The 60,948-nt window shown below is 48.2% G+C and overlaps 1 protein-coding gene, 2 long non-coding RNA genes and 2 pseudogenes across 14 annotated transcripts; 3 read left to right on the forward strand and 2 right to left on the reverse strand.

The window, feature by feature from the left end:
* The first annotated feature begins 24,717 nt into the window (after positions 1-24,717).
* On the forward strand, positions 24,718-29,325 carry LOC136461802 (phosphatidate cytidylyltransferase 1-like; annotated as a pseudogene).
* A 5,242-nt stretch (positions 29,326-34,567) lies between these two features.
* On the reverse strand, positions 34,568-37,099 carry LOC136461804 (uncharacterized). 2 transcript variants are annotated; one of them, XR_010760457.1, is made up of 3 exons: positions 37,009-37,099; positions 36,128-36,250; positions 34,568-35,432 (listed from the first exon to the last, which is right to left on the reverse strand). It is a non-coding gene; the product is annotated as an uncharacterized lncRNA (long non-coding RNA). The 2 variants fall into 2 exon arrangements; XR_010760458.1 differs by having other exon boundaries at positions 34,568-35,297; positions 36,100-36,250.
* Positions 37,100-37,558: 459 nt separating this feature from the next.
* LOC136461803 (uncharacterized) lies at positions 37,559-47,729 on the forward strand. Of its 2 annotated transcripts, none has more exons than XR_010760455.1 (3): positions 37,559-38,631; positions 39,653-40,612; positions 47,603-47,729. It is a non-coding gene; the product is annotated as an uncharacterized lncRNA (long non-coding RNA). The 2 variants fall into 2 exon arrangements; XR_010760456.1 differs by lacking the exon at positions 37,559-38,631 and adding an exon at positions 39,193-39,554.
* Positions 40,386-58,330, reverse strand: LOC136461800 (phosphatidate cytidylyltransferase 1-like). Of its 10 annotated transcripts, none has more exons than XR_010760452.1 (13): positions 57,874-58,297; positions 55,881-55,981; positions 55,475-55,728; positions 55,198-55,349; positions 52,165-52,306; positions 51,348-51,504; positions 50,353-50,400; positions 50,182-50,268; positions 48,752-48,880; positions 48,615-48,671; positions 48,037-48,120; positions 47,644-47,919; positions 40,386-40,654 (listed from the first exon to the last, which is right to left on the reverse strand). XR_010760452.1 is itself a non-coding variant. In XM_066461114.1 (13 exons), exons 3-13 carry the CDS (start codon positions 55,956-55,958, stop codon positions 47,830-47,832), a joined length of 1,278 nt encoding a protein of 425 aa, XP_066317211.1. In that variant the 5' UTR covers positions 55,959-55,981; positions 56,970-57,165; positions 57,874-58,039; the 3' UTR covers positions 47,639-47,829. The 10 variants fall into 10 exon arrangements, 7 of the variants coding, with proteins under 7 accessions (XP_066317211.1, XP_066317205.1, XP_066317208.1 ...); XM_066461114.1 differs by lacking the exon at positions 40,386-40,654 and adding an exon at positions 56,970-57,165 and having other exon boundaries at positions 47,639-47,919; positions 57,874-58,039; XM_066461108.1 differs by lacking the exon at positions 40,386-40,654 and having other exon boundaries at positions 47,639-47,919.
* On the forward strand, positions 41,110-43,559 carry LOC136457783 (uncharacterized; annotated as a pseudogene).
* Positions 58,331-60,948: the final 2,618 nt, after the last annotated feature.

Here is a 60,948-nt window from a genome sequence, read left to right on the forward strand (position 1 = left end):
GAAGAATAGCCTCAAAACCATAGACCATGAAGAATGGCATGTAGCTAGTGGCCCGGCCAGGGGTTGTCCTCAGGCTCTAGAGCACCGAGGGAAGTTTGGCGATCCATCGAGTGCCAAACTTGTTCAACCTATTGAAGATCGTAGGCTTGAGGCCCTGTAGGACCATACTATTTGCATGTTTGACCTACCCATCTGTTCGGGGGTGCGCTATGGAAGCCTAGTCGATGTGGATGTGATATTCATCATAGAACCGGAGGAACTTCTTGCCGGTGAACTACGTGTCGTTGTCCATGATGATGGAGTTCAAGACCCCAAAGCGATGGACAATGTTGAGGAAGAACAACATGGCCTACTCAGACTTGATCACAGAGATTAGCTAAGCCTCTATCTAGTTTGAGAACTTGTCTATGGTGACAAGCAAGTGGGTGTAGCCTCTGGGTGCTTTTTTAAGAGGTCCAACCAAATCGAGCCCGCAGACCATGAACGGCCATGTGATGGGGATCATCTAGAGCGCTTGGGCTAGTTGGTGAGTCTACCAAGCATAGTACTGGCACCCTTCACAGGTGCGCATGATCTGCTTGGCGTCGGCTACTACGGTCAGCCAGTAGAAGCCTTGTTGGAATGTGTTTTCGACCAGGGTTCTAGGTGCCGCGTGGTGACCATACACCCCACCGTGGATATCGCTCAGCAACCGCTTTCCCTGTTCAATGCGGATGCAGCATTGCAAGATCCCAGTTTGACTTCACTTATAGAGTTCGCTCTCCATAAGAACAAAGGACTTGGCATGATGTGCAAGCCATCGAGCCTCTGTCTTGTCTGTCGGTAGCACATCATGGAGGAGGTAGTCAAAGTAGGGTGTCCTCCAATCGACTAGAGGGTTGGGCTCTATCGCTGGGTCCTCTTCAAGCTCCATGACTTCAAGACCAGATAGAGCCATCGGTTAGTCAGCCCCCAAGCTTAGAATGGGTGGACTGTCATTGGTTCATTCTAACCCCTCGTAGCGAACCAAGGGCTTATGTTGGTCACTAATGAAGACACCCATTGGCATCAAATCCCGACCGGATGTCTCCTTTGCTAGCGTGTCGGCTGCCTCATTGAGGCACCTCGGGATGTGGTTGAGCTTGAGTCCATTGAACTTGTTCTCTAGCTGGCGGACTTCTTGGCAGTATGTAGCCATCTTCGCATCATGGAAGATTGTCTCCTTCATGACTTGGTCGATGACTAGCTGGGAGTCACCCCGAACATCAAGGCGTCGGATGCCCAACTCGATGGCGATGCACAGGCCATTGACGAGTGCCTCGTATTTGGCCACATTGTTGGAGGAGGGGACATGGAGGCAAACCATGTACCTCATGCATACCCCGAGGGGTGATATGAAGATTAGCCCCATGCTGACACCTTTCTTCATCAGTGATCCATCGAAGTACATCATCCAGTACTCTTGGTCGACAGCCGCTGGTGGCATTTGGACCTCGGTCCACTCTGCCATGAAATCAGCCAATACCTAGGATTTGATGGCCATTTGGGAGGCATACGCAATGCCCTGTCCCATCAATTTGAGTGCCCACTTTGCGATTCTCCCTATGGCATCCTAGTTTTGGATGACCTCACCGAGGGGGAAGGATGTCACTACTATCACCGGATGTGACTCGAAGTAGTGGCATAGTTTTCTTTTAGCGATGAGGACAGCATACAAGAGCTTCTGGATTTGGGGGTAGCGGGTCTTAGAGTTGGATAGGACCTCACTAATGAAGTACACAGGGCACTGTACTTTGAGGGTGTGCCCCTCTTCTTCTCCTCCACTACTAGGGCAGTGCTGACCACCTTCGTGGTGGTCACAACATAGAGCAGAAGGGGTTCTCCATCGTTAGGTAGAACCAGGATCGGCGCCTTTGTTAGAAGCTGCTTGATCATGTCAAGTGCCTTGAACTTTCATTCAAAGTGGTTGGCCTTCTTCAGAAATCAATAGAGGGGGAGACCTTGCTTGCTGAGGCATGAGATAAAGCAGCTAAGTGGGGTGAGGCACCCAGTAACTCATTATACCCCCTTCATATTTTGAATCAGGCCCATCCTTGTGATGGCTGAGATTGTCTCCGGGTTGGCTTTGATGCCACGTTCGAAGATGATCAAACCGAGCGGCATACCCCTTGGGACTCTGAAATTGCACTTCTCGGGGTTGAGCTTAATGTTATTTGCTCAAAGTTTTGCAAAGGTTCGCTCAAGATCAGCTATGAGGTGGTCAACCCATTTGGACTTGACCACGATGTCATCAACGTAGGCCTCAATGGTCTGCCCGATGAGGTCTCCGAAATAGTTGAGCATACAACACTGGTACATAGCCCTAGCGTTCTTTAAACCGAATGGCATCGTGATGTAGTAGAACAATCCAAAGGGGGTGATGAATGATGTCATGAGTTGGTCAGACTCTTTCATCGTGATTTGATGGTACCCAGAGTATGAATCAAGGAAGCAGAGGGTTTTGGACCCTGAGGTTGAGTTGACTATTTGGTCTATGCGTGGCAAAGGAAATGGATCCTTTGGGCATGCTTTGTTGAGACCCATGTAGTAAACACACATCCTCCATTTCCCACTCAAGGAAGCAGAACAGGATTGGCTAGCCACTCTAGGTGGTACACTTCCTTGATGAATCCAGCCGCCAAAAGTTTTGCGATCTCTTCGCCAATGGTCATGCATTTCCCCTCATCGAATCGATGCAGGCACTGTTTCACCGGCTTGAAGCCCTAGCAGATCTTCAAGGCATGCTTGATGACTTCCCTCAGAATGCCTAGCATGTCCGAGGGTTTCCACGCAAAGATGTCTTTGTTGGCATGAAGGAAGTCGATGAGCGTGCTTTCCTATTTAGAGGAAAGCATGGTGTCAATGCACACCACCTTGCCCTTGGGGCTATTGGGATCTATGAGGACTTCCTTGGAGCCTTCCGCTAGTTCAAAAGATCCAGTCGACCGCTTGGGGTCGGGTGCTTCTTCAATGACCTCTCTCCTGATGGCCACAAGCTCCCTAGAGGCGACAATTGCCGTGGCATGATCACAGCACTCGACCTCGCACTCATAGGCACACTGGAAGGAGGTGCCGATCGTGATGACCCTGCTTGGGCCCAACATCTTTAGCTTGAGGTAGGTGTAGTTGGGGATGGCCATGAACTTCATGTAGCATGGTTGCCCTAGGATGGCGTGGTAGGTTTCTTGGAACCCAACCACTTCAAAGGTGAGGGTCTCTGTCCTGTAATTGGATGGACCCCCAAAGGTGATGGGCAGATCGATCTGCCCAAGCGGCGTAGCCTACTTTCTAGGCACGACACCATAGAAAGGCGCTTCGGTTGGCCAGATGCACGCTCGGTCGATACCCATGGCGTCGAGCGTCTCAGCGTACATGATGTTGAGGGCCGCTATCTCCATTCATCAGTACCTTGGTAAGGCACTTTGTGCCGACGATCAGGTCGACCATGAGCGGGTATCTCCCTGGTTGTGGGACGCTCCTCGGGTGGTCGGTCTGATCGAAGGTTATGGCAGACTCTGACCATCGGAGGAAGGTAGGCATGGCCGGTTTGGTCGTATAGACCTCACGACGTGCTTCTTTCTGGCGATGCTTGGAGTCACAGATCGTTGACCCTCTGAAGATCATGAGGTAGCCATCTAGCATTGGGAAACCACTGTCCTTCCCCTCAGCATTGTCCGTGGTCAAATCGGGGTCCTTCTCGTGCTCTCCTTTGTTGGAGCCTCCGAAAAAGAACCGCTTCATGAAGCCACAGTCCTTGTACAGATGTTTGAAAGGGAAGGCATGGTTTGGGTATGGCCCCTCGAGTAGCTTCTCAAAGTGGTTTAGAGTGCCCTCCGTAGGCTTTCAACCACCCCTTCGATCGATTGCAGCCATGAGTGAGCCCTCGCGCACGCTGCTTGTTCTTCTTCTTAGCAAGACAATTGGAGGCACCTTCGTCGGCATCCATGTCCTGCCTTGCCTTGCCCTTGAGGTAGTCGAAGATTGCTCTGACTGCTTCTTCACCTAAGGCGTGGCTGGTGGTGATGTCGAGGAGCTCTTTGGTGGTTCGTGGGCCCTTACATCCTAGTTTGTGAACCAAAAACTCATAGGTGGTCCTAGACAGGAAAGCCCCTATAACGTCGGCGTCGGCGACGTTAGGTAGCTCATTGCCCTGCTGGGGGAAGAGCCGATGTACCCACAAATGTTTCTTTGGCCTTATGTCGGTAATTCTTGAGATCCCATGGGTTGCCAGGGTGTTTGTACGTTCCCTAGAAATTCCCCATGAAGATCTCCTTCAGGTTCACCTAACTTTGGATTTTGTTGGGTGGGAGGTGTTCCAACCATGTTTGCATCGAATCAGCAAGGAACAATGGAAGGTTGCGGATGATGAAATCATCATCATTCGCTCCACTGGCTTGGTAGGCCAGCCAATAATCCTTGAGCCACAGTTCGGGGTTTGTCTCCCTAGAGTATTTTGAGACGTTGGTCGGTGGCCGGTACCTTGGCGGGAAGGTAGTGTTGAGGATGTGTCGACGAAGGCCTGAGGCCCCGGTAGGCCAGGGCTCGGGCTACGGTCCGCGCTACTGTCGTTGCGTCCACCACAACAAGGGTGATAGCCGTGGCTAGCTCCCTCTCTTAGGTCATTGTGGGTACGTTTGCGGACGTCGAGGGTGTCATGTGCATCACTATTGTGGCCGAGATGCTGACGTACCAGGACTGATTCACGATGCCCGCCGCCTTGTGGCGCCTGGTGGACTGAAGCATCATTATTGGGGCGCTCTAAGGGCTATGCTGGCTAGCGTCAAGTTCACGTCGCTGAGACAATGAGCTCTTGGCCTGCTGCCCTGCTGCACACTCGAGCAGCGTGCGAATATCATGGTGGGCCCGATGATCCTCGAGTGTCGTGGGTCCTAGAAGCCCATGGAGCAAAGCTGCCACATCAGCAATATTTTGGCTCTCTAAGGCGAAGTGTGGGAGGGCTTCATCATCGATGATGATCCTCCAGTTCATGTCACAGGCCATGGCACGTGCACACTCGTTGTCTTCGTGGTGCTCGATCTCGCGATCAAGATTTGTGCGTTCCTGCTCGAGCTAGAGTCATGCTTCTTCGAGCTCTTGGTGTTGGGCTTTCAGCTGCTCCACCCACATGCGAGGTGGGGCCACTATCTCCCCCATGGCCTCATTGTCGAGGTCATTTGTTGGGGTAGCCTCCTCCTCGTGGATGCTTTCGATGTGTCCCTCAGGGGTACCTGTCATGAAGCATTCATGAGAGGGGTGATGGCTTCCCCTACTGGAGTCAGAGCCAAAGGGTGACTCTAGCTCCTCTACAAGGAGGTCATGGAAAGACTCCATGACATGTTCGATCACCCCCATGAACTCATCGTTCATAGAGGACAGGACCATGCGCTATGCCACAAGGTGGCCAACGGTCTCTATGGCGTTGCAGACACCAAACAGAAGCACTGTCGGGGCACTCTGGATGAGGTATTCTAGGGGGAGTGGTTCTCCCCTGGTAAGCTGTGCCATGACATTGGTGAATGAGAGGGTGAGGTGGCACATGTCCTCCTAGGATGGCTAGGGTCCTAGGAAGACGTCGAATCGATGCTCCAACCTTTCATAGTCAAAGTCGAGGAGGTGGCTGCTTCCAGGGGCGGGGGCCTCCTACGCATGCAGCTGTAGCTCCTCGAGCATCTTGGTGATCACATCGTGTCCAGTGAAGTCTAGGTCTTCGAAGTGCACGTGTGCACCTAGGACCCAGCTGATGCCATGACTAGCCATCCGTGGCCTGATGTTAACATTGGAACACGTAAAGGCCCCTACCTGGCACGCCAACTATCGGTGTTTCGAGTAAATACCAACGAGTAAATTTATGTTATTGCACGTCTAGCCCAGATGGTGTGCTAAAAATATACAAGGTTTATACTGGTTTGGGCAAAATGTCCCTACATCTAGTTCATGGCTACTGCTCATGTTATTAGCACTAAAAAGTTTTTAGTAGGGGTTACAAATGAGCGAGAGAGGGACATGTCCCAAGTCTCTGATGGAAAAGTCATATAGGTGCTAAGAGCTTGGTCGTTGTTCATCTATGTGTTCGAGGTTAGTGGTTCTGCTATCATGTGGCATGATGTGTGATGTGATCAATCCATCCCCTTAGTGGGGTGTCATGCTTTTCCCTTTTATAGACCAAGGGAAAGCATGGGTTACAGCGAGAGAAAAGAGGAGAACCAGAGAGAGAGAGTTCAAATGTACTTGTGTGCTCCTAAGACTTGTACCCCATGCTGTGTGGTACAAGGCGGTCGTCAGCACCCACAATACTATTTATGTCAGATGCATGTGGCAACATTTACCATGGTTGCTAGGTATGGCAAATGATGGTGCCCACAACACTGTAAGGCAAATGTCGGCGCCCACAACATTGTTTGGGTTCTGACATGCCTGGAAGGTTATAAAGCACCCTTCTGGCATGGCCTAACGGTACTGTCCTATAGCTATATAGGGTATGGTCCTTGGTATTGTGGTTGACTTGAGCGCCTTGCCTTATCTACTCTGCCTAATTCTTGGGTCATACTTTCTGGACCATAGTGGCTGTCGTGAGCTTCTGTAAAGATCCATGCCTAAGGGATCGGGTGAGGTGGAGCTAGCCTTTAGACATCGGGTGAGGCAAAGCTAGCCCTTAGATGTCGGGTGAGGTAGAGCTAGCCCTCAGACGTTGGGCGAGGTGGAGCCAGCCCTCGGGGCTCGGGCGAGACGGAGCCAGCCCTCAGACGTTAGGCGAAGCGAAGCCAGCCCTCAGACATTGGGCGAGGTAGAGCCAACCCTCAGATGTCAGGTGAGGCGAAGCCAACCCTCAGATGCCGGGTGAGGCGAAGCCAACCCTCAGACATCGGGCGAGGCAGAGCTAGCCCTCAGACATCAGGCGAGGCAGAGCTAGCCCTCGGGGGTCGGGCGAGGCAGAGCCCGTGGCTGCAGCATCCACCAAGGCATAGCCAACACTCAGGGGTTGGATGAGGCAGATCCCCTAGCCTCAGGGGTCGGACGAGGTGGAGTCTAGCAAGAGGTGTTGTTGCGCTCTTGATCGATCGGATGAATCAACGTTGATGGTCATTAACTCCTCCTCTTTGGGTACCCTAGTATTGGTCCTTGACACTATTCATCTCTAGATTAACAACTAACCTATGCCAAACATGTGGTATATCATTTAGTAGTATACAATAGTAACCATAGCCAGTGTAGTAATTCCATGTTCATCTGAACCATCACATTCCATAACACAATTACTACGATGTTGGGACTAGCCAAGTTTCTCACTATCTAGGAGAGATGGTGATTCGAATCAATTTCAACCAGCTAGAAATTTATTCCTAACACAAACCTAGGTAGACCAGATCAACAGTCACCTTAGGTCACCTTTGGTACAACTCAGGTACATATTTTGCGAGTTCAACCAACACCGCACAATCAGGGACAACCAGCTACCAGGATGATCAGGACTACCCTGCCCTTGGGCTCATGGCTAGCTCCCCACACATCCTTACTACCATCCAGAGTGCACACTTTTACAGAACGGGGCCCAGCCTAAGTTGAGCTACTTGGCTTCACGGTTGAAATGAGTTATCCGGCCAGCTAAGTGATAGGCATACGTTCAATCTTGACAGAAGCACCAACAACGGTACGGTCCTTAACTAGCACAGACAGAATCACAAGAGTCAACCTACACATAGACTCTACCTGGCCTATATTTATATTACCCCATGGTTCTTTTTCACGATAGCAAATATAGCCAACCATGCTTCGGTATCCACCTATATCTCTCAGGTGACAGGAAATCACCCAACTTCTACCGGTCTATGCATGGCTAAGCATATATTTGATCTTGGACCTACATAGGGTTATAGGTATATGTAACTGGACAAGGTAGTTCTATGCATCAAGTGTTTCCAATCAACTCTTATAACCAAATGCATCAAACATAAAGGACTCAAGTAATATTTTGTAAAACATGGGAGACCTAGAATGCTCTGGGGCTTGCCTTTGAGGAAAGAGGTTGGCCGATGATCCGGGAACTCAGGGAGATCTTTAGGAGTCTACTCCTTTTCTCCTAGAGCTGTGGTTTGAGGAGTCTCCTGCTGACCCTCCTCCTCTTCTTCGTTGAACTCCAACAACGTTATCTCTTCGGACGATCCTATATGCATGAGCATGGAATAAGATATCATGAATGCATATATGATGACATGTATAATATGATATAATGTGATGAATGCATCCTCATAAATGTTTTCAATAGCATGGTATTAATGTAATAACAAGTGCATCTTATGTGCATATCTCTTCTCTACTACTTAAGCAAATACTTCTGTAAATCATTTTCTGGACTACAAGATAGCAGCTACTTGTTTTGGCCCTAACTGGAGTTATATACATCAAAATAATATGGTTATGGACATTCTAGAAAGCTTATGAAATTGACTACAACTTTTTTTAATCAACTTAATGTGGTTCAGCCGTTATCTAGCTCAAACAATTTAATCATTCAAATCTGTCCAAAGAGCAAGTATTTCGGACAGCAGACTTCTAATAGCCCTAAATCTTAAACGATAAGGCCTATGACTATGAAAATTTAACACCGGTTGGGATGTGGGTTCCTCCCATCTTTGAGCTATCCCAGGCCTTCCTCTTCGGAAGCCTGGACTTCATCGCCGACCGGCTCGGCGTGCTTCACCTCCGTGCGAAGGCACTTGTCCCGACGCCCATCGGAGGAGGAGCGCCCTCTATCAGCTTTGGGCCACCCAGTGACCTCTCCAACAAGGCCCTGCGATTCGCTCCGAGCCCACGCTGGGCTCAAACCCCATTGTGAGTAATGTGCATACTATTCTTTACTAACTTTTTCTTATTTTCTGCCAACTCTCTAGAGGGACCCCGTTGTCCCTGCCACGACCGCCGTACGACCGGTTCCCCTATGGCCTCGCATCCCCCATGGAGGCGTATGCCCGTAGGCTCCGAAGGATGCTGGGGCTGCCTCCTCTCACATTCGAATTCATGGGGATGGCGAGCTATGCTCCCGTCTCTTTCCACGACCTAATGGATGACGATGTTGAGAGCGACAGCTCCAGCATCAGTGATGTCATGGCACCTAGCCACCCTCTGTCTTAGTAGTGTGTTATGGTGGATGCTCCAGGATAGTCATTGGTGATGGCAGAGTCTCTATAGACCCACACACCTCTAGACCCTCATGCGGAGGCCCTTGCATGTGCATAGGAGCACGGTGAGGAGCTATGACAAAGGTGGCAGAACCAGTCGCCACTGTGCCAGCACGCTCGGCGCAGCACGCTGTGTCACGCGCTCGTAACCTGGCGAGCGGTGCCCGAGGTCATGCCCGCCAGGTCCAGTGTGACATCATGGATGAGGGGAATGATCCCCCACACTTTGCTCGGGATGGCCAGAACATCGCCGCTACGGCAATGCTTCTGCGTGGCCTTCTAGAGCCTATCGACCCCTAGGAGTAGGCGATCCACCGAAACCTCTAGGTGCTGGTGGAAACCACCACCGTTCAGCAAATGGAGAGCTCTGCATCATGACACCGACTCATGGCCTCTCTCCCCACCAGGGGAGTGGGGATGCACCAGACAAATCGCTCTATCCGCTCATCTCTACAGTCGCTAGGCGTGGAGTAGGAGGATGTAGCTGCGTCGTGGCCTGACCCGGCACCCGCTCCACACCGACCGCCTATGCGTGAATGCCTCGGGCTGAACCGAGATGCTCGTAGCATCATCAACAACCGATGTCAGGCCCAGCATGATGATGACGTCCATCGGGCGGTAGTGAGAGCAGGGAGCATGGGCTCTGGTCAGACCATTAAGGGGACTGGTGAGACGCACCCCAGGTGTGGTCGCCGACCCGACGACTGGAGTCCTAGCTTAGATGGCCTAGGACCATGGGCCTTTGGCCAACGCATTGGGAGAGCGCCGTTCCCACAGCGCTTTCGACCGCCTACCAACATCGCCAAGTATACCAAGGAGACGAACCCCGGTATATGGCTCGAAGACTTCTAGCTCACCTACCGAGCTGGAGGAGTGGATGATGACCACTTCATCATTCAGTACCTCCCCATCTATGTGGGGGAACATGTTTGAGCATGGCTCGAATTCCTCCCACACGACAGCATCTGTGACTGGGCAGACCTCAAGAGGATCTTCGTCAGGAATTTCCAGGGGACGTATGTCCGGCCGGGGAACTCCTAGGACCTTAAGAGCTGCCAGCAAGAGCCCAATGAGTCCCTATAGGATTACATCCATAGGTTCTCCAAATGATGCAACTCCCTCCCTGATGTCGTCGACGTGGACGTCATCAGCACGTTCCTCTCCAGAATAACCTGTGAGTCTTTAATTCACAAGCTTAGCTGTTTGAAGCCCCGGATCACCTGCGACCTGCTCGACATCACCAAAAACCATGCCTTCAGTGAGGAGGCGGTCGGGGCGGTCTTTAATGGAGGCCAGGACAAGGGCAAGTCCAAGTGCAAGGATCAAGACGAGGGCTCCTCCACATAGAGGGGCAAAAAGAACAAGAAGGATTGGCGCCGACTGGCCAACTCCGCGTTGGTCGCCACAACCGATCACACAGGCATGCAGCCCCAGCAAGGCTAGCTTGGCCACTTCAACAAGCTCATGGATAGTCCATGCACCAACCATGCCTACCCCATCAAGCACCTTTGCAAGGACTGCGAGCTCCTCAAGCGCTTCCTACGACAAGCCGATGGGCCAAAAGAAGGAAAGGGCAAGGAGGCAACAGCCAAGGAGGGAGGCATGGCGAGCAAGGATGGGGACGAATTTCCCAACCCCGAGGAATGCATCATGATCTTCGGGGGATTCGATGCCATCTATTCCAAGCGCCAGCATAAAGTATGCTATAGAGAGGCATGCATCGTCGAGACGGCCATCCCCACCTTCCATCGCTGGTCAAAATCTCCAATCACCTTTGATCAGAGGGACCGCCCTTCTCATGTCGCTAGACTGGGTCACTACCCGCTCATTGTCGACCCCATCATTCGCAAGAAGCGCCTCACCAAGGTGCTAATGGACGGAGGTAGCGGCCTCAACATCCTCTACATTGATACCCTCGACGCCATGCGCATCCCCTGGTTGGAGCTCCACTCAGTGAGCTCTCCCTTCCATGGTGTGATCCCGGGGACGCAGGCATACCTGCTTGGGTAGATCGACATGCCCGTCACATTTGGCGATCGAGCTAATTTCTACTTGGAGGTGCTTACCTTTGAGGTGGTGAACTTCCTAGGGTCTTACAATGCCATCTTGGGGTGGCCATGCTACGCCAAGTTCATGGCGGCCCCCAACTATACCTACCTGAAGTTGAAGATGCCAGGACCGAATGGCATTATCACTATGGGTAGCACCTTTTTGCATGCCTACATGTGCGACTATGAGCATTACGAGCTTGCCACTGCCGTCATCAACTCATCCGAGCTCCCACAACTCGAGGAGTTGTCAACTCTAGCAATCCTGAACTATAGCAAGCCAACCTCCTCGACTGCCTTCCACCCACTCGAGGAAACTAAGGCGGTGGGGATCGACCCCACTGACGCTACCAAGATGGTGCAGATCCGGACCTAGCTCTCAGCCAAATAGGAATGCAAGCTCTCCAATCGCGATGTCTTCACATGGAAACCTTTCGACATGCCAGGCATACCGTAGGAGGTCATCAAGCATGCACTATGCCTTGTCCCAGGCTCGAAGCCTACCAAGCAATGCCTGCTTCACTTTGATGACGAGAGGCGTAGGGCCATAGGTGAGGAGGTCACCAAACTCCTAGCAGCCGGATTCATCAAAGAGGTATACCACTCTGACTGGCTCGCCAATCCTGTTCTTGTTAAAAAGAAGACTAGGAAATGAAGAATGTGCGTTGATTATATTAGCCTCAACAAGGCGTGTCCGAAGGACCATTTTCTTTTACCACGCATAGACCAGATAGTCGACTCCACCTTAGGATGTGAAATCTTCTCCATTCTATATGCCTACTCAGGCTATCACTAGATCGTGATGAAAGAGTCCGACCAGCTCATGACTTCATTCATCACTCCATATGGTTTGTACTGTTATGTAACCATGCCTTTTGGTCTAAAGAACGCAGGCGCCACCTATCAACGGTGCATGCAGCAATGCTTCGCTAATCAAATCAACCCGCTCAATCAGCGTGATCAAGACGAGCGGCCAAAACCAACAATCGCCATCTATGTTGATGACATAGTGGTCAAAATGGCTCAAGCTTGTGACCTTATCACAAACTTGGCCGCAACGTTCATGAACCTCCAAAGGTTCAACATCAAATTGAATCCCAAAAAATGTGTTTTGGGGTTCCAAAGGGGAAGCTGCTTGGATACATCATGTTTGAATGCGGCATCGAGGCCAACCCCAAAAAAATCATGGCCATCTCCAACATGGGCCCTATACGCAACGTCAAGGGCGTACAAAGGCTCACTGGTTGTTTGGTCGCCCTGAGCCAGTTCATCTCTCGGTTAGGCAAGCGAGGAATGCCTCTCTACAAGCTCCTCAAAAAGACGGACACATTCGTCTAGACTGAGGAAGCACAGTAGGCTCTAGAGAGCCTCAAAGCATCACTTACATCGGCCCCAATCCTCATCGCTCCTGAATGGGGAGAACCCCTCCTCCTCTACATCGTGGCAAGCAACCACATGGTGAGTGCCGCCTTAGTCGTCGAAAGGGAGGATCCGGGACACCACCTTAAGGTCCAACAGCCCGTATACTTCATCAAAGAGGTACTCACCAACCCTAAGGTTCAGCACCCCTAAGAGCAAAAACTCCTATATGCCGTACTGATGGTGACCCAGAAGCTCCTACACTACTTCACCGACCACAAAGTCTCGATCGTCACTTCATACCTGCTCGGAGACATCATCCGCAACCATGATGCCGCAGGATGAATCTCCAAGTGGGCACTTGAGCTAATGGGCCATGACATCAGGTATATCCCCCATACCACTATCAAGTCTTAGACTCTTATAGACTTTTTTGCCGAATCAATGGAGGTCTAGCTCTCGACCCTAGACGTCACCCATGAGTACTGGATGATGTACTTCGATAGGTCCGTAATGGGGCCCAGCTCGGGGGCTAGAGTGGTTCTGATCTCCCCGGATGGGAGTAGGCTCCTCTACCCAATCTACCTCCACTTTTCGACCACAAACAATGCCATGAAATATGAGGCCATCATCAATGGACTACGCATCGCCATCGAGCTCGGCGCTACGCGGCTCTACGTCCATGGTGACTTAGAGCTGGTCGTCGACCAGGTCATGAAGGAGTCCTCTTGCAAAAGGCCCCTCATGATAGCATATTGCCCAGAGGTGCACAAGCTCAACGATAAATTCTAGGGGATTGAGTTACACCATGTCCCCCGAAAGGACAATGATGCCGCCTATTTTCTTGCAAAATTGGCTGCCAGGCGGGTTTCATCTCCGAATGGGGTCTTCATCAACGACCTTCATGAACCATCTACCTGTATCCTAGAACGTCCGATCCAGACACACCCTGATGCCAACCCAGCGCTCGGGGGCTCTGATCCTAGTGCCCCCATGACGACGATGCCCACCGACGTCGCTGTGGTAGCACTCGATCAAGCCGACTAGCGAGCGCTGCTACTCGCCTACCTCTTCAAGGAGGTTCTCCCACCCAAAAGGAGTGAAGCACGATGGATCACTCGACATGCCAAGACATTACTGTACAAACGAAGTCCGTCCAGAGTACTCATGAAGTGCGTCCCTACTAACCAAGGCAAGCAGCTCCTCCTCGAGGTCCATGCCGAAATCTGGGGACATCACATGGCCCTGAGGTCGCTGGTTGGGAAAACCTTTTGCCAAGGTTTTTACTAGCCCACTGTGCTATGAGATGCAGAGGACGTCGTCCGTAGGTGTGAAGGATGCCAGTTCTATGCTCGGCAAACTCATTTGCTAACACAGGAGCTCCAAACCATTCCCATCACCTAGCCGTTCATGGTCTAGGGCCTTGACATGGTAGGACCCCTCAAAAAGGGCTCAGGTGGATTCACTCACCTACTCATAGTGGTCGACAAATTCACCAAGTGGATAGAGGCGAAGCCCATCACCAACATCCACTCGGAAGAGGCAGTCAAGTTCTTTCGTGGTCATCTACTGGTTCGACATTCCTAACTGTATCATCACTGACCATGGAACTAACTTCATTAGGAAGAAGTTCCTAGACTTCAGTGATGAATACGGCATCAGGATCAACTGGGCCTCGGTCGGACATCCACGTACTAACGGTCAAGTCGAGCGTGTCAATGGCATGGTCCTCCAAGGACTTAAGCCACACATCTTCGACTGACTCAACAAGTACGCTGGGTGATCAGTTGTAGGGGTCCCAGCAATCCTCTAGAGCTTGAGAATGACCCCAAACTGATCCACAGGGTTTAAACCCTTCTTCCTAGCCTACGGAGATGAAGCAGTGATGCCCTCTGACCTCGACCATGGCGTCCCAAGAGTGAAGACCTCCAACCATGACCGAGCCGCGGAGGCTCAGCAAGACATAGTCGACCTGCTCAAGGAGGCCCATGAGATGACCATCATCCGCTCCACTCGCTACTAGCAGACTCTCCGTAGGTTCCGTGAGAGGAAAATCAGAGTTAGGATCCTCGAGGTTAGAGACCTCGTGCTTCGAAGGACCCTATCAACCAAGGAGAAACACAAACTCTCTCTACCTTGGAAATGACCCTACATAGTGACTGAAGTGATCCGATCGGGCACCTGCTGACTAAAGGACAACAACGGTGATGTTCTCACCAACACTTGGAACATCGAACAGTTACGTCGTTTCTTCCCTTAAAAATTTGGTCTTACCGTTTTCTTTCATTCAATGTTTGCTCCTACAAGCACCCTGGCCCAAACACTTTCAGCCCGGGTTGCTTGGGGGCTCCATAGGGGTGCCATACCACCTCTCTTTTTTACTATCATATAGTAAATACCTTTTTACCAAAACGAAAGGGTAGTCCGTTCCTTTAATTACCATACGTAACTTTGCTTTAAACATTCCGACCGATCACACTCCACCACGACCTACAATTATGAGAGGCTAAGCCTTGTGGGCCATGCCTAGGTTCTTAAGGTTGTAGCCTATGGTTCAAACGGGTAGGTGCGAAAAAGAAAGAATAAAAAGCAAAGCTATGCTAGGGTAAAAATAAGAAACGGATAGGACAAGCTTCCCCTCACAAAATGATTCCATCACAAAATGAAGTCAATGTATTCATGGATATGAAAATGTTTACACGGGGACTCCCCCATGAACTTATCCCATATACATATTGCATGTTTCTACTTTACATTTTATTGCGGTTGCCCGGCGGCATCGGCTACCAGCTCGACCAGTGAAGACAAGGGCTGCTCGCTCTCCGATGGGGCGACACTCGGTTAGGTCAGAGGTGGGGCGATGTTCACTTCCGACCTGGGCTTCGCTCCATCTACAGGCTCAGCAACGTCCTCCTGGCATGCGCCTTTAGCCATGCTCGCACGGCGAGCCTCCATCACCCATTGCGCGGAGACTTGCTCTGCCACCAACAGTGTGTGTGGCAGCAAGCTCTCCCCGAGCGCATGGATGGCGTCCAGGTTCTAGCTGTCGGCATAACACTGTAGATGGAAGCAAAGTCTAGGCCTAGGTGGTGCGTCGCCACTGAAGTTAGCACCCTCGATGTCCCATAGAACATCCCATCGAAGATAAGCGCCCGAACTTCATCTGGGACCTCCGCCAATCGGATAGCGGGCATGCTGGTGCTCGGCGCCGACCTAGACACCTCTAAGACGACAACCTGGGCGACATTGTAGAGCTAGTTGAGCTCCTGGTCGAGAGCACATTGCTCTTCAAGAGACTTGGCCAGCACCTCCGCATTCTGACCAATCGTTGCATTGGCAGTCTCCAGGTCCCGCTCCAGCGAACCAACCTTTTCGCCCAGTTCTAGAAGAAGGATGACAAGCTCAAAAGCAAGTTAAAGGAAAAACCAAGACATCAACCAAAAGCAGAAAAGGTACATACCAAGGTGGGTGTTCTCAAGGATGGAGAGTCCTTCCTCCTACCAAGTCACCTGCTCGCGTAGCCAAGCGTTCACCTCCTCCATCCCAAGCACCCAGCCCTAGAGCATGAGCACTTCCTGGTCGACCTCCGATCAGGCCTTCCACTCCAACTCCAGGGCCACGGTCTCTGCCAGGGACTTCTGGAGCACTGCCTTAGCCTTCGCCTAGTGGACCTTTGCCGTGACAAGTCCTCGCTCAGCGGCAGTCACCCGCTCCACCGCGAGCAGTTCCGCCACCCGCGCCTCCGTCGCCTCAGCTGCCCAGTCTTTAGACTCATGGTGGGTGGACTCTAGCTGGCACTTGAGCTCGGCGACCTACCGCGATGCCATGGCCTTCCGCTCCATTCAAGCATGCTCCTCTCAAAGAAAACAGTACTTATGGTTCGACATCTCCTCTAAGCCCTGCAAAGCAAGAAGCAGGCGTATAGAGACAACTGGTGAAAGACCAAGGAGTCAAGGATGAACGTAGAAGACTTATCTCTATGATGTGGGGCAGGTCAACCGTAACCGCTTGGTGGACGGACTTGACCTGCTCCAAGGCCTCCTCGAGCATCACCCTGGTTTGGGCGAGATCGGACTCCATGGCGAGTCCTCTCCCCCTAAGAATGTCCTAGAGCTACACCTCCTGCTTATCCCAAAGGATGAACCACACCTTCCTTGGGTCACCTAGGCAGGGCCACACCAGGTCTGTGGTCGCACCCAACCCACGGGAAGGCCCAGCCGATGACTGGACCACCACCAGCTCCCACGATGATGGGATGGCCGGTGGCTCATCCCTAGTGCCAACCTCACTGGGGCAAGGGATCTCCACCACCTTGACCTCGCAGCCTACCAATGGTTGTTCTGCCTTCGGTCTAGCCATGTCTCCTCCTGACCCTGATAGCTCCGACCGGGGGGCGAGCCACGTGTCCCTCCGTTGGGTGAGAAAGGGAGCCTGGTCTCCCTCCTCTCTTCCACCATGACTATTGGGGGAGGGGTCGCAAGGGTCACCTCTAACTCGGCCTCCACCATCACCACCAGGATCGCCGCCAACACCGTCGTCACTGCTGCTGCCAAACTAGCGATCAACCCAGGGGGCGCAGCCCCTAGAGGGGAAGGTCACACCGCCACCACCCTGCTCTCCTCGCCGCTCATCGCAACACACTAAAAGGTGGGCCTAGACTCCTCCCGCACAGGAGGTGGGGCGATGCTCAACCCTATCAGTATCTGGCCACTATCGAAAAAGTATAGGTCAGTCGCACTCCAAAAACTCAACTATAAGATCGAAAAGAAACAAAGAAAGCATACCAGGATGTAAGCGATAGGGCTCTGAAGCCCTAACCAATTGGCAATGAGCCCGCTGGATGAGGGCCGCTCATAGGTCACGAGCTAGGACCCCTCACCTCGACCGAGGGGGAGTCAACCCGGCTGGCTCCTGATCGGCCCACGAGTCATAGCGATCACCGGCTCAAGGCGCGTCGACCGGAGCAGCTAGCGGGGCATCCCCCCATTTTGGGTCACGTGTCGGTGCCACCCCTGAATAGGCATGGGTGCGAGCCCGCTCCTCCGACCGCTTGGCCTACCCCACCACGCTCGGAGCAGGTGGGGACAAGCCCAGCGACATCTGAGCTCATCGACGACGTCGGAGCTCGCAGCATGCTTCCTTGGCGCAGGAACGTGGCCACACCTCACTATGTCCCGCCCACCGCTGGTAGACATGGTCGTGGGCTCGCAATGCTCCACTAAAGTTGCAATGACCTCCCGGCCTCCCTCATCTTCGGAGGAGATCACATTGTCACCCATCTCCATGGGTTCCTTCGGCTCAAGCTCTGCCTCGACGTCGCTCCTATTTTCCAGGCCTACACGCGCTAGGTGATATCCTACTCCTTCTGGTGCCTCCTCCAAGCCTTCTCAGCTTTCTTCTTCTTCCTATCATCCGCCGCCTCCTTTGGGGTAGCTTGCCGAGCCATGCCCTTCGGCCCCTTTGGAAGATGCGGCCAGGATTTATAGCCAGTCAGTCCCTACGAAACGGATGACTTGAAGTCAAATTACAAGAAAGCAAGATCAAAAGGGACACGAAATAAGGAGAGAAGAATGTACCAAATTGGGCAGCTTCACGACATGGAGAGGTCTAGGCTTTCCTTCGAGGGTCTCCTGGGCCTTCAGTTGCATCACCCAGTCGAGTCAGCTCTAGATTTCGTCCTTCGCCAACTCCACCGACGACGCATGGTCAGGGTCCATTGGGCCGGAGTATAGCCACATTGGCCATGTCCTTTCCACCAGTGGGGCAACCTGATGGTGGAAGAAGGTGTGGAACACTCGCACCCCATCAAGGCAATGCTACAACAGCTTCTAGAGCACTGCCCTGATGATCTCTAGCTTGTTCTATCGGCTGGAGGGGCCCCATGACTAGCTTTCCCGCATCTCTGGTGTCCTACCAGTGAACAATGAGAATAGCACTTTCACCGGGTTCCTAATGTAGAACCACTCCCCATGCCACCCTCGATTGGAGTAGCAGGGGGTGTACATGGGGTAAGAGCCCGATGAACTCGGCTTCTTCTATAGGGCAAAGCCACCAACAGGCGCGGTCTTGGCCAGCTTCCCCTCTGATAAGGCCCGCCCGATAAAGATCCATCGAAAGAAGTCCACGTGCGGCTCCATCTCGAGGAAGGCCTCGTAGACAGTGACGAAGCCGGTGATGTGCAGCACCCCAGTCGGATTGAGGTGCTGCAGCTCTAGGCCCCACTCATTGAGGAGCCCATGCAGGAACCAGTGTGTGGAGTATCCTAGCCTACGCTCATGGAAGGCGAGGAAGGAGACGACCTCGCCGGCCTGAGGTCACAAAAAAGCCTCCCCTACGGGAGCCCTCTAGTGCAACACCTCCTTCAGCGAAAACAACCCTCTCTCATTTAGGAACCACCGCAGCACAAACGCTCTTGGTGAGAAGGAAGAAGAAGGAGAGGCGGCAATTGGGGAATAGGTGAAGGAACGGGACGAAGACCCTCTTCCTTCCCCTATTTAAGGAGGAGGCACAGCAGTTGGGGAAAGGCAAGGGATTGGGGCGAAAAACCCTCTCCCTTCCCCCATTCAATGTGGATGGGATGCGATGGGACATGTCCTAACCGATGGGATGCGCCTACCCGATGAGATGGCACCTGGTTAGACAGGATGTGGCTTGGGCATGGCCCACCACTACCGCATGCCAAGCATGGGAAATAAGGCGCAACCACACGCAGGCGGACCTCCGCATTCCTAGGCAAGACTTGGAAGGGCCCAACGACGGGATCTCCGCCCAAGAGAAACCAACGGGCTTCCTAAGTCGATTGGACAGCTCAGGTGAACACTGAGAGACGGGCAAGGAGCAGAGGGACACCCCATATGGGCCACGCCGACTCCATCATGGATGACAAGCACGGATCCCATTCGGATATATCCAATAAAAACTCCTCAAGCCCGTCACTCGAGTCATCAAGGTAACTCTACCAATCCCTATTACTTTATTTTTTCCGATGCATGATCATTGATTCATCCATTCTCATACATGCATTCACACACTCATATAATCATTCATTCATCCCATACATCCGAGGCATTGCATATGCAATTAATGCATCACAACGCTCCGTGTTGCGTCATGAAGCAGCAGTTGCCTCATTCAACATGAGCAACGACCAACCGGGGTTCGAAGGCTGGCTCGTGAAGGGCTTGAGGCCACCTTGTGTCAAATAAAGCCAGGGGAGAAAACACAGATGAGTTCTAGTGGCCCTAGCCCAATCTGCTTAGAAGCAGATAGGGTCATCTCAACCTTCTTGTTCGATCCTAACCTTGAGCCATGCCCATAGAATCTCCATCGAGGGGAGGCCAGCGGGCCACCTGAGTCAATCTCTGGAATGACCCAGGCATCTATCAGGATGTAGGTTAAGGAGCAGTGGAATGCCACACGAGGGCTATGCCGACCCCATCACGAACGATGGACCCGGATTCCACTCGAACGTGCCCGTTAGCGAGCTCACCGAGCACGTCGCTCGAGCCATCGAGGCAATCAACGTTAGCTCAGCCCCTCCGATTGTGGAAACTGTAGACGGGGTAACACACGGAACTAGACCAACCCCTACCGAGCCCAACAGGGCTTAGGGGCATAGGTCACCTGACACTGACTCAGGAAATCAACCGACTACGCATGTCGTGGGCGGGACAAACATGGGCGAACACCCCGAACGATAGTCTGCAGCCCTAGGAAAAGAGTACCAAGATGCTCAGCCTCCAATCGACTCACCAGTCAGACGCAGGCTCAGGGGCTACACCCACAGGTGCGCTTGCACGCACCCGCTATCAAAACAAAAATTCCCCCACTAGCAAAACAAAAAAAAACCTAGACGATTCTACCCGAATCGCTCGGGGGCTCGGGGGCTACACCCGCGGGTGCGCTCGTGTGCACCCGCTATCACAACAAAAATCCCCCAGGTGATTCTACCCAAATCACCCGAGGGGCTCGGGGGCTCCTGTCGGGTTCATAAACACGGGGTCCCACATGGACCTGCTTTCCAGCAGAAAGCTCGGCCCAGTAGACGATATTGTGAATGATGCGCAACTCCTAGGCTGGCCCAAAAACCTAACGGTAGGCCAGAAGGATGATCCACTCTCCGATCGGAAGGCCTGGCCAAAGAGAAATGGTGCTCGCTTCTGACTCTGGCCTGCCTCTCTGACCGGAAGGCCTAGCCAAGGAGGAACGACACTCGCTTCTGACTCTAGCCTGCCTCTCTGACCAGAAGGCCTGGCCAAAGCAACGCTCGCTTCGAACTCCGGCCCGCCTCTCCGACCGGAAAGTCTGGTCGAGGAAACACTAGCTTTTGACTCTGGCCTACCTCTCTGACTGGAAGGCCTGGTCGAGGAGGAATAGCGCTCCCTTCTGACTCTGGCCTGCCTCTCCGATCAAAAGGCCTGGCCAAAGAAGAGGACAATACTCGCTTTCAACTCTGGCTCGCCTCTCCGACCAAAAGGCTTGGCAAAGGAGAGGACGACGCTCGCTTCCGACTTTGATCCGCTTCTCTGACCAGGAATACACCGAACCTTTGCTTATAGCTCTTCTCTAACTAGGAGGCCAGAGCCGATTGGGGAACAACCAACCGAGGACGCCCGCTCGGTGAAGACCCAGGAAACGGACAGAGCAAGTAAAGGTGGGGCGCTCTAGTCAAATGCAACACCAAGGACCGTACCCTGCACACCTACCAGACAGTAATGTCAGGTCATATCAGAAGGGTACTTTATAACCTTCCAGACATATCAGAACACCAACAGTGTTGTGGGCGTCGACATTTGACCTATGGTATGGTAGGCGCCGACATTTGCCATACCAGAAGAAGACGATGGACCAACCACATGCATCCAGCCATCAACAGTATTGTGGGCATCGACAAACCGTCTTGTACTTGATGGCGTGGGCAACAAGTCTAGGTAGCACACACACTCTCTTTCTCTCACACTCTCTCTCTCTCGTAAAGCCACCCCCTTCATCTATAAAAGTGGATGTGCTCTCTCCAAGAAGAGGACGATTCAGACACTTGATTCCGATCTCCTCTGCTTGGCTCTAGAACTCTAAAGCCAGAAAGAGTATACATTCGAACACCTAGCGCACGTCCGAGCTCCCGTCACTCTTGGCCGTTTGGCCCGGCGTCCAACCGGACCTCTGATACCCCCCATTTTACTCCCTCACATTTGTAACCCCACAGCAAACTTTGAGCACCTGGGCTCAGGAATAAAGTCGTTGACCGACTCAAACTGGACGTAGGGCACATTGCCTGAACCAGTATAAACCCTGTGTCATTGAGTGCTAGGCCACATCCGATCACAACGTATGGCAAAACGACAAATTGGACGTAGGTCATGTTGCCTGAACTAGTTGGTCACTTTTCGCACCGACACTACGGTTCGCCATAGGGTCACACCAGAAGCTAGGCCACACCCTTATCTAGCGCTAACGCGAAGAAGATGGAAGAAGGAGCAATGGAGCCGAGCAGCGGCGAGCTCGCCATGAAGGCAGCCATGGAAACCGAGATTCCGGTGAGGACAAGAACAGCAAATTCGCCCTCACCGTGGCTTGCCTGGCCCTACAGCTAGGTCGAGGAGGTAGAGAGGAAGACGACGAAGCTTATGGTTAGCTAGAAGCGGTAATGGTGCGGCGGCGAGGGAACAAGGCGATGGTGGAGCAGTGCGGTGGCTTGACGGCGAGAGCGCCTCCGCTGCGCACGCGAGAGGGAGCAGCAGAGAGGGAGAGAGTGCGATGGAGTGAGTGAAATGAGCAGCGCGGCTTCACTGATATTGCACGCCAACCTACCGCGATGAGGGCCCGACGTCGGCCAGTGGCGGCCAGGCGCGGCGCTCGGTCGGCCACCCATGGCACGGCGACTGCGGCCATCAGCGTCCGACAGTGTGACTGACAGCGCAAAATGAGGATCGTTAAAAGCTTAATCCACGGCGAATTAGTGCGCGATGTTAAAACAAAATTTGTAGAGCTACGTAAGGGCTACAATATTGTTGTAGGAACCATCTCCTAATGCCCATATGATTTTGCCCCTAGTTTGTATGGTTGTTTGTGATTTTACCCCTGATTAGGAATAAGACATTTATATTATATTTTAACAAAAATTGTTTATATTTTACCAAATATATTCCACAGAAATCGCCATGGCCGCGCCCGCCACCGCAGCGTCTCGCGCCTACCGTCGCCCTGCCCCTGCGGATGCACTGGACCGAAGCCCATGGTGCTGCCCCTCTGGAGCCGCCGTTGCCCCACGCGGCATTCCGCCGTGCACCCCGGGAGCGCCGTCGCTGGGCCACCATCACTGCGCCTTCCGCTCCCGTTGCAGCTTCATCTCCATTGCCCAGCGCCCGAGCCCCCGCTGCACCCCCAGCGCCACCGCCACGAGCAACATGGATTCCTACCCCCCAGCCTGCCTGAGTGCCAAGTTTTCAAAATACGACTCTATGGATCAAACTTGATGGATCGAAAGAAAAAAGCACCATAAGCAGACTTGCTTATATAAGCCCAGTCTGAGATAGGCGCCAAATGTGCTGATCAGGAGTGTCATGTTGTAGGATTATACTGTCCACCAGATCCCACAAGTGACAAGTGTAAATAGTTGACTAGGACTTGCATCGTCAGTGCACCTTTTATTTCTCTTACCCAAGATCGATAATTGAGTGCTCGAGCTACAGTCCACTGTTTTAGCACTCTCTTCGGAATTAATTTGACCAGATTGGGTTCAACCTCTGCAGCAGTTCTGCCTTGCAGCCACCGATCAGACAAAAATTGGTCGTCTCCCATTCCTAACAATAGTTTGCACTGCTACTTTAAAGAGAGCTCGGGCATTTCTAGGCACATTCACTGGCAGCCTGTGCCAGGGCCAGGAAGCATCAGATTTTTGCTGCCAAAGCCATCTAATGCGAAGTGCCCAGCCCAGGATTTCAAGATTATGTATGCCAAGACCTCCATACTGAAGCGGCTTTTGGACACGATCCCATGACACAAGACAATTAGCTCCATTGACCTTCTCCTGACCTTTCCAAAGAATCCCCTTATTCGCTTATCAATAGCCTTAATCACCCATTTTGGCAAATCCAAAGCAATCATCTGATACATAGGTATAGCAGTGAAAACCATCCTAACCGTAGTTAGGCGACCAGCTCTTGTCATAAGAGAGGCTTTCCAACCAGGAGACTATCTGCCACTTTATCAATCAAAGGGTGCAGCTCGGCTTTGGCGGGCTTTCTGATTGTAAGCGGAAGACCAAGATATGTGCAAGTGAAGTCCTTAATTGCACAGTCCATCGTCTCTTCAATGATTCTCAGATCATCCTCAGCACACTTAATGGTGATGACTGAACTCTTGGCCAGATTAGTCATGTCCAAACACTTCTGACAAAAGATGGCAGAGTTCAAGGTCATTTCTCGTAAGACAGAGAAACAACACAACATCATCAGCATAAAAGAGATCTTCAAAATTTTGCTTGCCGAATTGCCACTGGTTGCAACAGGATGATCCTAGTGGCATGAGAGATTAGAGAGTTCAGTGCTTCCATAATTAATAGGAAGCATGGGAGAAAAAGGATCTCCTTGCCGCAGCCCCTGCTGGTGAGTAATGCTCTTCCCTGGTTAACCATTCACAAGACCCTTGTGGAAGAAGTGGATAGCAGTTGGCAAATTAATTTTCACCATTTCCGACCAAAACCAAGTTGCAGCAGGACCTCAATGAGAAAAGACCACGACACTGAACCAAACGCCTTTGAGATGTCCAATTTAATTCACTTGGACCCTTGTCAGTAATGTTATTCTTCATATGAACATTAGCAAATGGACTTGTTATGTTCGTTAGATTTGATTATTGGACATATCACCTTATTTCAGTTGTTCTGGATGGACACCGGGCATTTGAGTCTGCAAATGTCTGGCCAGTTTTTTTCTCATATATGCCTGCCAAAGTGACTAAGTGATCATACATCCCTGCCTGAGTTCCTAAGTGATTATTGTTACATACTAGTTATCTTTGAAGTATCTTCATTCCCTTGATTGCCTGTGTTGACAGTCGTGCTTTAATAACAGATAACCTGCTTATCATGATTTTCTAGTTCGTATCTAGCAGAAAGTTAGTATTTATGGCTCCTTTGATCCAGGCTTTGTATGGTTTATTTTGACTCTGAAGAAAAAGGCATACAAGTATCAATTCAAACAGTATGCGTGGACGCACATGATACTTTTAACGGTTTTTGCACAGTCCGCTTTCACTGTGGCAAACATATTTGAAGGGATATTCTGGTAAGTGATTTGTTTCTTTATTAATAATAACCTGTTTAGAGTTTCAGATTTTTGGGATATATGGAGTGCCTAGCTATTTTTGTTCACAGACAATTAAGTTTTTATTTGAATTTCCATCATCATCTGAAAGTTTCTGTCTTCTGGAAAAGGAATCTTGCAATTTTATCTTTCATCTGCTCTAAACTTGCAGATTCATTAGTTTTTTCGACATAATAATTCTGGCTAGTTGTCCCTGAGGTAATAAGATGACTAATCTTGATTAATCGCCGTTTAGTTTGACAATCAGATTAATTGTACTAGTCGCTTCTGAGTGCCTAATTGTGGTCCATGGACCGATAAGCCTGACTAATTGCAACTAATGGCTATTAGTCAGACAATAACACTTTAGGTGTTGCAGAATATCTATGGTGATAGTGTGCCTTGTCTGACTTCTGTGCCTTGATATTTCATTTTTGCACTTCACTTTTCATGGGAAGTATTGTTCTCTTTTATTTTTTGAATTTGAGTTGAACTTGAATTATTCTAAGTGACTATGTCAATGATGCATATCTCTAAATATATTTGCGGAAGACATTTGTCCTGATTGTTTAATTTACGCAAGTAGTTTGTATTATGATGCAGTTAATGAACTCCATGCATCTACAATGCTGTGTACTCAGGTTTCTTTTGCCTGCTTCACTTATTGTGATCAACGATATCTTTGCTTATTTATTCGGGTTCTTTCTTGGGACAACACCACTAATCAAGTTGTCCCCAAAGAAAACCTGGGAAGGTTTTATTGGTGCATCAGTGACAACTATCATCTCTGCTTTTCTGGTGAGACTTTGTTAAATTCCCGATTTCCCATCAAGATAATTTTTATAGCAACGTTTGATTTTTTTTTCTTTTTTGAAATGATGAAATTTTTTAATAGCCTTACCCCCTTGTTTTTATGCACATGTAATTGCACTTTGTCTTGAAGTATAGCCCTACCTATAGATGTGTCTAAATTAGAGGCTTTACTTCTATCTTCTAACACTAAATGTTGCCCTGGTCCTACTGTTGTGTTATAGTATTGTCCACTTATGGTTTCTTCTGTATGCATGTGTGGTCAATGAATGAGTTACAGGTTACTGAGCACTCATCTTTTCTCTTGTTAGTTATCAGTGACCAGCAAAATTCTGATCTCCCTTCTCATTGATCTCTCCCTCCCTCCCTCTCGCTCCCGCTCCCGCTCCCTCTCTCTCTCTCTCTCTAAAAAAAGGGCGTACCCAGTGCAGAGAGCTCCCTCTGCGACTCAATTTGCATTCATGCCTCCACATTTACCAAATCGCTAATGGTAGAAACATTGAAAGTCAGAGACACATGAACTATTGCAATCTGATAATGAAGCTGGTGACATTGCAATTAATCAAGACTTGCCTTAGATCCAAAGATGACCTGTGGAACAAACCAGCTTATGTTCAAAATTTCAAACCAATTAAGCTAGCCATGATTATTGCATCTAAAAGAGCACTGGCAGGTATGTCTATTCCTTAGTAACTCATTTTCTTTCATTATCAACCTTACAAGTTAAAAACATGTTGCAATGTGAGGATTTATTTGGCGACTCATGGTTTATGTTCTCCTGGGAATACAACTTTAACAGGTTGATTTTTGAATATAATCCACTATTAATTTCAGTCTGTAAAAATATTGCTATTTGTTTGTAGTTCAAATGATGTGTTGATCACTTTTCCTTTTTCTGTGGCAGTTAGCAAATGTAATGGGTCGTTCCCAATGGTTGACATGCCCAAGAAAGGTTACATAGATTTTCTTCAGAATATGATTGTTTTATAGTCAAGTTGCTGTCGTATTACTAAATTTGTCATGCAAATAATTTCAGGATCTGTCGACTGGGTGGCTTTATTGTGACCCTGGTCCAATGTTTAAGTCAGAGCATTACTCGTTGGAAGAATGGGTGCCACATTGGATCAGTAATTTTTTTTTTTTTTTTGCTGAATTCATTCATTTTAATATTGTTTCTTGAACTCTAAGGTGGCGTTTTTGCATTGTTCCAATCATAAAGGTTATCTCAAAATAATCGTAGTATGGTCTTTTGAACCTTATACTAGCTCGTATTGCACTCAGACATTTTGCATGGTCATTGATTGCAATCCCTAATCAATAAGTCATTCCAAAAGAAACAAAGTTTTCCTTCCAAGTGGAAGAGGTGGTTGTCCTAAAAAGCACCAGATTATGTTTCTATTGAGTTGAAGGAATATAGAGGAGTACTAGTAAAGTTAGCGCACTGCTGCAGAAAAGGTTGGTTCTTAATGTATATTGAACTTGAAAAAAAAGGGATACAAGTACAAATTAACTGCAATCCTTTTTGATATAGCATATTGTAGAATAATACTAGTACATTTTTATTGACGAGAATATCAGTAGATACTTTGACAAATATAACAGATGCCAACTCCATGATATATGGCCACTAAGTATGATGATGTCATATTTATGGAGTCAAAACATACCCATGATTGATCATCGATCTCTTCTGTTAATTTTTTGGAGGGAAGGTAGAGGTTAACAGAAGGGTAGAAATTGATGAAGGGTTTGGACCCAAGCTAACATGAAAGGTCTCACAGATATTTTACTATGTGAGAATGGGCCTGTTCGGCAGGACTGAAAAATACTGTTCCGGCTGATTGTTGTGAGAGAAAAATACTATTCTGGCAGGATGTGAACAGTGATTTCGTGAGTTGGCTGGCCAGCCAGCCAGCCGGCAACCAGCCAGCCGAACACTCCAAATGTCATTGATATGACCCCTCTTCTATTAATGTTGCTGTGTAGAACACAATAGTTTAAATAACTTGCAAATTGGATAAAAAATAGCCATCTTGTAAAATCGATGGAACACATGTGATTGTAAGTTGTAAAATGCACAATGTGTGGTCGGTGGTCCCCCCTGTTCCTTTGGCAAAGAAGTTGGGTTGGGGAGGAGGAATCCAGTCTGACAACGAAATAAGACAGTGAGCTGTATATGAATATGTGATGGGAGGCACACATGTTCTCAGGGTAGACAATGCTTTGTCTTCTTTTTTCTTCTGACTTCGTTATTTTCTGAAATCAATGATAAGATCAAGGCTAGTTCTTGATGATAAATCAATGGAGAAGTTACTTTGATATGCCTGCACAACGGTAAAATAATCATGACCAAGCCCCTAGCTTGTGCTTAATAAGGAACTGAGACTAACTCAGTTGGTGGGAGGTGTAGGTGTACAGTTGTACATACTCACTAACCAGGTTTGACTCCTTCAAACTTGTACTCAGGCGCTTATTTCTTCTTATATGCAATGCCGTCTAGTTCCTCTTGGTTGGCCGAGTTCACTCTGTTTGATTAGATGCGTCTCTTAAGTCTTAACAGTTCCCATGGAAAGAACTAGCCATTATGCCTGTGCAGTGGCATGCTTTAGCCCTGGGTTTGTTTGCATCAATAATAGCACCATTTGGAGGATTTTTTGCGAGTGGCTTCAAGAGGGCTTTCAAAATAAAGGTATATAACACTTCATTGTTTGCATCAATAATATTGTTTTACTCCAATTGATATATCTTTTTTATTTTACAAAATTGTAGGATTTTGGTGACAGCATACCTGGGCATGGTGGAATTACTGACAGAATGGATTGTCAAGTAAGTGTCTCAAGAAACGTTCTAGCTATAGGGAAATGTTACTGGCCCATGGTTATGCAAGCTTTTAGCTTTCTCATTCTATCGATATAAGGTAAGATGAGGCCTTTGTGCTGTGGCTAATCTGAACCATCAGCTACAGAACAATCATTTGAACCAAATGTCTAGCGATAATGGCAGGAGTAGCAACCTCATTTTAGGTCTGCCATTCCTCCATTTAGCAAGATTTTATGTTTTCATTTTGTCTGGGCCTGATGTGTCAGGTGTTTCTAAGGGCAATGTTGACCCATAAACCTAGTAAAATTCTGTGGAGAAAGGAGTAATGGTGGGGATGCCATTTTTTTTAAAGGCTCGCTCGATTGTACTTGTATTTCTCCTGTGCAAACGTGTGTGTTACCTCTTGTTGAGTATAAATGTGTTTGACTGGAAAAAATGCTTTAATACCAGTCTGTAGACTACACAGCTTAACATAAATTTCTGCTTGCTTTTCCCCCAGATGGTTATGGCAGTGTTTGCATACATATACCACCAATCATTCATTGCACCTCAGAACTTCTCTGTTGAGATAATCTTGGATCAGGTCAGGATCATTATACCTTAATGTTTTATTCTCATTATCTTGAGAGTGATTTTTCCTTTCTTGAAGCAATTTATCTTGCGTGATTCTAACAAATGTCTACCTTTTTTTTCATTCAGATTATAAGAAACCTAGCCTATGAGGAGCAAAAACACCTGTACGAGCGACTTGGGGAGATCTTCCACGAGAGGCAATTGACGCAAAGCTGACAGTTAGCGTGCTGATGAAATGCATGATATGTCTTGGCCCACAGGATCGATGGCTCAGATGAGTCGACCACTCACCAGTTTTGTCGACCACGGCCGAGCACGACAGACGTTGTCCGACCACACACTATGGTCAGAGGTAGAAGAAGAGGAAGAACAGAGCATACACATACGACAGAGACACCAGCGTTGGCCGGAGTCCTGTATAGGAGATGGCAAATTTGAACCCTCTTTACTGATTTGCAGTGGTAAACTATTTATACAACTCTATACATCTAGTCCTGGTACAGCTACCATGCTGCAACAGTGACTAGATAACATAGCAGGGCTAACTCTGGCGCCTGCCCCTGCATGTGGCTACAGTGCAACAGGTGAGCCGTTCGACGCCTGCCTCTACAGCGGCTACAGTACCACAGCAGGGGGCCTTTTCGGCGCTACCTTCCCTTACCGTGCGTTCATACAAGAAAGCAGTAGATTATCTAATAAATTTTTCCCTAATTCTACTGCTATCCCTTGTACCCCCTACATGTCGATCATCTCTTTCAGCTCTGTGAGTTGAAGACGTCCGACCGGCTTGGTGAGGACGTCCGCGAGTTACCGACCAATTTCGACGAACTCGATGACGATCTGCCCTTCATCGATACAGTCCCTGAGGAAGTGGAACTTCACGTCGATGTGCTTGCTCCGGTCGTGCAAAACCGGATTCTTCGCGTGGACGATGGCGGGCTGGTTGTCCACCATCAGTGCTGGTGGGTGAGCTTCCGCACCGGTTAGCTCGCCCAGCAGCCGGCGTAGCCACACAACTTGGCACGCCGCTGTGGCCGCCGCTACGTACTCTGCCTCACACGTAGATAGTGCCACCGCCTTCTGTTTTAGCGACAGCCATGAAATTGGAGCCGATCCGAGAAAGACGAGCACGCCAGAGGTGCTCCGCCGTCCGTCGATGTCCCCCGCCATGTCTGCATCGCTGAACACAGTGAGCTGCAGCCTATTTCTGCCGGTCTTAGGGAAGATGATCCCCTAATCCACCGTCCCCTTGACGTAGTATAGTAGCCGCTTCACCGTAGCCCAGTGATCCTCTCTGGGATCCTCCATGAAGCGACTGACGTAGCCCACGGCGAACACAATGTCTGGTCTTGTATGGACTAGGTAGCGCAGATCGCCAATGATACTTCGGTAGAGTGTTGCATCCACCTTCGCTGCGGTGCTAGCCTTCGTCAGCTTCAGCCGCTCCTCCATCGGAGTCACGCAAGGCTTGCACTCAGCCATGCCGCTCCGCTCCAACAGCTTCGAGGCATACGCGCTCTGACCGAGCGTGAGTGCCTCCCTCCCCTATCTCACCTCAATGCCGAGGTAGTAGGAGAGCGCCCTGAGATCGCTCATTCAAAAGCGAGCCGCCATCTCGCGCTTGAAGTTGTCAATGTCCTCCGTGCGCGCGTCGGTGATGATCAAGTCGTCCACATACATGCCGACGATGAGCTCCTCCTTCCTCCGTCGCTGCATGTAGAGCGCGTGCTTGGTTGCGCACCTCGTGAACCCAAGCTCGCCCAGCGTGGTGTCAAGCTTGGCATTCCACACTCGCGGGGCTTGCCGTAGCCCGTAGAGCGCCTTGCACAGTCGGAGCACCCTGTGCTCCACTCCCTTGACGGCGAAACCCGGAAGTTGCCTGACGAAGACCATTTCCGCCAGCTCACCATTGAGGAAGGCCGATTTAACGTCCAAGTGATGGACATGCCAGTCCTTTGCTGCTGTCAAAGCTAGTAGCAAACGAGCAGACTCCATGCGCGTTACTAGCGCAAAGACTTCCTCAAAGTCGATGCCCTCGCGCTGAACAAAGCCTCGAGCCATGAGGCGCGCCTTGTGCTTGACAATGGTGCCGAGCTTGTCCCGCTTGACTTTGTAGACCCACTTCAGGCTGATCGGACGGCATCCTGGAGGTGGATCGATGAGCTACCAAGTCTCGTTTTCCTCGATCGCCTTCATCTCCTCCAGCATCGCCCGTCGCTAGTTTTCATCATGCTCGGCTAGCGCGAACATGGGTTGTTCCTCTGCACTGACTAGCAGCAGCTCTTGGGCATTGAGCAGCCGACCAGCCAGGCCTGAGGGCCCTGTGCCACCGACGATGTCGTCCAGCCTGCGGAACCGTACCTCCTTACCTTCGTGGAAGGCATCCACGAACTCAGTGATGTCACGTGGAGGTGAGGCGACCTCGATCAATGTTGATGGAGTTCCCTGTTCCACTAGAGTGCTCGGCACACTGGATGTAGTACTCGACACTACTTCTAGATAGCTCGTCATCACTCCTGCAGTGCTCGGCACCACTGTAGGAGTCCTCAGCCTCAGTCTTGGAGTGGTCGGCACCACTGCAAGACCTCTCGAATCTGCTATAGGAGTGCTCGACACCTATCCTGGAGTGGTTGCCACCACTGCAAAACCTCCCGACACCGCTCCTGGCGTGCTCAGCATCCCTCTAGGAGTGCTCGACACTCCTCCCGGAGTGCTCGGCAACCCTCCCGAAGTGCTCGGCACCGCCCTAGGAGTGCTCAGCTTTGTTGCTGGAGTGCTCGGCATCCCTTCCGGAGTGCTCAACACCTTTTCCCCAGCGTCTCCACCACCGTGGATGACCAAGTGCTCGATGATGAAGGTGCTGGTGAAGCCGCTAGCTTCTCCCGTGCTCGGACTGGTCCAGTGCCAAGTCGTCTTCTCGTCGAACACGATGTCGCGCGGCGCGAGACAAGTACCTTATCTCCACGTGGGTTGTAGAGCTGGTACACCTTGGTACCCTTCATGTAGCCTAGGAACACCATCGGTGTGCTCCTGTCCTCTAGCTTGGTGAGGATCGGCTTCGTCTTCCTGACGTGGCCGATATAGCCGAATGTCCGGATGAAGGACACGCTCGGCTTGCGCCCATATCAAGCTTCGAACGACGTTTTGCCCGTTAGGGCCTTGGTCGGAGCGCGGTTGAGGATGAACACCACTGTGGTCACCACCTCACCCTAGAACCTTGTCGGCATGCCTTTGACCTTCATCATAGATCGAGCCATGCCGACCACTGTCTGGTTCTGCCTCTCCACCACGCCATTCTGTTGTGGCAAGTATGGTGCAGTGTGGTGGCGCACCACACCCTGATCCGCGCAGTATGCAACGAACTCTACCGTAGTGAATTCACCGCCGCGATCAGTCCTCAGCACGTGGAGCTTCTTGCCGCTCTCGGCCTCTGCGCGTATCTTGAACTTCTTGATTGTCGCCACTGCTTCGTCCTTACTCATCAAGAGTTGCAGCCACATGTAGCGATTGCAATCATCCACGAGCAGGAGGAAGTACCGCCGACCACCGTTTGTGGCTGGCGTGATCGGCCCACAGAGATCGCCGTGGACGAGCTTAAGAGCTTCCTCCACGTGATACTTGACCGCCTTTGGGAATGGTAGCCTCCTCTGCTTCCCGGCCAGGCAGCTGTCACACAGCTCACCTCCGTGCTTGATGTGGGGTAGCCCTCGGACCATCTTCTCCAGTCGACCAAGTGCGTCGAAGCTGAGATGTCCGAATTGGGCATGCCACAGCCATGGCTCCTCGGTGTGCCTTGCCGCCAGGCACACCGGCTGCTCTACCTTTAGGTTGAGCAGGTACAACCGGTTCTAGGACCTCTTCACCTTGGCGAGAAGTCTCTGCTCCCAGTCCTTGATCCTAAGGACTCTATGCTTGATCAGTACCTCGCTACCGTGCTCATCCAGCTGGCCAATGCTGATGATGCTGGAACGCGGCTGCGGGATGTAATATACATCCGTTAGCGCGCGGTGCTCCCTGTTCGGGCACCTGAAGATGATGGTGCCACACCCTCAGATAGCCACCCTTGAGCCGTCACCAAACTTCACCATACCGGTAACATCATCGTCGAGCTCGGAGAAGGTTGCGTTGAAGCCCACCATGTGGTTGCTGACACCAGAGTCCAAATACCACCGCTGGTCCTGGTCGGCGCCCACACGTCCAAGGTGGACTTGGGCACGTGGTTCGTCGAGGTTGACAGCCTTCAGGGCCTTCCTAGGTCCTTCCATCGTCGTCATCCTTCTCCTCAGCCTCGACGTTGTGCAGTGCACAGAACGTCGCCATCAGGATAGTGGCCTCATCATCATCATCAACTTGTGCCAGATGAGCCTCAGTCTTCTTCTCCTGCTTGCAATTTGGGCACTCCCGTGCCCAATGGCCCATCTTCCCATAGCGCCGGCAGGCGTTGGGGTCGACTTGCTTCTTCTTCTTGGAAGAAGCCTTGCCGCGGCGCTTACCATCGCCACCGCAACTGGAGGAGGCTACCCCGGGGTTCCTCCGAGCAGCCCACTTCTCCTCTGTCAGCAGCAGTTTGCCGCTGTCCTTCGTTGCTGTCGCCCGCTCCAGGCGCTCGTCCACCGCCTACAGACGGCTTGTCACATCCTCAATGGTGAGGGTGGACAAGTCCAGCATCGTCTCTATGGAGAGAACGATCTGGATATACTTTGTCGGCACAGAGTGGAGGTACTTGGAGACCACCTCCTCTTCATCGATTGTGATGACGTGGCTCTTCAGCTTGCTGATGAGTGTCTGCAGGCGGAAGGAGAAGTCCTCCACCAATTCATCATCCTTGAACCTGAGGTTGGCGTACTCCTGCTTCAGAAGCTGGGTCGTCGCCTTCTTTACGCGGTCAGAACCGACGCGCATCGCCGCAATAGCCTCCCACGCCTCCTTAGCAGAGCTCTTCGTCCTCAACGGCTCTCTGTACTCCATCGGTACAGCAGCGAGGATAGCCTCCAACACTGACATGTCATCTTCTTCACTGTCGGTACCCTTATCAACAGCATTCCAGAGCCATCGGGCTCTAAGCTTGACCTTCATGGTCACTGACCACTCTCCATAGTTGGTGCGAGTCAGCATCGGCCAACTGGTGCCGCTGACCTCCCGCACCGTGCGAACAACGACCTCCTGTCGTGGCTGGGCAGCCACAACAGTGTCACTGCTGTCGCCCATCTCTGAACCGTCCGTCATCGCCAGCTGTTAGTCCGACGACGGCGATTGTACGGCTCCGATACCACTTTTTGGTCCATAGGATCACCGGCTCAGATGAGTTAACCACTCACCAGTCTTGCCGACCACAGCCGAGCACGACAGACGATGTCCGACCACACACTATGGTCAGAGATATAAGAAGAGAGAGAACAAAGCATACACACATGGAAGAGACACCAGCGTTGGCCAGAGTCCTGTATAGGAGATGACAAATCTGAACTCTCTTTACTGAGTTGCAATGGTAACTATTTATACAAGTCTATCCATCTAGTCCTAGTACAGATACCATGTTGCAACAGTAACTAGATAACACAGCAGGGCTGACTCTGGCGCCTGCCCCTGCATGTGGCTACAGTGCGGCAGGTGAGCCGTTCGACGCACGGCTACAGTACCACAGTAGAGGGCTTTTTCGGCGCCACCTGTCTTTGCCGTACGTTCATATAAGGAAGCAATCGATTATCTAACAATATGCTGTGTATTTAAGCCTTCGGGTAATTCTGTAGCACTAGCTCGTGTATAGCATCATGGCATATTGGCATGACTGTACCGTGATACAGCGGATTCCTTGTCCAAACCACTGTATAGAATGGTAGAATGGAGAGAATGCTTGAGTTTTAGCCTTTTAGGTGCTATATTCGCTCTCCACTGGCCTTCGGCTGTTATCCACATGCCCGGTGCTAGTTCACTTCCCATTCATCGTTTCTGCACTCCTTGTGAAAGGGGACCTGGAAAGTTCAATTCTTTTCTTATCACTTTGTGGTGCTGGCCTCGACTCAGATCAAATATTCGAGGATTCACCGGGCATTGTAGAATGGAGAGAATAGGTGCTTTATTCGCTCTCCCCTGACCACCGGTGCTGCCATGGCCTTTGGCTGTTATCCACATGCCCGGTGCTAGTTCTCTTCCCTTTCATCGTTTCTGCACTCTTTGTGAAAGGGGACCTGGAAAGTTCAATTCTTTTCTTATCACTATGTGGTGCTGGCCTCGACTCAGATCAAATATTCGAGGATTCACAGAATAATTGAATCAGGGTGAGTTCTTGTTCTTTTGTCTTTTCACAGCCATCAGGGTCTTCGCTGCATATTTATCATCATGGTTAGAGTGTCTGCAATGGACTATCTAAGTAGCCGGCTGATGTCAGCTTCTGCCCGACATGGAGGAGAGGATGATGAAAGGAACGACGCTAGTGTGGGTTCAGGAACCCATCTCGGACACTCACCTTATTGACTCAGGGTCTATGCTTATCCATATTTTTGTAGATGATGAGTGATTTACGCTTTCTTTTATATATAAACGTACGCGTTATCTGCTATTTTACTACATCTGTTAGAAAAAAATACTGCTTCTTATGCTACGAGTTAACGCATGTAGATGAAAATGGAGTTAGCATCCTCACTAGCCTTGAGTTGTGGCTCTGCCCCTTTACGACTCTACTACGTCGCTGCCTCCCTCCGTGATTCGTACCCTCAAACCTCCCCACGCCCCATCTCTCTGTGCGCGTGTGCGTGTGTGACGTACACGTGAGACTTTGCTGGATCAAATTAAGTTAAAGCGGCAGGAGTTTATTACTCAAACACACTGGTCCAAGCTAATATATATATCTAGTACGCACATGCTCTACCAAACGTTGTTCCCACTGAAAAAACGAGTCACGACTCTCGGCTGATTTGCTGTTGGAGAAAAATACTGTTTTGATCGAAAAGCAAGTTGAAAAATACGCATTATAAGACAAACGAACATGACCCATAGCAGCCTGCTCTAGGATCATCACCATGACTTGCCGTGCCCCCAAGTACCCAGGCGCACCACGGGCGGACGGACCCGCCACCGCCGGCCGGGTTACCACCTCCTTCAGGAAATCAGAAAACGAAACACACTCCCTGCCTCCCTCTTGCTGCAAAACAAATTAAAGTGGTTGTAGCTGTGTAAGTGTACTGAACGAGCTAGCTAGCCAGCTAGCAGAAAGTGTTCTTATACATAAATAGAACATTATATATTACCAAATCAACCAACATAAATCGTTATATGCACCGAACGAAGCAAACGAAAAGGATTAGCACCCAACCAAAGATCTTGATTTGTCTTCATGCAATCATGCATGGACAGCAGCACGTGGGGTCGTCCATGCATTCCCGGCCGGCCGCCAGAAAGCTACGGCTACGGGGTGGACGACGGCGACCGGCGGACAAATTAAAGTGGTTGTAGCTGTGTAAGTGTACTGAACAAGCTAACTAGCCAGCTAGCAGAAAGTGTTCTTATACATAAATAGAACATTATATATTACCAAATCAACCAACATAGATCATTATATGCACCGAACGAAGCAAACGAAAAGGATTAGCACCCAACCAAAGATCTTGATTTGTCTTCATGCAATCATGCATGGACAGCAGCACGTGGGGTCGTCCATGCATTCCCAGCCGGCCGCCAGAAAGCTACGGCTACGGGGTGGACGACGGCGGCCGGCGGGCCGAGATCTAACCATCGCTACCACTACGTACACTGTTCATCTTCCTCGATGAGACATGCCAGCCCGCCATCGCCTCCGGCCTCTACCGTCGCCCCCGGCCCGCGTCTCACCCGCCGCCAGCCACCCACCCCGCCGTTCCATCCCCACCCACTTCTACATCCAATTGGAGAAGGAAATCTTACCACTTTCGCCTCCACCACTGGGGCCTTCCCTTTCTAAGCCCGCCAGCTATATATAGACGGCTCCTCCGAAAATTCTAACCGCCGCCCCCCGCCCCCGCTGCCTCCTCCTCCACCGCCCCGGCCCGCGGCGAGCTCGCCGCCAGCCGTCCCGCCCCCTCCCCTTCGGATTCGCCGCCGTCGTCGCGCGTGCTTCGTCGCTACGCGCCGAATTTTGGGCGGACGCATGGGCACAGACCAGAGATCAAGAGATCCGTGTCTTGCTCGTGCGCGCATGTTCCCTCGTCCCCTCTCGTCCCGTCGTCCGTGATGCATGAGCGATGACGATGGCAGTGCACTTATTCCACCATGGTGCCTACTGGGTGAAGCTAGCTAGCGGCCGGACGCCCGGCCCTACCATTTTGAGCCGCCGGACGCCCGGACCTTCTACCTACGCCGTGCAGCAGCCACCCTACTACTCCGATGCGTGAAGAAGCTAGATCAGAACGAACACCCAAAAGAAATTAAATTATACTAGTAGGAATCGAAGTGGTAGATGGATATGTACCTCGCGAACTCGAACTAGAGCATAGCATCAAAGATGCTCATGGCTATCCGTGGATCGAAGCCGCAGAGGCCGATGGCAACCAAGAGATTCACGACGGCAAAGCCGGTGGCACGGCGCCGGTGAACGTCAGCGCCCACCCACGTGGACGCAAACATGGCGCCCACGCCACCAAAGAAGCAAGCTGCCATGAGGAGCGGCCTCAGCAACAACCAGACGCGGCCGCCGTCCACCGGCAGGGCGGCGCCCGCGCTTAGGACCGTCGCACATGTTGCCCAGCCAACGGTGGCGAGCGCCAGCGGTGGGTGCTCGACAACCGCCCGCATGAGCCGAGCGACCGCCCGCATGTGCCCAGCCAGTACGTCGTCGTTCCCCGGGAGCATCGCCATGGCAGCGTGCGGCTAGTGCGCACACACTCGAGATACATCTCACCAATCAAACAGACGTATGTCTAGCCGACACGCGTCATTGCTAGTAGTGCCGACACGCGTCAGCACTACTGGCGGTAACACGTGTCGACTAAATATACGTCTGTTTAGCAGTACTTTGCAGTGACGCACTTAGTAGTGCGCGCTACGAAAGAGCGGATGCTCCACGAAAGCACGCACTACTAGCAGTGACGCGTGTCGGCTAGATATACGTCTGTTTGGTTGGTGAGATGTATCTCGACAGTGTGCGCGCTAGCCCCACGCTGCTATGGCGATGCTCCCAGGGAACGACGACGTACTGGCTGGGCACATGCGGGCGGTCGCTCGGCTCATGCGGGCGGTTGTCGAGCACCCACCGCGGGCGCTCGCCACAGTTGGCTGGGCAACATGTGCGACGGTCCTAAGCGCGGGCGCCGCCCTGCCGGTGGACGGCGGCCGCGTCTGGTTGTTGCTGAGGCCGCTCCTCATGGCAGCTTGCTTCTTTGGTGGCGTGGGCGCCATGTTTGCGTCCACGTGGGTGGGCGCCGACGTTCACCGGCGCCGTGCCACCGGCTTTGCCGTCGTGAATCTCTTGGTTGCCATCGGCCTCTGCGGCTTCGATCCACGGATAGCCATGAGCATCTTTGATGCTATGCTCTAGTTCGAGTTCGCGAGGTACATATCCATCTACCACTTCGATTCCTACTAGTATAATTTAATTTCTTTTGGGTGTTCGTTCTGATCTAGCTTCTTCACGCATCGGAGTAGTAGGGTGGCTGCTGCACGGCGTAGGTAGAAGGTCCGGGCGTCCGGCGGCTCAAAATGGTAGGGCCGGGCGTCCGGCCGCTAGCTAGCTTCACCCAGTAGGCACCATGGTGGAATAAGTGCACTGCCATCGTCATCGCTCATGCATCACGGACGACGGGACGAGAGGGGACGAGGGAACATGCGCGCACGAGCAAGACACGGATCTCTTGATCTCTGGTCTGTGCCCATGCGTCCGCCCAAAATTCGGCGCGTAGCGACGAAGCACGCGCGACGACGGCGGCGAATCCGAAGGGGAGGGGGCGGGACGGCTGGCGGCGAGCTCGCCGCGGGCCGGGGCGGTGGAGGAGGAGGCAGCGGGGGCGGGGGCGCTGGCGGCGGCGGCGGTTAGAATTTTCGGAGGAGCCGTCTATATATAGCTGACGGGCTTAGAAAGGGAAGGCCCCAGTGGTGGAGGCGAAAGTGGTAAGATTTCCTTCTCCAATTGGATGTAGAAGTGGGTGGGGATGGAACGGCGGGGTGGGTGGCTGGCGGCGGGTGAGACGCGGGCCGGGGGCGACGGTAGAGGCCGGAGGCGATGGCGGGCTGGCATGTCTCATCGAGGAAGATGAACAGTGTACGTAGTGGTAGCGATGGTTAGATCTCGGCCCGCCGGCCGCCGTCGTCCACCCCGTAACCGTAGCTTTCTGGCGGCCGGCCGGGAATGCATGGACGACCCCACGTGCTGCTGTCCATGCATGACTGCATGAGGACAAATCAAGATCTTTGGTTGGGTGCTAATCCTTTTCGTTTGCTTCGTTCGGTGCATATAACGATCTATGTTGGTTGATTTGGTAATATATAATGTTCTATTTATGTATAAGAACACTTTCTGCTAGCTAGCTCGTTCAGTACACTTACACAGCTACAACCACTTTAATTTGTTTTGCAGCAAGACAGAGGTGATCATTTAGGAGGCAGGGAGTGTGTTTCGTTTTCTGATTTCCTGAAGGAGGTGGTAACCCGCCCGGCGGCGGCGGGTCCGTCCGCCCGTGGTGCGCCTGGGTACTTGGGGGCACGGCAAGTCATGGTGACGATCCTAGTGCAGGCTGTTATGGGTCCTGTTCATTTGTCTTATAATCCTTATTTTTCAACTTCTAGTCCGAACAGCGTACTAGATATATATAGTAGCTTGGACCAGTGTGTTTGAATAATAAACTCCTGCCGCTTTAACTTATTTGATCCAGCAAAGTCTCACGTGTGTTCTTTACGTCACACACGCACACGCGCACAGAGAGATGGGGCGTGGGGAGGTTTGAGGAGTACGAATCACGGAGCGAGGCAGCGACGTACGTAGTTAAGTCGTGAAGGGGCAGAGCCACAACTCAAGGCTAGTGAGGATGCTAACTCCATTTTCATGTACATGCGTTAACTCGTAGCATAAGCAGCAGTATTTTTTCTAACAGATGTAGTAAAATAGCAGATAACGCGTACGTTTATATATAAAAGAAAGCGTAAATCACTCATCATCTACAAAAATATGGAAAAGCATAGACCGTGAGTCAATAAGGTGAGAGTCCGAGATGGGCTCCTGAACCCACACTAGCGTCGTTCCTTTCATCATCCTCTCCTCCATGTCGGACAGAAGCTGACATCAGCCGGCTACTTATAGTCCATTGGAACCATGATGATAAATATGCAGCGAAGACCCTGATGGCTGTGAAAAGACAAAAGAACAAGAATTCGCCCTGATTCAATTATTCTGTGAATCCTCGAATATTTGATCTGAGTCGAGGCCAGCACCACATAGTGATAAGAAAAGAATTGAACCTTCCAGGTCCCCTTTCACAAAGAGTGTAGAAACGATGAAAGGGAAGTGAACTAGCACCGGGCATGTGGATAACAGCCGAAGGCCAAGGCAGCACCAGTGGTCAGTGGAGAGCGAATAAAGCACCTATTCTCTCCATTCTACAATGCCCGGTGAATCCTCGAATATTTTATCTGAGTCGAGGCCAGCACCACAAAGTGATAAGAAAAGAATTGAACTTTCCAGGTCCCCTTTCACAAGGAGTGCAGAAACGATGAAAGGGAAGTGAACTAGCACCGGGGTGGATAATGTTAGATTGATCTCCCAACCAATAAGCCCAACGGTCTATTGGGCCTTGGTCACGCGCCCTAATCGGGGGCGCCCAACCCTACATGGTTGGTGGACCCCCGTCGCACTGCGCTATATAAAGAGGTGGGGGGCCGGCGGCTCGAGGTACGAGGTTCACCGTGAGCTGCAAACCCCACCGACAAACCCTAGACCGATCTGAGAGGGCGCGCAGCCAGCGACGGGAAGCTCCACTGACTTCGCCGTCGCCACTGCACTGCATCACCGTCTCCACTGTGTCGCCTCTCCTCACCGACCGCCGCTGCCCGTGTGTTGCCTCCATCAACGAACCAGCAATGGCCGGATCGAGCTCCAACTCCACGGGATCCGATGGTCTGTGAACTCCTCACTCTCCTCTCCTTTCTCCCACTCTCTGCCTATTCTAGTTCATCATGTTCAACAGTACATCCGCCTAGATCTACCCTAGTCGATCCACAGAAATTAACAATGGTACCAGAGCCTTTCTAGCGGTAGATCTGGATCGGGGAAAGAAAGAAATCGAACCCTAACCCTCAATCAGGTACGGGAAAAGTGCGAACAGATTGAGACATGGTCTCAACATCGAACCCTAACCCTAAATCAGATCGGGTACGGGAAAAGTGGACATGGTTTCAACAAAAAAAAAAGAAACCCTAACCTTAGCAGTTAGTCAGCCTAGGGTGTAGATATCGGTTTTCCGAATCAAAAGCAACGAAAAATGAATGAAAAGAAAAGTGAATTCGAACTCGATTCGGATTCAATAGAAGCAAACCCTAACCCTAAAAAGGAAGCCTACCTGGGCTTTTACCCACCGCCGGCGGTATCGCCACCGCGCGGAAAGGAGACCGCGGCGTCGCTCCCGAACGGCGCGCGGGACAGAGCCGAGATCCGCACTGCACCTCGCACGCGCGGTCACGGCAACAGGGCACCACCATGCGGCCCCTCGACGGCGGCGTGCTCAGCCTCGGGCGAGCACGCACGCCGGTGAGAGCGCGCTGGACGGAGCCACTCTTCTTCTCCCTCGGACACTGAGGACGGCTGCTGCTGCGGGTCTCTCCGAGCTGCGCTGCGCAATGAGAGAGAAGGGGAGGGAGAGAATGAACCTAGGGTTTCTGGAGGGGTGCGGCCGGGGCGAGTTTTTATCCGGCCGAAAAGCGAGGAGAACCGTCGATTGGAGATCAACGGCCACCAGCGCATCGGGCCACATTCAGCCCAGGTGGGGAAAGGAACTCGCGGCCCAGGCCCAGGTTGCGGCCTGGGCGCGGAGGAGGCATCGCGCGCGTCCGCGCGAGCCGGCCGTGGGCTCTACTGGGCCGCGGGAAATCAGCTGGGCCGGGAGCGCTGGCGCGCGCGCGTGAAGCAGGCCATGGGCCGCATTTCACTGGGCCGCCGCTGAACAAAGCGAAAAAATCAATTTTATTTTCCAGAAGCAAATTTTGATGCATATTCGAATGATTTGAACTAAGTTTTGATGTTAATTTCTATACAAAATTTATCCAATGATATTTTTGTTCAGTAAATAGTAAAGTTGCTTCTGGAAAATATTATCATGAGAATTTTATTTAAAGTTTCCGCTGCGTATTTAAAGTTGTTATGGACTTTTAATTAAATTCGAACCAATAGGAGAATTTGATTTTAAGACCCAAGAAATGAATATGAATTGATTATAATGTTGTTATTATTTTGACCAACGTTGATTAATAGCAATATTATAATGTTGATGTAATTATGGTTTTTTGTTATGCATTATTTCTATTTCTGCCCAACGGTGATGTGGATTTAATGTATAAAACAATTGTATGTTTTAATTTTGACCAACGTTGAAACTAAGGCATGTAAATTATTGTTGTTTTATTTTATATATATTATGTTCTCACTTTAAAGAGAAATTGTGTTTTCAGGAGGATACTCCTTGATGGCTTATATCAAAGATATCCCAACTCTCAAAGGGGATAACTATATTGAGTGGAAGAAAAAGATAGACCTGGCTTTCATCCTCGCTGAGGTGGACTGGGTAGTCACCACACCGTGTCCCAAAGAACCTGTGGCACCGGTGAGGGAGACAGATGGGACTGATGCTGCATGGTAGAACAGAGAGCGAGATTTTGCTCCCGTAAAGATGTCCTATGACCTTGAGCATAGGAAATGAGTCACTGCCAACAAGAAGTGTTTGGCAGTGATAAAGAACACGATTGAGCCTGCTATTGTGGGCTCAATTCCAGACTGTGACACGGTCACATATTACCTAGAAAGAATAAAGAGTCGGTTCACTGGTTCTTCAAAGACATATGCAACCCAGCTAATCAAGCAGCTGGTAACAGAAATGTACTCTGGTGGCGGCAGTGGCATTAGAGAGCACATACTGAGAATGAGCAATCTGGCATCTAAGCTCAAACCAATGGATTTGGCACTCAAGGATGAGTTTCTTATTCATTTGATTTTTGCTTCTTTGCCCAAAGAATTTGACACCTTTGTTGTTAATTACAACATACAGCCTGAAAAATGGGATTTAGAAAAGCTCATAGCCATGTGTGTGCAGGAGGAGGAAAGAATAAAAGTTTCACAAGGTGGTACTGTCAACTACCTAAAAGATAAGAAAAAGAACTATAATAACAGTTCTTCCTCCAAGTCATCTGGAAAGGGTCCCATGCAACAGTCGCAGAACAAGCAATTCCCAGTGGATAAAGATCAGTGTCTCTACTGTAAGAAGACGGGACATTATAAGAAGAATTGTCCTGATTTCCTAAAGATGATAATGAAAAATAAAGGTGAGAACATTATTACGTTCGTAAATGAATCCTTGTATGTAAAGTTTTCAAAATCTACTTGGTGGATTGATTCAGGTGCAACTATTCATGTTGCTAATTCATTACAGGGATTCCGTTCGATGAGAACTTTGCAAAGAAGCGAAAGTTTCATTAAAGTCGCAAATGGAGTACAAGCAGATGTTGAGGCTGTTGGAGATCTTCCTCTAGAGCTTGCTGATGGCTTCATACTTTTTCTTAGAGATGTTCTTTATGTACCTTCTTTGCAAAGAAACTTGATTAGTGTATCAAAGTTGAACCATGATGGTTATGATTGCCATTTTGGAAATGGCAAATGTTAGATATTGTTTAATAATAAATGTGTTGGTCTTGCCTTCCGACAAGATGAGCTTTATTTATTATCACTTCGTGAAAATATGAATTCCGTATGTGATGTGAATGAGAATGTATCCTCATCGAACAATGCAAACAGAAAACGAAAGAGAGCTCACGATACGTTGTCGAAATTATGGCACTGTCGTTTAGGCCATATTTCGAGAGGGAGAATAGAAAGACTAGTTAAGAATGATATTCTTCCTCCATTAGAGCTCTCAGATTTAGAACAATGTAGAGATTGCATAAAAGGAAAGTATGTAAAGAAAATTAAGAAAGATGCCAAACAAAGCGCTGGAATTCTACAGATTATTCACACAGACATATGTGGTCCTTTTCCTATGAAAAGTGTGGATGGTTATGATTCATTCATAACATTCACAGATGATTACTCTCGTTTTGGCTACATTTATCCAATTAAAGAAAGAACAGAAGCGTTGGATAAATTCAAAATATTTAAAGCGGAAGTTGAAAATCAGCATGATTTAAAGATTAAGATAGTCAGGTCTGACCGTAGGGGAGAGTACTACGGTCGGCATACCCCATATGGACAAGTTCCTGGACCTTTTGCAAAGTTCTTACAGGAGAATGGTATAGTCGCCCAGTATTCAACACCGGGCGAACCTCAGCAGAATGGAGTAGCTGAAAGGCGTAACCGTACCCTGATGGATATGGTGCGTAGTATGATAAGTTACTCCACTTTACCGATGAGTCTATGGATGGAGGCGTTAAAAACTGCCATTCATATTCTCAATAGAGTACCAAGTAAGTCGATGCCCAAAACACCGTATGAGTTGTGGACAGGAAGAATACCCTCACTTAACCACTTGCGTGTGTGGGGGAGCCCTGCTGAGGCTAAAGTTTTTAACCCAAACATTGGGAAGCTAGATCCTAAAATAGTGAGTTGCCATTTCATTGGCTACCCAGAAATGTTAAAAGGTTTTCGTTTCTACTGTCCTAACAGACATACAAAATTTGTGGAAACGAGACACGCTGTCTTCCTAGAGGATGAAATGATTAGGGGGAGCATGGTAGCTCAAGAAATTGACCTTGAAGAGAAGCAGGTGTATGCACCCACTCCGATCATTCATGAGCCATTTTTCTCACTACCTGCTGTTGCTGCACCAACAGTACAAGACACTGTGGTGCCAGCACCTGTTGTTATCCCGCCTGTGGCAACAATGAATGATAATGAGGAACCTGTTCCTCAGGATCCTATAGAACCTATTACCACACATGAGAGGGAGCAACAACAGCCTCAAACAGAAAATATGCCAAATGAGGAGGCCCCTAGAAGGTCTCAAAGAGTTAGAAAATCGGCTATTCCTACTGATTATGAAATGTACAACACTGAAGAATTTTAAATGGAGGATGATCCCACCTCATTTGAAGAAGCCATGAAAAGTGATCATTCATCAAAGTGGCTTGAGGCCATGGAAGATGAAATGAGATCAATGAGTGCGAATAAAGTTTGGGATTTGGAGATAATTCCTAAAGGAGCTAAAACAGTAGGCTGTAAATGGGTCTACAAAACAAAACTTGACTCTCAAGGGAATATAGAGAGATATAAAGCCCGACTTGTGGCAAAAGGCTTTACACAAAGAGAAGGGATTGATTACAATGAGATCTTTTCTCCAGTCTCATGTAAGGATTCCTTTAGAATCATAATGGCATTAGTAGCACATTACGATTTAGAATTACATCAGATGGATGTAAAGACGGCATTTCTCAACGGAGACTTAGAAGAAAATGTTTACATGGCACAACCGAAAGGTTTTATCATAGAAGGAAAAGAATGTTTGGGATGCCGCCTAAAGAAATCCATTTATGGATTAAAACAAGCTTCAAGACAGTGGTACTTGAAGTTTGATCAGACAATAAAGAATTTTAGGTTTAAAGATAATGTTGAGGACAATTGTGTCTACGCAAAGTTTAAGAATGGAAAGTTTATCTTCCTTGTCCTGTATGTGGATGATATCTTACTTGCTAGTAGTGATGTCAGTCTACTACTAGAAACAAAGAAGTTTTTGTCCTCAAAATTTGATATGAAAGATCTTGGTGAAGCTTCGTTCGTTCTAGGGATCGAGATTCACCGAGATAGAAGTAAAGGGGTATTAGGACTGTCACAAAAGGCATACATAGAAAAAGTCTTAAAGAAATTCAGTATGCACAAATATAGTCCCTTACCTGCTCCTATAGTCAAGGGCGACAGATATGGGGATTTTTAATGCCCCAGGAACCAATATGAGATCGATCAAATGTAAGTGTTTCCATATGCTTCAGCTGTCGGAAGCTTGCAATATGCTCAAGTGTGTACGCGCCCTGACTTGGCATTTGTTACCGGGTTACTTGGCAGATTCCAGAGCAATCCTAGAATAGAACACTGAAAATTGATAAAGAAAGTCTTGCGTTATTTGCAAGGAACGAAAGACCTCATGATGACGTATAGAAGATCTGATTCACTCCATATAGTGGGATATTCAGATTCTGATTATGCGGGAGATAATAGAAAATCCACGTCTGGATATGTGTTCACTCTCGTAGGGGGAGCTATTTCATAGAAAAGCTCAAAGCAAACCGTCACTACATCATTCACAATGTATGCCGAGTTTGTAGCGTGTTATGAGGCAACGGGGCAGGTGAACTGGTTAAAGAAGTTCATACCCGGTTTGAAGGTGGTTGACGACATCAATAGACCACTGAAGTTATACTGCGATAATAATCCAGCAGTACAGTATGCTCACAACAATAGGTCAAGTGGTGCTGCCAAACACATTGACATAAAGTATTATGTTGTGAAGGATAAAGTCCGGAATCAAATGATAAGTCTTGAGCATATAAGTACCGAAAAGATGCTCGTGGATCCGCTTACAAAAGGCTTACCACCCAACATGTTCAGAGAACATGTAGCCGGCATGGGTTTAAGAGAAAGCCTATGATTCCTGGACTATAAAGGGCCCAAAAGTTAAAGTAACTATTTCAGATCAGAGACGTGCATTGTAGCTGTTAAATCTATCGGCGATTGACCGTGACGATAAAACATGCTCTATGCATCATCTGTGAAGAAATGAGTAAGAATAAAAGGATTGAAGTTTAAAGTTTAAAGATGAAAGTAATAGTGAGATCAAGGGGGAGAATGTTAGATTGATCTCCCAACCAATAAGCCCAACGACCTATTGGGCCTTGGTCACGCGCCCTGATCGGGAGCGCCCAACCCTACATGGTTGGTGGACCCCCATCGCACTGCGCTATATAAAGAGGTGGGGGGCCGACGGCTCAAGGTACGAGGTTCACCGTAAGCTGCAAACCCCACCGACAAACCCTAGACCGATCTGAGAGGGCACGCAGCCAGCGACGGGAAGCTCCACTGACTTCGCCGTCGCCACTGCACTGCATCACCGTCTCCACTGCGTCGCCTCTCCTCACCGACCGCTGCTGCCCGTGTGCTGCCTCCATCAACAAACCAGCGATGTCCGGATCGAGCTCCAACTCCACAGGATCCGATGGTATGTGAACTCCTCACTCTCCTCTCCTTTCTCCCACTCTCTGCCTGTTCTAGTTCATCATGTTCAACAGTACATCCGTCTAGATCTACCCTAGTCGATCCACAGAAATTAACAGATAACAGCCGAAGACCAAGGCAGCACCAGTGGTCAGTGGAGAGCGAATAAACACCTAAAAGGCTACAACTCATGCATTCTCTCCATTCTACCATTCTATACAGTGGTTTGGACAAGGAATCCGCTGTATCACGGTACAGTCATGCCAATATGCCATGATGCTATACACGAACTAGTGCTACAGAATTACCCGAAGGCTTAAATACACAACATATCATGCATTTCATAAGCACGCTAACTGTCAGCTTTGCGTCAATTGCCTCTCGTGGAAGATCTCCCCAAGTCGCTCGTACAGGTATTTTTGCTCCTCATAGGCTAGGTTTCTTATAATCTGAATGAAAAAAAAAGGTAGACATTTGTTAGAATCACGCAAGATAAATTGCTTGAAGAAAGGAAAAATCACTCTCAAGATAATGAGAATAAAACATTAAGGTATAATGATCCTGACCTGATCCAAGATTATCTCAACAGAGAAGTTCTGAGGTGCAATGAATGATTGGTGGTATATGTATGCAAACACTGCCATAACCATCTGGGGGAAAAGCAAGCAGAAATTTATGTTAAGCTGTGTAGTCTACAGACTGGTATTAAAGCATTTTTTCCAGTCAAACACATTTATACTCAACAAGAGGTAACACACACGTTTGCACAGGAGAAATACAAATACAATCGAGCGAGCCTTTTAAAAAAAATGGCTTCCCCACCATTACTCCTTTCTCCACAGAATTTTACTAGGTTTATGGGTCAACATTGCCCTTAGAAACACCTGACACATCAGGCCCAGACAAAATGAAAACATAAAATCTTGCTAAATGGAGGAATGGCAGACCTAAAATGAGGTTGCTACTCCTGCCATTATCGCTAGACATTTGGTTCAAATGATTGTTCTGTAGCTGATGGTTCAGATTAGCCACAGCACAAAGGCCTCATCTTACCTTATATCGATAGAATGGGAAAGCTAAAAGCTTGCATAACCATGGGCCAGTAACATTTCCCTATAGCTAGAACGTTTCTTGAGATACTTACTTGACAATCCATTCTGTCAGTAATTCCACCATGCCCAGGTATGCTGTCACCAAAATCCTACAATTTTGTAAAATAAAAAAGATATATCAATTGGAGTAAAACAATGTTATTGATGCAAACAATGAAGTGGTATATACCTTTATTTTGAAAGCCCTCTTGAAGCCACTCGCAAAAAATCCTCCAAATGGTGCTATTATTGATGCAAACAAACCCAGGGCTAAAGCATGCCACTGCACAGGCATAATGGCTAGTTCTTTCCATGGGAACTGTTAAGACTTAAGAGACGCATCTAATCAAACAGAGTGACCTCGACCAACCAAGAGGAACTAGACGGCATTGCATATAAGAAGAAATAAGCGCCTGAGTTCAAGTTTGAAGGAGTCAAACCTGGTTAGTGAGTATGTACAATTGTACACCTACAAGGCTACACCTCCCACCAACTGAGTTAGTCTCAGTTCCTTATTAAGCACAAGCTAGGGGCTTGGTTATGATTGTTTTACTGTTGTGCAGGCATATCAAAGTAACTTCTCCATTGATTTATCACGAAGAACTAGCCTTGATCTTATCATTGATTTCAGAAAATAACGAAGTCAGAAGAAAAAAGAAGACAGAGCATTGTCTACCCTGAGAACATGTGTGCCTCCCATCACATATTCATATACAGCTCACTGTCTTATTTCGTTGTCAGACTGGATTCCTCCTCCCCAACCCAACTTCTTTGCCAAAGGAACAGGGGGGCACCACCGACCACACATTGTGCATTTTACAACTTACAATCACGTGTTCCATCGATTTTACAAGATCGCTATTTTTTATCCAATTTGCAAGTTATTTAAACTATTGTGTTCTACACAGCAACATTAATAGAAGAGGGGTCATATCAATGACATTCTCACAGAGTAAAATATCTGTGAGACCTTTCATGTTAGCTTGGGTCCAAACCCTTCATCAATTTCTACCCTTCTGTTAACCTCTACCTTCCCTCCAAAAAATTAACAGAAGAGATCGATGATCAATCATGGGTATGTTTTGACTTCATAAATATGACATCATCATACTTAGTGGCCATATATCATGGAGTTGGCATCTGTTATATTTGTCAAAGTATCTACTGATATTCTCGTCAATACAAATGTACTAGTATTATTCTACAATATGCTATATCAAAAAGGATTGCAGTTAATTTGTACTTGTATCCCTTTTTTTTCAAGTTCAATATACATTAAGAACCAACCTTTTCTGCAGCAGTGCGCTAACTTTACTAGTACTCCTCTATATTCCTTCAACTCAATAGAAACATAATCTGGTGCTTTTTAGGGACAACCACCTCTTCCACTTGGAAGGAAAACTTTGTTTCTTTTGGAATGACTTATTGATTAGGGATTACAATCAATGACCATGCAAAATGTCTAGGTGCAATACGAGCTAGTATAAGGTTCAAAAGACCATACTACGATTATTTTGAGATAACCTTTATGATTGGAACAATGCAAAAACGCCACCTTAGAGTACAAGAAACAATATTAAAATGAATGAATTCAGCAAAAAAAAAGAAATAATTACTGACCCAATGTGGCACCCATTCTTCCAACGAGTAATGCTCTGACTTAAACATTGGACCAGGGTCACAATAAAGCCACCCAGTCGACAGATCCTGAAATTATTTGCATGACAAATTTAGTAATACGACAGCAACTTGACTATAAAACAATCATATTCTGAAGAAAATCTATGTAACCTTTCTTGGGCATGTCAACCATTGGGAACGACCCATTACATTTGCTAACTGCCACAGAAAAAGGAAAAGTGATCAACACATCATTTGAACTACAAACAAATAGCAATATTTTTACAGACTGAAATTAATAGTGGATTATATTCAAAAATCAACCTGTTAAAGTTGTATTCCCAGGAGAACATAAACCATGAGTCGCCAAATAAATCCTCACATTGCAACATGTTTTTAACTTGTAAGGTTGATAATGAAAGAAAATGAGTTACTAAGGAATAGACATACCTGCCAGTGCTCTTTTAGATGCAATAATCATGGCTAGCTTAATTGGTTTGAAATTTTGAACATAAGCTGGTTTGTTCCACAGGTCATCTTTGGATCTAAGGCAAGTCTTGATTAATTGCAATGTCACCAGCTTCATTATCAGATTGCAATAGTTCATGTGTCTCTGACTTTCAATGTTTCTACCATTAGCGATTTGGTAAATGTGGAGGCATGAATGCAAATTGAGTCGCAGAGGGAGCTCTCTGCACTGGGTACGCCCTTTTTTTAGAGAGAGAGAGAGAGAGAGGGAGCGGGAGCGGGAGCGGGAGCGAGAGGGAGGGAGGGAGAGAGAGAGAGGGAGGGAGGGAGGGAGAGATCAATGAGAAGGGAGATCAGAATTTTGCTGGTCACTGATAACTAACAAGAGAAAAGATGAGTGCTCAGTAACCTGTAACTCATTCATTGACCACACATGCATACAGAAGAAACCATAAGTGGACAATACTATAACACAACAGTAGGACCAGGGCAACATTTAGTGTTAGAAGATAGAAGTAAAGCCTCTAATTTAGACACATCTATAGGTAGGGCTATACTTCAAGACAAAGTGCAATTACATGTGCATAAAAACAAGGGGGTAAGGCTATTAAAAAATTTCATCATTTCAAAAAAAAAAAAATCAAACGTTGCTATAAAAATTATCTTGATGGGAAATCGGGAATTTAACAAAGTCTCACCAGAAAAGCAGAGATGATAGTTGTCACTGATGCACCAATAAAACCTTCCCAGGTTTTCTTTGGGGACAACTTGATTAGTGGTGTTCTCCCAAGAAAGAACCCGAATAAATAAGCAAAGATATCGTTGATCACAATAAGTGAAGCAGGCAAAAGAAACCTGAGTACACAGCATTGTAGATGCATGGAGTTCATTAACTGCATCATAATACAAACTACTTGCGTAAATTAAACAATCAGGACAAATGTCTTCCGCAAATATATTTAGAGATATGCATCATTGACATAGTCACTTAGAATAATTCAAGTTCAACTCAAATTCAAAAAATAAAAGAGAACAATACTTCCCATGAAAAGTGAAGTGCAAAAATGAAATATCAAGGCACAGAAGTCAGACAAGGCACACTATCACCATAGATATTCTGCAACACCTAAAGTGTTATTGTCTGACTAATAGCCATTAGTCGCAATTAGTCAGGCTTATCGGTCCATGGACCACAATTAGGCACTCAGAGGCGACTAGTACAATTAATCTAATTGTCAAACTAAACGGTGATTAATCAAGATGAGTCATCTTATTACCTCAGGGACAACTAGCCAGAATTATTATGTCGAAAAAACTAATGAATCTGCAAGTTTAGAGCAGATGAATGATAAAATTGCAAGATTCCTTTTCCAGAAGACAGAAACTTTCAGATGATGATGGAAATACCAAATAAAAACTTAATTGTCTGTGAACAAAAATAGCTAGGCACTCCATATATCCCAAAAATCTGAAACTCTAAACAGGTTATTATTAATAAAGAAACAAATCACTTACCAGAATATCCCTTCAAATATGTTTGCCACAGTGAAAGCGGACTGTGCAAAAACCGTTAAAAGTATCATGTGCGTCCACGCATACTGTTTGAATTGATACTTGTATGCCTTTTTCTTCAGAGTCAAAATAAACCATACAAAGCCTGGATCAAAGGAGCCATAAATACTAACTTTCTGCTAGATACGAACTAGAAAATCATGATAAGCAGGTTATCTGTTATTAAAGCATGACTGTCAACACAGGCAATCAAGGGAATGAAGATACTTCAAAGATAACTAGTATGTAACAGTAATCACTTAGGAACTCAGGCAGGGATGTATGATCACTTAGTCACTTTGGCAGGCATATATGAGGAAAAAACTGGCCAGACATTTGCAGACTCAAATGCCCGGTGTCCATCCAGAACAACTGAAATAAGGTGATATGTCCAATAATCAAATCTAACAAACATAACATGTCCATTTGCTAATGTTCATATGAAGAATAACATTACTGACAAGGGTCCAAGTGAATTAAATTGGACATCTCAAAGGCGTTTGGTTCAGTGTCGTGGTCTTTTCTCATTGAGGTCCTGCTGCAACTTGGTTTTGGTCGGAAATGGTGAAAATTAATTTGCCAACTGCTATCCACTTCTTCCACAAGGGTCTTGTGAATGGTTAACCAGGGAAGAGCATTACTCACCAGCAGGGGCTGCGGCAAGGAGATCCTCTTTCTCCCATGCTTCCTATTAATTATGGAAGCACTGAACTCTCTAATCTCTCATGCCACTAGGATCATTCTGTTGCAACCAGTGGCAATTCGGCAAGCAAAATTTTGAAGATCTCTTTTATGCTGATGATGTTGTGTTGTTTCTCTGTCTTACGAGAAATGACCTTGAACTCTGCCATCTTTTGTCAGAAGTGTTTGGACATGTTACTGGACTAATCTGGCCAAGAGTTCAGTCATCACCATTCAGTGTGCTGAGGATGATCTGAGAATCATTGAAGAGACGATGGACTGTGCAATTAAGGACTTCACTTGCACATATCTTGGTCTTCCGCTTACAATCAGAAAGCCCGCCAAAGCCGAGCTGCACCCTTTGATTGATAAAGTGGCAGATAGTCTCCTGGTTGGAAAGCCTCTCTTATGACAAGAGCTGGTCGCCTAACTACGGTTAGGATGGTTTTCACTGCTATACCTATGTATCAGATGATTGCTTTGGATTTGCCAAAATGGGTGATTAAGGCTATTGATAAGCGAATAAGGGGATTCTTTGGAAAGGTCAGGAGGTCAATGGAGGTAATTGTCTTGTGTCATGGGATCGTGTCCAAAAGCCGCTTCAGTATGGAGGTCTTGGCATACATAATCTTGAAATCCTGGGCTGGGCACTTCGCATTAGATGGCTTTGGCAGCAAAAATCTGATGCTTCCTGGCCCTGGGACAGGCTGCCAGTGAATGTGCCTAGAAATGCCCGAGCTCTCTTTAAAGTAGCAGTGCAAACTATTGTTAGGAATGGGAGACGACCAATTTTTGTCTGATCGGTGTCTGCAAGGCAGAACTGCTGCAGAGGTTGAACCCAATCTGGTCAAATTAATTCCGAAGAGAGTGCTAAAACAGTGGACTGTAGCTCGAGCGCTCAATTATAGATCTTGGGTAAGAGAAATAAAAGGTGCACTGACGATGCAAGTCCTAGTCAACTATTTACACTTGTCACTTGTGGGATCTGGTGGACAATATAATCCTACAACATGACATTCCTGATCAGCACATTTGGCGCCTATCTCAGACTGGGCTTATATAAGCAAGTCTGCTTATGGTGCTTTTTTCTTTCGATCCATCAAGTTTGATCCATAGCGTCGTATTTTGAAAACTTGGCACTCAGGCAGGCTGGGGGGTAGGAATCCATGTTGCAATGCAGACCAGTTGGCCAAACGCGGACTTCCTCATCCTGCTGCATGTCCGTTTTGTGACAAGCCCATGAAACGGTCCAGCATGTTCATATATCTTGTGTTTTCTCATGGGCTCATGGCAAGTCTGGACCATGATTCTTCATAAACTCGGCATGGCCAGACTTGCACCAAGCCCAGATGCAACTAGATTTTCTGGCTGGTGATGTACTGCTGCAAAGGGGTTCCTAAGGAAGTGAGAAAAGGCCTTAATTTTCTAATTATCTTGGTTGCTTGGGAACTTTGGAAGCATTGGAATAATGGAATGCTTGTGTTTTTGAAGGAGCAAAGCTGAGAATTGAAGTTGTCCTGCAAGCTATTGTGTATGATATGAGAGCAGCCTATGGTGTTCTCCTGGTGCTTCAGCGCTCCAAGAGCTCTTATTTAACTGAGGGGCTGTTGTTGGTCGTTTAATGTTTTGTGTGGTGCGCTTTTGTGTTTCTTTTGGGGGTCTGGAAAAGGCACTTCGTCTCTTTCCTTTGTATTTCTCTCTTCTTCTTAATGAAATGACACAGTTCTCTTGCATAGTTTGAGAAAAGATATATTAAGAACAATATGAAAATCCAACCATGAATTCTCCCACTTAAATCAAGCGGACAACTATTAACCAGACAATAACTAGCACAATTTGCAGAGTAACATTGAACTAAAATCTAAAATAGTAGACTATAATATGTTAATAAATTATTGATAGGATAGGGAAGAATATCATCTATTTTGTACTCCATCCACTCCAAAATGTAGGGTTTTTGGGTTTTATCATAAGTCAAACTTCTCTAACTTTAACCAAGTTTGTAGAAAAATATACTAACATCAGCAAATACCAAATAATTGCACTATCAAGAATATTCATGATAGATTTTACGAAATTCATTTCATTTTGTAGATGTTGGTGTATTTTTCTATAAACTTGGTCAAAGTTGGAGAGATTTTACTTATGAGAAAACTAAAACAACCTACATTTTAGAAAGGGGGAGTGTAAAAACTTTTAACGCAAGATCATAACAGAAACATAGAGTCACTTTGAACATTCTAAATTTAAAGTGAAGTTTATGTAATATATTCACAAGAGGAAATTATTGCATGTTTCATGGGATATCGAGCCTACCAGCAATATAAAGAAAATAACAGATAAACATCTGATACTTTATTAGGCCACTGACGACCTTATAAAGCAAGTGATCTGAAGTTACTGTATTCACAAGCTGCCGACTAAGAAAGCGCCCATAAGTGTACAGCATTGCCGTGAAAAAGAAGTGCCTACAGTAGGAATAAAACTTGTATATAAACAACACAAGGAAAAAATACTGTTGAAAGGCATAGCAGCTACGAGATTGAAAATTTTCTGTTTAAACTTGGTAGAATCATAATGAGCCATAGCTTACCAATTCAGCAGCCTGAACCCTGGCAGCTGTTTCTCTTCACTGGATTTTCTGAGTAGGTTGAAAAGCTCTCTTGCCATGTATATTTGAATGACAACCACCATGGCCCAGATATATAAATGACCCATATAAACAATAAAGGCAAAGCCTCCAATCATCCATACTGTAGAATATGTACGGATAAGCATTGATTTATACTTGTTCTGATCATTGACAAGCAACGGCTGTCCATTAGCTCTATTCCCATCTGTGGTAGCCTGAAGAAAATGATCATGATTAGTTACCAAAAAAGAGCACCTGAAACAGGCTGCTGCTCTAGCTTGAACCATGCTGCAATGTAAGTATTAGCTGAAATCTAGAGAGAAAACAGAATGCAATAAAGAGCAAAAAGTAATAAGAAATTACTTACCTCAGTTGCATGTCTGCGACGTCTTACGCGCCCTGCATGAGAAGCAGAAGCATCGCTAGAGCTAGTGTCCCTTTGCATCACTGGTACTCCAAAGTTAAATTCTACAGAGAAAAGAAAAGAAAAGGCGAACAGTCAGTCAGACCAGAATAGATTATAAGATGAATATAAATAGGAATAGTGGATAAATCAACAGACATTCGGATACATCGATGGACATTAGATCGATTATAAAAAGTTCCTTAGTACAGAATGCTTGATCAATGCTCTGCTAAAGTTTGATGGCACACTGATTGAACACGGGGCAGGGAAAACTCACTGTAACAATAAACTTTCATCCGAAGGGGTCTCAAACACCGGTCATGCAGACAGCAGGTTCAGCTGAACCCCAGACATTGAGTTCCTCCTAGGTTGGTCTAGTTTTCAAAAGGCAAACTAGACAAATTGGAGCACCAATCCCAGGAAGGAATGTTTGGATTTCAAGGACAGCAAAGGAATGTCTAAAAAAAAAGACAGCAAAGGAACAAACAAAACGAGCAATCATCCATCCAACTCCAATCAATCTAGGGTTCCTCACCAGCAAAGTGCCATCAGTATAGTCACCAGCAACCCAGAAAAATGCGTGCTGCTTCCTTCCAGTGGAACGGGAAGTGCTTTGTCAAGTACTCAAGTCTATTGGTCCTACGGCTGGCCCTGGCGTTGCCTTGTTCCCGCACCGATACAGCGCAGCGCTAGTGATTGGCGCAACAGACAAGCACATCTCTCTCGCGATTATTAATGGCGGCGCGCAACCGCTCATCTATAGCGGTCCCAAATCGCCTCAATTAACAACCGTCCGAGGCACCCTCCAACTAACATAATTCGACGGGTAGAGACAGCTGACAACTGCAGCGCGTGATGACTATTCCCCCCAAAGCAACAGCAACAAGCCGCCGCCGGCGGAACAAAACAACATCGCCGTGAACTAACCACCTTGGCGGCACCGACAATCCAGAGCAAGCACGCCACAGGCTGAGGCGCTAAACCGACCGCAGGAATCCTGCCGGCGCAACAGCGAGAGAAGCAGCGTCACTGGGAGGGAGACGGAGGTACCTCGAGGCCGCAGAGCAGGGGAGGGTGAGCACGCAGCAGCACCGCCGTAGCCTCGCCTGCGGCTGGGGCGGCGCGTGTGGAATGGGATTCTGTAGAGAGAGCGCGCTGCGTGCTTCGGGAAGGACGGAGAGGAGGGAGAGCCTGCGATGCGAGACAGCTGTGGTGCTGGGTTCCGCACCTGGTGCTTGTCGCCGCCCTGCAGGGAATTGGAATTGGAATTTCTCGCTTTAATTCCTGCTCGCGTGCCTTTAAACCCGCTCGCTCGCTTGATGTGATTGTGATGTTCAAAAAACAGAGAAGCTTGGGGAGTTGGACTGTTGGAGAATGGCGTGGCGTGGAATAAAATGGGTGGACGGCAGGAGATCGAAGTAAGTACAACTCATCAGGCCAGTACTTGCTCTAATAAGTAGGTGTTTGGTTCCTCTTCTAAATTTTAGTCATTGTCTTATTAGATATATAGACATATATATATGAAGTATTAAATATAAACTAATTACGAAATTAATTATATAGTTTACGACTAATTTACGAGACGAATCTTTTAAGTCTTCGTGATTTGACAATGTGGTGCTACGGCTAATGATAGGTTAATTAGGCTTAATAAATTTATTTCGTAGAGTACCGATAGATTCTATAATTTATTTTTTTTATTAGTATCCAAACATCACATGCGACATCCTCATATGACAGCTTCTAAATTTTAGTCACCGGATCATAACACTCCTAAATTAATGGTCGGGACCATGCCCAGAATGGGTCCCTTTTGAAATGCACATATCCCCTTCGCCTTGTTTTGCAGTAGTACTAGCACAATTTGCACCGTCGCAAAAATTTGCACCACATGGATTAACCAGATTTTTTTTAGCAAAAAAAGAATAGGGGAGGCTGGTGTCAAAGGTCAAACCTGCTTTGGAGGCTCGGGCGCCGACGCCGGGAGGGGCTCCTCGCGGGTGTCGCGCGGCGGAGAGGATGGCTGGGTCAGCGCGCGGCAGAGAGGAGGGCGGGGGTCGGCGCGCGGCGGAGAACTGGGGGTGGAGAGAGACGAGACAGCGGCAGGGAGGGAGAGTGGTGATGACTGGCGAAACGAAGAAAATTATTGTGGATGGCTGGATGCAGAGAGACTCCGCCAGCTCTCCCGTGCATACATGGCTCGGATGGAAGACGCCTGTCCACGAAGACATCACACGGCACCCTAGAGGGCGACGGCTCCTCCGCACCTTCGTTTTCAGGTGCTCAGCTCCTATAGATCGGCTTCTTTCCGGCTCCTCAGCTCCTGCGCTGATTCATCATGACTGAAAAAGAAATGCAATGTTAGCAATTTGTTGAACACGCAGCAACGAACCGAACAGCTTTCTACATCTCTTTCAGAATTGCCTTTGTGCTTGTGCAAAGTAGAAGGATCAACATAATTGCCTTGTTCTTGTGCAAAGAAGAAAGATCAACATAAGTATCCTTAATCATGTATTTTCTCCATTGTAAATTATAAAATGTTTTAGTTGTCTAGATATATATAGTTTTTATTATACACTTAGATATACACCGTGTCTAGGTACATAATAAAAACGATATATCTAGAAAAGACAAAATATCTACTCCCGGCTCATATCCATATAATCATGACACCTATGGAATCTAGTAAGCCCAATCGTCATGTGGGAGGTTGAACACGTGCAACACAAAATATCTATGTAATCATGACACTAGTGAAATCCAGTATGGCATGAGAAAGATGAATAAAATATACAAGGACCTCGATTACAAGCCACGAGGAAAGATGAATACAATATGCAAGGACCTTCATTAAAAGCCACGAGCACTAGAAATATCCGCTTCTATGATGAGCGCGGGGACGGCCGAGGACCGGCCATTGTAAAGATGGGTTGTGCCGAGGGCTATTTTGCTTAAGCACTGACGGTAGGAATAGGCCGTATAGTGGTCGTGTGAATAGTGGATGGAGTAAGGGCGTTTTTGCAAAAGTACCAGCACGCGCGGGCTCCCCCGTCGTGGGTCGTTTGCGCAAGTGGGTCGTGTCCCACGTGGGCCGCGTCTGTGGGTCACGCGTGCGCGCGCGCTGCGCGCATGTGGGCCGCAGAGTTGGGCTACGCGAGAATCGGTTTTCATTTTTCCACCAAATTAGAAAATGTTTTTTTTAATTTAGTTTTGATGCTGATCTTTGGAAAATTATAGTAAATTCTATAGGTCTCCAAAAATAGTGAAACAAAATTTGTTAGGTTCATAAAAATGTGGTCTATCTGTTGGTGTAATTAGTTTACATTTATCTATGGGAATGTTAGGTCCATTAATTCATTTAGGAAAGCTTAGTATTATTTAGGTTATTAATTGTAGAAATTTTTGGGGCAAATTGGTAATAGCTTTGACCATAAAATTTTTACAGTAGGTTCATTATATTATTATGTACTCAATGTAATTTTTGTAACCATAGAATATATTGAGAATTATGGTAGCTAAGTACTCCTTGTTGTAGTATATAGGAAATCATTAATAAGAGTAGGAAAATATTTTAGTGGCCTGGAGCTACCAGCGACTAACTTTGTTGACACTCTGTCTGCTCAAGGCAAGCCCCAGTGCATAACCTATCGTTACTTGTAAAAGATGATTATTATTATCACTCTTATGATAAAATAGTGAAAGAAAAAATAGAGACCGGGTAGAAATATGGTATGGGTATTGGTGGGTGTAAGAGGTTGTGTCTTGCGGCCAACGGGACATAGCTTGATTACACTATTTTTTCTATCTGTGTTGGTTAAGAACCGGTTGTTGCATTAGATTCTAGTCAGGTCATAGACTTATTATCCTGAGTACATACTTATTTATGGGAGCAGGGAAGGCTCGTTGCTCTCTTGTCATGGGTTCTGGCTCTTTTCGGACCGACTGATTGGAGGCAGGGATGATGGAGGTCTAAGTACCACACTGAGTCTGGGACTCATGTGTGGAGGCTTAGAGTCCAAGTTTGGACGGAGACCTAGACCCCTTGACAGGAGAGTGGTGGGTTGGTCCTGCTTGTGCCTGGGGTATAAGCGGGGCGTATATTCTTGTGAAAAAAAAAGACCGAGAAATGAAGAATGTGTGTTGATTATACTGGCCTCAACAAGGCATGCCAAAAGGATCATTTTCCTTTGCCATGTAGAGACCAGATAATCGACTCCACCTCAGGATGTGAGATCCTCTCTTTTTTGGATGCCTACTCTGGCTACCACCAGATCACGATAAAAGAGTCCGACCAGGTCACGACTTCATTCATCACCCCATATGATTCGTACTGTTACATAATCATGCCTTTTGGTCTAAAGAACGCTAGTGCCACCTATCAACGGTGCATGCAGTGGTGCTTTGCTAACCAAATCGACCCGCCCGACTAGCCTGACCAAGTTGAGCGGCCGAAACCAACAATCACCGTCTATGTAGATGACATAGTGGTCAAAACAGTTCAAGCTAGCGACCTGATCGCAAACTTGACGACAACATTCGCGAACCTCCGAAGGTCATCATCAAATTGAATCCTGAAAATATGTTTTTGGGGTTCTAAAGGGGAAGCTGCTCAGATACGTCATGTCCAAACACGGCATCGAAGCCAACCCTAATAAAATCACAGTCATCTCCAACATAGGCCCTATTCACAACATCAAGGGCGTACAGAGGCTCACCGACTGTTTGGCCTCCCTGAGCTGGTTCATTTCCCGACTAGGCAAGCGAGGGATGCCTCTCAATAAACTTCTTAAGAAGACTAACACATTCATCTAGACAGAGGAGGCACAGCAGGCTTTGGAAAGCCTCAAAGCATCACTAACATCGGCCCTAATCCTTGTCGCTCCTGAACAAGGAGAACCCCTCCTCCTTTACATCGTGGCAAACAACCACATTGTGAGCGCTGCCCTCGTCGTCGAAAGGGAGGAGCCGGGACACCCCCTGAAGGTTCATTGACCGGTGTACTTTGTCGGTGAGGTACTTACCGACACCA

Source organism: Miscanthus floridulus, chromosome 6 (assembly GCF_019320115.1).
Source record: "Miscanthus floridulus cultivar M001 chromosome 6, ASM1932011v1, whole genome shotgun sequence".
Classification (NCBI taxonomy): Eukaryota; Viridiplantae; Streptophyta; class Magnoliopsida; order Poales; family Poaceae; genus Miscanthus; species Miscanthus floridulus.

What these genes read in the sequence shown, in the direction of transcription:
- LOC136461800 (XM_066461108.1), bottom strand. Translation starts at nt 58,150, where the DNA reads ATGTCTTCGTGGACAGGCGTCTTCCATCCGAGCCATGTATGCACGGGA. An exon ending in CTGACAGAATGGATTGTCAA is followed by an intron (nt 48,121 to 48,614) that starts GTAAGTATCTCA and finishes CTTTTCCCCCAG; the next exon opens with ATGGTTATGGCAGTGTTTGC. An exon ending in TTGAGATAATCTTGGATCAG is followed by an intron (nt 47,920 to 48,036) that starts GTCAGGATCATT and finishes TTTTTCATTCAG; the next exon opens with ATTATAAGAAACCTAGCCTA.